This window comes from Budorcas taxicolor, chromosome 21, assembly GCF_023091745.1.
Source record: "Budorcas taxicolor isolate Tak-1 chromosome 21, Takin1.1, whole genome shotgun sequence".
NCBI classification, from domain to species: domain Eukaryota; kingdom Metazoa; phylum Chordata; class Mammalia; order Artiodactyla; family Bovidae; genus Budorcas; species Budorcas taxicolor.
The window spans coordinates 38573059-38625934 of record NC_068930.1 but is presented as its reverse complement, the minus strand read 5'-3'; the positions used below and the strand labels follow the sequence as shown (position 1 = coordinate 38625934).

The 52876-nt window shown below is 47.7% G+C and overlaps 2 protein-coding genes and 3 pseudogenes across 2 annotated transcripts; all 5 read right to left on the bottom strand.

The window, feature by feature from the left end:
- Nucleotides 1–220: 220 nt before the first annotated feature.
- Nucleotides 221–2907, bottom strand: LOC128066847 (mast cell protease 3-like; annotated as a pseudogene).
- Nucleotides 2908–12029: 9122 nt separating this feature from the next.
- Nucleotides 12030–13985, bottom strand: LOC128066644 (mast cell protease 3-like). Its single transcript, XM_052659725.1, has 5 exons — nucleotides 13934–13985; nucleotides 13592–13739; nucleotides 12975–13110; nucleotides 12527–12784; nucleotides 12030–12191 (listed from the first exon to the last, which is right to left on the bottom strand). Exons 1-5 carry the CDS (start codon nucleotides 13983–13985, stop codon nucleotides 12030–12032), a joined length of 756 nt encoding a protein of 251 aa, XP_052515685.1.
- Nucleotides 13986–23621: 9636 nt separating this feature from the next.
- On the bottom strand, nucleotides 23622–26324 carry LOC128066773 (mast cell protease 2-like). The gene is made up of 5 exons (XM_052659881.1): nucleotides 26267–26324; nucleotides 25504–25654; nucleotides 24646–24766; nucleotides 24146–24400; nucleotides 23622–23765 (listed from the first exon to the last, which is right to left on the bottom strand). Exons 1-5 carry the CDS (start codon nucleotides 26322–26324, stop codon nucleotides 23622–23624), a joined length of 729 nt encoding a protein of 242 aa, XP_052515841.1.
- Nucleotides 26325–45085: 18761 nt separating this feature from the next.
- Nucleotides 45086–47982, bottom strand: LOC128066632 (granzyme H-like; annotated as a pseudogene).
- Nucleotides 47983–50437: 2455 nt separating this feature from the next.
- On the bottom strand, nucleotides 50438–52393 carry LOC128066670 (mast cell protease 1A-like; annotated as a pseudogene).
- Nucleotides 52394–52876: the final 483 nt, after the last annotated feature.

Genomic DNA, 52876 nt, shown 5'->3' with positions numbered 1-52876 from the left:
GTGGGGTGCAGTGTATGTGCTGAAGGAGGAAGATCAGATGTGAATAGATGGTTGCCTGGCAGACTAGGTGCCTAACAAACGTGTTTAGGTAAATAAAAGAGGAATCAGTGATTTCTGCTCAAGAGATGAAAGTTTATTAAATTCCAGGAAGCTTTCCTTCGCCCACTTTGCCCAGTGCACCCATTCCAGGGAAGATGGAGGGGTCCATCCCAGGGGCACCTCAGGCTGATCCCTGCCATTTGTACTGGCTCATTGTTGTTTGGACCCAGGACAGAATCCTAGACATTCTCTTGTAGACATATGGAGTTCTCCCATGCTCTTCTCCACAAAACACAATGCCCTGGGCCACACCATTACACACTAGTGGGCCCCTGGAGTCACCCTGTGGGCAGAGAGAGCAAGGGCTGGGCTCACCTTTTTCAGTTATTCTCCCCACTGATGCCCAGGCTGGTCTCTGTGAGGGGCCTGGGCTGACTTCAGGGCCTTTGTTGGTCCTGAGGTTTCATCTAGGCATTGACAATCCTGCTGCTCCTCCCACACAAAGCTTCTGCCCATATATGACTTTGGGGCAGTGTTCACCCCCAGGAACACAGGACTGAAACCAGAGAGGAGGACAGGCCGGGGACACAGGCACGGGGTTCATTCCCACTGCCCCTCATCCTCCCAGCTCACCTGACCCAATGCCAAAGTCCAGCCCCAGCAGCCAGGAAATCAGCCTGAAGGGATGAGCGGTGTTGGCGGGGAATGATGTAGCCTCTGACTCAAGGTATGGAACTACATGTTTATTTCAAGCATCACGTCTTCTTTATACTTTTTGAAAAACATTAGGTCAGAGGTTTTTCATTTTCAGCTCCCCTTCACCCAGATTTATTATCTCCTTGTTGCCCTTCAAACAGAGTTCCTGTTTCAGCAATTCTCTCAGAATCGTGTTTACTTGTGATTACACTGTAACTCATGCTTATGTCTGAGCTGCCTACCACATTCCTCAGTTTATCTCTTATCTTTCTATCCTGCTTGCCCCTAGTATCCTAAGCTCACTGTCTCCTAAAAAGGCTTCTAGCTATTCTTAATTATTCCTAAACCCTAAACTCAGCAATCTTCCTTTGTCATAAACATCTCCCTCACAAACAGGTCTCAGATAACAATCCTTCCCATGGCCTCAAGCTGCAGCCTACGTGCTCATCCTGGGACATTCTTTGTAAAAATCCTTGAGCAAATGTCAGTGGTTACTTGATAGATTATTTTCTGGGCACAACTGCAGAAGGCTTTGTGCTTTCTCATGCTTCTCTCAAGAACAATAAGCACCTTAACATTCTTTCCAGCCAACTCAACCGAAGAGAGGAAGGAACAAGTCAGAATCACAAGAGCTAACTCCTTCATCCCGGGTCTGTGCCTGCGGGACAAGGAGAGGGGGTTGGGAGCCATGCCTCCATTTTGTCAATAATGCCTAACGCAGCTCCTGATAATCCAAGGTTTTGCATGGACAACACTGAGGATCTCACCAAGAAAGAATTCTTCCTCTTGTTTGGATCTCCAGCACAGCAAGTGATGCATTTCTCCTCCCTTTGGACTTTAAGATCTACATCCTATAGTGTGTCTGCACAGGACAAATCTACCCTGAGTTGCCTCCAGCCAGCCACATTGCATATTATACCTGGCTTCACCTTCTGCAAGCTTCTGGGCAGATTGATGGGGCTCACTGCATCTGTCAAATCAGCCTTAATCAGCTGAAGAAGAGGAAAGGCACTCTCATCTACTGATGGCCCACAGAGACTGCAGGACAGTCATGGGGTTGCCTTCTTCTCAGTGCTCGAACCACGGAAGGGGTCATACAGGAGGAAGAGCAGAATGGGGTCATGGGGGATGCAGAACCCTGGAAGGAAAGTGTCCCAGAACCAGTGCAGCCATGCATCCCCTCTGCAGTAACATGATATCGTTGACCCAAGTCTTACCATTACAGTCTGGGTGGCAGATGGCTCTTCTCATGGGGCTTACCTGCTGGATCCTCTGTGTTCCGTGATGTTGTGGGCCCCCAGGTGACATTGATTAAGCTGCACAGAGAGCAGAGAGGGAGCAGATGTCTCAGGAGATATCTTTCCTCCAGTGGCTGGGAGGAAAGAACACAGCTTGGGACAGGGTGGGACTGGAGGGGAGAGAATTCTAGGCAATGGGCCCTGGAGCTGAGCATCTCTGAGCTGTCTGTTTCTAGCAGCACAGTCAGGGAGGACCTCCTGGAGTCCACGAGGGTGTTCAGTCATGCAGCATCTTGACAGTCACAGAAGGAAACGTGAATTTCTCACATGTGTACTCCAGGGTCCAGGGCATAACCTTGGCTTCCTCCCATTCCAGGTATGATCAGTTGCTTCTTTTAATGTGCCACTGGCATTCACTTCTCCCTCTCTCCCCAAAGCTCACCTGGACTTTGAAGAGCTTCCTATGTCCCCTGCAAGCGGTCAACAGAGGGTGGGGGCCCGGGCACTGCTCCTCACCTTCCCAAGTAGTGAGCTGCTGTCAGCAAAAAGTCCTCACACACAGGGAAACTCACACAGCTGAAAATGTCCTCTGCAACCTGATATTCAACAAATGCCATATAGGGAACGGGAGTGCGGCTTGGCCTCGTGCCCCCGATGATTTTCCCTGAAAGAAAGATAACAGACTGCCTGCTGTGCTCACGGAGGCAAAGGCTGGAGAGGGAAGATGGGACCAAGGTTGGTGGTCTTTGAGAAAATTCGACCTGAGTCCAGAAATTTCCTTACATGAACCAGGGCCAGAGTGTGCATGAGTGTAACATCTAAGCAGGTCTGTGCCATGTGGGGTGGGTCTGGGCCTCTGAGGATGGGACCATCACTCACCTGCCTCCCCAGTGGGGAACAGAGAAAGGGCTGCCAGGAGCAAAAACAGGACCATCTCTCCAGGAAGGCTGATAAGATCTGAACAGCTGCTGCTTCCGTCTGATCTTTTAACCCTGAGTGTCTCCTCTGTTGTGGACGTTATTACAGCAGGCTTCTCAGAAAGTGTCACATCACTGTTTGATCAAGTCTTGGGGTCTCAGTGGAGTAAAAACTTAACAAAAGCCTCTGATAAGTTCCTATCTGTGGGGTGGTGGGGATACTGCATCAGCAGATCTCACATCCCTGGGCCCCAGAAACCTGGGCCTCAGGATGATAGATCAAAGAATGTCTTCATTTCTGTGGTTCTCTTTAGATCATCACAGAGATTCTGTCTTGGACCTCTTTGGGTGAGACTGTGGGAAACACTGAAGATAAGCTCTATTGCTTCTGGTGGAGGAGAGCTTACCATCATGATCAGATAAGAACAGTGAGATTAAGGGTGTGGGCTGGCCAGAATGGTGTGAAAGTGATGCTGAAGAGGGCTTATTCCAGTTACCAAAGGACTGAGTGGTTTAAAATAACACCAAAATTGCTTGACCCATGAATCTGTAATCTGCTCATGGTACAATGTGAACAGCACCCATCTGCTCCCACTGGTGTCAGGGAAGCTTGAAGCCCAGAAGCTGAATCACTTGAAGGCTCCCTCACACATGCCCAGTGGTTGCTGCTGGCTGTCCTTTGGGTACATTGGTTTCTTGTCACGAGGGCCCCTTATGTCGTCTCACTTCATGGGATTTTTTGGCTCCATCCAAACACGGTGCCTGGCTCCTGCAGAGTGAGCATTTCCTGGAAAGTGAACCATCTAGAAGCTGTGTTCTTTTCATTACCTAGACATTGATGTCATATGACATCCATTCTGCCATGTCTACTGCTTGGGTCAATCAAGAGCAAGAGCTTTCACCAGATTAAAAAGGAAGGGCCCTAGACCCCACCTCCCAGCAGGAGGTGAGATATTGCAGTCATGTAAGAAGAGCCTGTGGGATGGAGATACACAACGGTGGTCATATCTGCAGCATGCAAATGCAGAAAGGCATGGAATCGAAAAAAATTGTTGTTTCTAAACATCTTGATTCCAAGCCTCTTGAAAAGTAACAACATCTTAGTTAAACAAACAAAGCCCGTGGTCAATAGTGATTCGGGCTGGAGAGTCACAGTGAGCCAAGGGGTGTCCCACACCACATGTGCTCAGAACCATGCACTGTGTGGCCTGGATATCAGATTACATGTGATGTGAGGCATGTTCAAGGATCCACTGTAAATCATAAGCAAAATCATAATGGAAATCAAAAGAAAAGGAATTCAAAATGGTAAGTAATGATGAAAATATAGTAAAATCTGTTGGCTATGTGTGAATAAAAATAAACTTGACCACTTAACACTGTTTCTCTAACTCATTGAAAGGTAAAAAATGAAAACTTTGAATATAGGAGAATTTCTTTATATATTTACCTTGTAAGAGCAAATTAATACAAGATGTAGAAAGGACTATTGATAATGATGGATAAGTTGATCTACATTAAAAATTTGTTGGGTGTCGGGAGCCGCATTAGGCATCACTGACAAAATGGAGGCACGGCCCCAGCCCCCTCTTCTCATTTCGCAAGCACAGACCTGGGATGAAGGAGTTAGCTCTTGTGATTCTGACTTGTTTCTTCCTTTCTTCAGTTGAGTTGGCTGGAAAGAATGTTAAGGTGCATATTGTTTTTGAGAAAAGCATGAGAAAGCACAAAGCCTTCTGCAGTTGTGCCCAGAAAATAATTTATAAAGTAACCTTTGACATTTGTTCAAGGATTTTTACAAAGAATGTCCCAGGATGAGCACGTAGGCCACAGCTTGAGGCCATGGGAAGGACTGTTATCTGAGACCTGTTTGTGAGGGAGATGTTTATGGCAAAGGAAGATTGCTGAGTTTAGGGTTTAGTTCAGTTCAGTCAGTTCAGTAGCTTAGTAGTGTCTGACTCTTTGCAACCCCATGAATCGCAGCATGCCAGGCCTTCCTGTTCATCACCAACTCCTGGAGTTCACTCAGACTCACGTCCATCGATTCAGTGATGCCATCCAGCCATCTCCTCCTCTGTCGTCCCCTTCTCCTCCTGCCCTCAATCCCTCCCAGCATCAAAGTCTTTTCGCAGGAACTCTGTTTGAAGGGCAACAAGGAAATAATAAATCTGGGTGAGGGGGAGCTGAGAATGTAAAACCTCTGACCTAATCCTTTCGAAAAAGTATAAAAGAAGACGTGATGCTTGAAATAAACATGTAGTTCCATACCTCGAGTCAGAGGCTACATCATTCCCCACCGACACCCTTCATCCCTTCAGGCTGATTCCCTGGCTGTTGCAGACAGACTCTGGCAGTTGGGTATGTAAGAATCAAGATAATTCTGATTACTAAAGACACTATTGAGATAATGAAAATTATAGCCACAGGGTGGGTGAACTAAGAAAGAGTTTTATCTGGGAGATAGATATATGTATGTATATATACATACATAAATCTTATCTATGCTAACCTCTAGGTCACAGGGAAGTGAACAGTTTTCAAAATCTACATGGAATTACAAATCCCTAGAAAATATAAATTAAAGAAACGTACTCAGGAAGTTTGAATTTTCCTATAAACATTACACGAATTGATTCCGTTTTCAAAAATAGTCCATCAAGGACAGCCGCAAGCTCACAAGAATTCCCTGGAAGTCTTTGAAAATAACTTAAATATTGATATACATCTTCTGCTGGCAAGTAGATGCTACAAATCTCGCTTATGAGTCTAGCAAAACCTAGATGACAAACCCAGTGATGACAATATGGGAGGAGAAATTTATGGGTTAATGTTATTCCAGTATTGATGTAATCCAATCAGTCCATAAGCAAAAGTATTAGATCATTTCTAATCTGGGTTTTTCTGAGGATGAGTGGCTTTCATTCAAAACACAATTGCTGCAACACAACACATTGATGAAAGAAGAAACACCATATGATAATTCAACTGAATGGGGAAAAAGCATCTACTAGAACTCACTATCCTTCTTTTAAAAAATTTCTTTAAAAAATAGGAGCAGAAATGAGGGTCTTCATTCTGATAAATGATCCCTGCAAAAATCCCACACCAATCAATATACTTACTGATGAAATGTTCTATGTTTTTCATTCAAGAGCAAAACAATACAAGGTCACACAGATAGCCATAATCATCATTTCTCTTCAATAATATACTACAGATTTTAGTCACTACAGTTAAGCAGGCAGTAGAAGTAAAAGGTATAAGACAGGGAAAGAGGAAATAAAACTGTGGATATTCAAGATATAATGTACAACAACAATAGCCAGGAACCTGCAGATCAATTATTACAATTAGTAATTGTCAAATTTTCTGGGCACAAATCAACTTAAACATTAATCATCTCTCTATTTATACAATAATACTTAGAAAATGAAGTTTGAAAAAAAAATTAAAATCGTGGAAATGGTCAAATAACTAAGTATAAATCATAAAGATATTCCACATTCATGTTTGGAAGAGAAAATACTTTTAAGGTATTCATTCTCCAAAATGTGACCTACAAATTCACTGCACTCAGAAAGTATTTTGCAGAACTTTATTCGTTCTAAATAGATGTGGAAAACCAGTAGCCAACATTGGAGAAGACAGGCTTAAAGAATGAGAATAAGATGGGAGCTCTTGCTTTAGCAAATGAAGTCATAGTAATGAAGATAGTGTGGTACTGATGGTGCCATAGAGACATAGATGACAAGATAGAAACCCCGCACACATTGAGACATTCTACACAAATATAGAACCCTTGGTGTATGATGGAGTTTTATGGCAGAGAGTGGTGAGAAACTGTTTTATTCCCCTCCTAAATGAGTGGTGCTCAGGAAAATAAATGTCTCTGTGGTGTCTTTAAGGACACATCTTTCTACATGGAAAAAAGCACTTGACCCGGCTGCACTCTCTCCTGCTTCTCGATGCTCTGGGCCCCCAGGGTGACCCTGATTGAGCTGCACAGAGAACAGAGTAGAGGTATGAGGAGCGTGGAGTCCCAGGAGATACAGCCCAGGAGCTGTGACGGTCCGGCGACTTCAGGGCAGGGCTGCAGCTGAGGGGAAACTGAGGTGACAGACAGCCCTGGGGGAGTGACACTGTGTCTTGTGCTTTTCAATGACATGAGTGCAGGGCTTCTGGGAGCTTTCTCAGGAATATTGTGAAACTAATTGTTGCACTCAATATGCCAGCAAATTTGGAAAGCTCAGCAGTGGCCACAGGACTGGGAAAGGTCAGTTTTCATTCCAATCCCAAGAAAGGCAATGCAAAAGAATGCTCAAACTACCGCACGATTGCACTCATCTCACATGCTAGTAAAGTAATGCTCAAAATTCTCCAAGCCAGGCTTCAGCAATACGTGAACCGTGAACTCCCTGATGTTCAAGCTGGTTTTAGAAAAGGCAGAGGAACCAGAGATCAAATTGCCAACATCCGCTGGATCATGGAAAAAGCAAGAGAGTTCCAGAAAAACAGCTATTTCTGCTTTATTGACTATGCCAAAGCCTTTGACTGTGTGGATCACAAGAAACTGTGGAAAAGTCTGAAAGAGATGGGAATACCAGACCACCTGATCTGCCTCTTGAGAAATCTGTATGCAGGTCAGGAAGCAACAGTTAGAACTGGACTTGGAACAACAGAGTGGTTCCAAATAGGAAAAGGAGTACGTCAAGGCTGTATATTGTCACCCTGCTTATTTAACTTCTATGCAGAGTACATCATGAGAAACACTGGACTGGAAGAAACACAAGCTGAAATCAAGATTGCTGGGAGAAATGTCAATAACCTCAGATATGCAGATGACACCACCCTTATGGCAGAAAGTGAAGAGGAGCTAAAAAGCCCCATGATGAAAGTGAAAGAGGAGAGTGAAAACAGTTGGCTTAAAGTTCAACATTCAGAAAACGAAGATCATGGCATCCGGTCCCATCACTTCAGGGGAAATAGATGGGGAAACAGTAGAAACAGTGTCAGACTTTATTTTTTGGGCTCCAAAATCACTGCAGATGGTGACTGCAGCCATGAAATTAAAAGACGCTTACTCCTTGGAAGAAAAGTTATGACCAACCTAGACAGTATATTCAAAAGCAGAGACATTACTTTGCCGACTAAGGTCTGTCTAGTCAAGGCTATGGTTTTTCCTGTGGTCATGTATGGATGTGAGAGTTGGACTGTGAAGAAGGCTGAGTGCCGAAGAATTGATGCTTTTGAACTGTGGTGTTGGAGAAGACTCTTGAGAGCCCCTTGGACTGCAAGGAGATCCAACCAGTCCATTCTGAAGGAGATCAGTCCTGGGTGTTCACTGGAAGGAATGATGCTAAAGCTGAAACTCCAGTACTTTGGCTACCTCATGCGAAGAGTTGACTCATTGGAAAAGACTCTGATGTTGGGAGGGATTGGGGCTGGGAGGAGAAGGGGACGACTGAGGATGAGATGGCTGGATGGCATCACGGACTCGATGGACATGAGTCTGAGTGAACTCCAGGAGTTGGTGATGAACACGGAGTCCTGGCCTACTGCGATTCATGCGGTTGCAAAGAGTCAGACACGACTGAGCGACTGAACTGAACTGAACTGAATGTGAGTTTGCACGAGGAACTTATAGAGGTGAGTTTTCTAAAATCCTCATGTCCTAGGGCACAACACATCCCAGGATCTCAGAAAATGGTCTTTGGCTCCACAAGTGGCCTCCCATTAGCTTTTGGCTGAGGTTGTTGGGGTTTCAGGTCACAGGGGTGGGTGGAGGGCACTGCCACAGTGGAGTAGCTAAGGGCCTGAGAGGCAGGGGAGGTGGGGCAGAAAAGGAGCTGCTTGGGGCCTGGGAAAGAGCCAGGACATATGCAGAGCTTTGGGTGCTGTCATCTAGCACCTTTGATCAGTCTCACACCTGGCTCCTATCCTGGACAGGAGTGAGGGGTGGAAGGCACTGGTTCATAAGCCGGGTCCACTGACAACTCCTGTACTGTGGTTGGTTTGTATGAGTTGTCTTTTCCTGGCTGGTGTGAGGGATTTTACTTACTTGTGTTTTGTAGCTTCACATCCTCTACCAGATGCACAACTCATTCCTCTGGTGGTGAGAGACAGCCTGAGACCCATGGAAGATCTTAGTGAAAATCTCCCTGCTTGCCTGCCACATCTCCTTGGTGAGTCTCTATGTGGCATCAAACTTGTGTTCTTGGTTGGGATGGGACCTGGTTCAGAAATTAGAGCTGTGCAGAAGGGTCAGGACTGCAGGAGGCTTGGTGAGATGGGCTACACCCTCAGGAATAGGCGGTCACTCATCAGTCCCAGCGCAAGAGGCAGAAACAAGGCCATCAGGAGTAGGAGTGGCAGCATCTTCCTGAAGGTCTGTCCAGGTCACAGCTGCTGGGGTTTCTTCCTTCCAGACACAAAGCACAGGGGAAGGAAGGAAGGGAGGCTCAGTGTCCCCACAGACCTCCCAGAGGTGCACTCCTCCCTAGCCGGGTGTCAACATGCCACAGATGACCACCTTCTCTGCCCTGGATTGGGAGAGAATGACACCATCACCACACTCGCACACAAAGACTCACCAGAAGGAATACCAAAGTGAAGCCTGTGGTGCAGCCAGTGTTATCTAGTCCAAACTTGTACTACTTGCCAAGCAACAGTACAATAAATCACGGGATGAGTTGTTGAAACAAGGAATAGCAACTTTATTCAGAAAGCTAGCAGACCAAGAAGATGGTGGACTCGTGTTTCAAAGAACCACCTAACCTGAGTTAGAATTCAGGCTACTTTTATACTAGAAGGGAACGGAGTAAAGTCAAACATTTCCTGGTTCCACTAGCCTCAGGATGGTTGTGTTAATTTCTTCTGTCCTGCAGTCTTTCATTAGTTGGCTTTCATTAGTTTCCTGTGAGCTAAACAAAGGTATTTTAGCTTAAAGCTCATTACCTGGGAGCCAGCGTTCCCACAAATGTGTCATCATGTATAATTAATATTATAGGCAATATACCACTAGTAATTAACTAACAGAATACCAAAGTTCTTCCCTATCACACCAAGAGGAGCTGGATCCCAAGGAGCCTCTCAGTAATTGAATCTCCACTTCTCCACTCTTGGTACTTTTATGATTCTGATAATATTATGAATAATTACTCAATAGGGGAGGTTCAGGGATATGAGAGATTCAGCTCCTGCCCCTGTGAAGCTGACAGGACACAGAGGTAGACCCAGAATAGGTGGGTAGAGGACAAGCCGGTGAGTACTATGATGAGGGGTCTGCTCATTGCCAAGTATGAGGAAGTGGCTGAACTTGGTTTGGGAGCAGATAGACCTGAACTCACCAAAGTGAAGCAAAGAACAACCCCATTTCCTATCTTGCCAGGGTTCCAGCCTCACATTTCTGTTGGGCTTACAATCAGCTCTTCAAATGTAAATATTCTGTGACAAAAATTTTCTTATCCCACAGTGTTGAACAGAAGTCTTGGACTTGATGCTCATTGGACCAAAACCAACCATCACTGGGTCCTTCAGCATTCAGTGACCTGACTGGCTTGGCTTGCGCTGAGGTATCCAGCATCCCTTGAGCTGAGACTGGGGCTGTCCCATCCAAATCAGGGTTCCTGTGAGGGGAAGAGACTTCCTCTCCAAAAATGCTGGTTACTGGTGTGAGGTGATGAGATAAGTGATGGTGATCACCCTAATAATTACTCTCCACTAATATTCCCTGTCCAGAGATGAGAGAACCACGTCTCTGATGTCTCTGGGCCAGGCCATCCTGAACATGTGCAGATGATTCCAACACTGTCACCAGTATGAGACAGAAGAAAGAGGAATGGAAAAGATCAGAGGAGTTCTAAACAAGCCAAGTCCCAGTGAGTTGTAGCAAGAGCATCTTATGAATAAACAGAGCGGAAGGACACAAGCTTAACCATTGATGATGATGATCTGCGGGTGGTGAAATTGTAGGCAATTTTAAATTTCTTACTTATATGTTCTGTATTTAGCTATCTTTATATGATTATATGTGTTGCTTTTACACGCAAAATACATTTTGCCATGATGGAAGTTCACTCACCATGCAAACGTCCAGCAAATCACTTCTGTTTAGCCCAGCCTTCTCTAAGCTGCATGTTTTAAAAATGAGATTCGTTTCCTCTATAGATTCTTACATGAAAATTCAGAGATTATTGAAAGATAGAACAGAAAAAATTATTCAATAAGCTATTGGGTATGGGACACCTTTGAAATATTAGGATATCGTGCATCTAAAAATATTTGTTACTATGACTTTCCTTTATAGAAACATACATACATGTGGGAATGATGGAGATGGGAGAGGCTGGCTCAGCCCAAGGTGGAGGAGCTCCTTGAAGGTCACTTGGGGCTGAAGGAGGATGTGCCCTCAAGACACCAGAGGCTGCACAGAGCCCTGGGCCCAGGACTCCAAGACAGGGCTGTGACAGGAACTCAAGCTGGCCCTGGGCATACTGAAGGCCTCCTGAAACTTTCTCAGGCTTCTGACCTCTGTCTCCTCTGATGCAGGGAGGAACACTCCTGGGGTGAGCCACACCTTTGTAAACCTCCCCCATTTCTGTTAGGGTGGACAAGTGCCCCCCTCGACCCCAGAGATTCTCAGGTGGTCCCCTTTCCAAATCTGGATTCTTTTCTGTTGCCCCCTGGACACTGGGATGAAGGGGAGGGAAGTAGGTATTGACGAGGCAGAGGGCATATGGATGAGACACAAGGGTCGTGGACAAGAGGGTCCTGAGTTCCTGAGGAGGGGTCTCCCTTCTCTGATGGAGCTCACGAGCAGCCTGAGGGGGAGCTGGCACTGGGGACATGTGACTGGAGGGAGCTGGCTGTAGGTACAGCAGAAGATTTTATTACAGACAACGGAAGGTGGGGGTGGGAGGAGCAGTGTATGTGCTGGAGGGGGAAGCCGCTAACAGATCAGAAATGTGAACAGATGTTTCCCTGACAGAGAAGGTACCTAATGAATCTGTAAATAACGGAGCAATCAGTGATTACTTTTCAAGAAATGAATGTTTATTAAGTTCCAGGCAACCTTCCTCCACACACTTTGACCAATGCTTCCAATCCCAGGGAAGATGGAGGGGTCCATCTCGAGGACACGTCATGCTGATCCCTGGTGTTTGTACCATCTCATGGTTCTCTGGATCCAGGACAGAAAGCTGGAGATTTTGGTGTAGACATTTGGAGTTGTCCCATCATCTTTTCCATAGGACACAATGCCCTGGGCCACACCATTACACACAAGTGGGCCCCCAGAGTCACCCTGTGGGCAGAGAGAGCAAGGGTTGAGCTCACCTTCTTCATGTCTGAACTCACCTTCTTCAGGTCTGGTCTCCTTGCCACCCTGGAGTGGGTGGGCTCAGTTAGGGGTCCTGGCTGATATCAGGGCCTTGTTGGTCCTGAGGTTCCACCCTTGCATTGACAGCCCTGCTGCTCCTCCTGCAGGAAGCCTCACCCATTTGTGACTGTGAGGCAGTGTTCACCCTCCAGGGACACAGGACAGGCTGGGGACAAAGGAGCGAGCTTAGTTCCCACGGCCACCCATCATCCCAGCTCAGTTGGGCCCACGGTTTTGCACAGATAACATGGGGATCTCACCAAGAAAGAATCCTTCCTTTTGTTTGGATCTCCAGCACATATCTGCCTGATGGGGATGTAGTCTTTGAAGCGAGCAATACATTTCTCCTCACTTTGGACTTCAAGATCCACCTCCTGTAGTTTGTCTGCAGAGGGCATATTTACCCCCAGTTGCCCCCAGCCAGCCACACTGCACATCATCCCTGGCTTCACCTTCTCCAAGCTCCTGGGCAGATTGATGAGGCTCACTGCATCCGTCATCTCAGCCTTCCTAGTCAGCTGAATGTAGAGGAAAAGCATTCTCACCTACTGTTGGCCCACAGAGGCTGCAGGACAGTAATAGGGTTGCCCTTTTCTCAGCATTGGGACCACGGAGGTGTTGTACAGGAGGAGGGTCAGGAATGAGTTCATAGGGGATGCAGAACCCTGGATGGAAGTGTCCCGGACTCAGTGCAGCCACGTGTCCCACCTGCAGTAACATGATGTCGTTGGCACAAGTTTCATTATTATAGTGTGGGTGCGGGATGGCTGTTCTCACTGGGATGACCTGCTGGGTCCTCTCTTGGTACACGATGTTGTGGGCCCCCAGAGTGACATTAATTGAGCTGCACAGAAAGCAGAAAGGGAGGGGGTGTCACAGGAGAAATGGTCCAGGAGCCAGGAGGAAAGAGCACAGCTTGGGACAGGGCAAAACTTGGGGCAGGGCAGGGGAAGAATGTGGCAAAATTCTAGGCAGTGGGCTCTGGGGCTGAGCATCTCTAAACTGTCTGCTCCCTGGCAGCCTGGGCAGGGTGGCAGTTTCTGTAGTCCACGAAGGGTGTTCAGTCCTGCTCGAGCTTGACTGTCTCTAAGGAAAACATGAATTCCTCACATTAGCACTGTGGGCTCCAGGCCACAACCTTGGCTTCCTTATGTTCCAGGTTTGATCAGTCCCTTCTCTCCATGCGTGACTGGCATTGACCTGTCCCTCTCTCCCCAGTGTCTGACTAGCTTCCTGTGTTATCTGGTGGCACAGGCCTGCAGCTCCTAAGAGGGTTCCCTGGGAGGGCTCAGCAGAGGGATGGGGGCCCGGGCACTGCTCCTCACCTTCCCAGGCAGTGAGCTGCTGTCAGCACGAAGTCCTCACGCACAAGGAAGCCCCCACATATGTAAGATTTCCCTGAAATCTTGAACTGAAGAAACGCCATGTAGGGACGGGAGTGAGGCTTGGCCTCATGGCCCCCGATGATTTTCCCTGAAAGAAAGATTCCAGCCTGCCCACTGTGCTCATGGAGCCAAAGTTTGAAGAGGGGAGATGGGACCAGGGTTTCCCTGAGTTCAGAAATTTTCTTAGATGGACCAGGCCCAGGCTGTGCATGAGTGTAGCATCTGGGCAGGTCAGTCCATGTGGGGTGGGACTGGGCCTCTGAGGGTGGGACCGTCACTCACCTGCCTCCCCAGTAGGGCACAGAAGGGCCACCAGGAGCAAGAACAGGACCATCTCTCCAGGAAGACTGCCCAGATCTGAGCGGCTGCTGCTTCCTTCTGGTCTTTTAAGCCTGAGTCCCCTTCCATGTTCTGGCCTTTGTCACGTGAGCCTTATCTGAAAGCCTCAAACCACTTTTTTGTAGTCAGAGTGGACTGTTTTTTGAATTTAATTAAAGCCTCTGGTAAGTTTTCATCCATTGGGTGGGGTGGGGGTCGGGGGGTGGTTGCATTAGCCAGTCCTTAAGCCCTCAGGTGCCTGAATCCCAGAAACCTGGGCCTCATGATGATAGATCAAAGAAAGTCTTTGCATGGTTCATTTTCGATCACCAGGGTCGTTATGTATTGAGACCCCATCCTTCACCAAGAATGTGAGAAATATTGGACATGAGATTCCTTGCTTCATGTAGAGGAGATAAACCATCATGATCAGACTATAAAGGCAAGATCTGCAGTGTGGAATAGACATAATGGTGTGGAAGTGATGCTGAAGAGGGCTTATTCCACTTACTAAAAGACTCAGTGGTTTAAAACAGCAGCAACATTGCTTTACCCATCTGCATTTTGGTCCAGGTACAGTGCGGATGGCATCCCTCTACTCACCTTGGTATCAGGGCTGCTCGAAGCCTAGAGGCTGAATCACTTGAAGGATTGCTTACACATGCCCAGTGGTTGATGCTGGCTATCCACTTGGCACATTGGTTTTTCTCCACAAGAGCCCCTCAGGTTGTCTCACTTCATGGAATTCTTTGGCTCCCTCATGACACAGTGGTTGGTTTCCCCAGAGAGACCATCTCCTAAAAAGTGAGCCATCTAGAAGCTGTGTTTTTTCCATTACCTAGATTTTAATGTCATATGGCACCTATTCTACCATATTCCACTGCTTAAAGCAATCAAGAGCTCCCCTCACCCAGATTATAAAAGGAGGGCCCTAGACCTCCTTGGTTGCAGTCACGTAAGAAGAGCCTGTGGGATGGAGATATGCAGTGGCAGTCATGTCCCCATCATGAAAATGGGGGAAGCCATGGAATCAAAACAACGGTTGTTTCTAAACATCTTGATCCCAAGCCTCTTAAAAAGCAACAACACCTTAGTTAAAGAAACAAAGCCCATGGTCAACAGTGATTCTGGCAAGAGAGTCACAGTGAACCAAGCGGTGTCCTCATCCCACATGGGCTTGGACACCCTGCACTGGGTGACCTGGATGAGATAGCAGAACGCAAGTGAAGTGAGGTATGTTGCCTTCCATAGGGAATGCAGAAGGGCATGGCAACCCACTCCAGTATTCTTGCCTGGAGAATCCCATGGACAGGGGAGCCTGGCGGGCTACAGTCCACGGGGTCACAGAGTCAGACACGACTGAGCGACGTTTAGTACTACTACTATGAAGGGAGTGAACATCCAAGGGCTGTGAGGAGGGTGCTTACACAAGGGTTGACCAGTAGGTGGTAAAGGAGCTCAAGGAGGATTCAGGGACTCCAACAGAAAGGGCAGTCTGGTGGGATGTGTCAGAGCAGGACAAATAGGGCGAGGCGGGCGTTGCTTTGAAGCGGCTGCCTGACGTGGATCACCAGAGCCTGGGCAGGGAGAGCAGGGGATGCACTTGGAGAAGATGAGGAAGAGATCTGTTTTATAAGTCTCTGTGGGGACTAATCAAATAAATAACATATTAAGGCTAGTGACCCAGTTTATTATTGTCTGAAGATTAGATGGTATTGGTGGCATCAATGTTAATTTCCCGGATTGATGGTTGAATTGTGGTCACATAAGCGTTTCCTTGTTTGTAGAAATTGCCCTCTACAGTTTTTGAGGACTGATGGAACACCGTGTCAGTAACTTTACTCTCAAATGGTTCAGGAAAATTAAAGTTTTTGTATTATAACTGCTATTTTCCATAAGCCTGAGATTATTTCAAAAGTAAAAGGAGATCCATAGCCTTCACATATATGAACAACAACCAGTTTGAAGACACAATTGAAAAGATAATCTGTCACAGCAGCAACAAAAAACACAAAGAGCTTGGGAAAAACATAACCAGATTTGTGAAACACTATTTGAGCAAAATGTTACAGGATTCTTGAAAAATATAAAAACAGACTTTAGAAATAGAAAGATAGTCAGTTCTCTGATAGGGTAGAACCACACCAAAAAGGCACTGATTCTCCCAAAGTTAATATAAAAATGTGATTCCAATTAAAAAAAAATTTCTTTCTCCTATTATTAGGAAGTTCTAGCTAATGTCTAAATTTTATTTGGAAAAGAGCATGAAGGAATAACTAGTCAGATATTAAAAAACATTCCGTAAGATGTATTTTCTGAAAACAGTGTGTTGCCCACTCATGATCAGACAGACAGACCAAAGAAAAAGAATAGAAAATCCAGAAACATTCCCAAGCACATATGAAAATGTAGTTTACACTGAGGTGACATTAAGAAAACAATCACTGGGTGAAAGTAGTACTTTTTAATAAATGATATCAGGGCAATAAGTTAGTCATACATCACGTAAACCACCTGAGTAAGTGCAAAATACAAGATACAAATGTATGAAATAAAATCATAGTAATAAAAAAATGTGGATGAACCCCTTAATGAAATTAGAGTTCTTCTAGCAATGACTCTAAATACAGAAACATTAAAAGAAGAGATTGATAAATAAATTGTGATATGTAAAATACAGTTTTTTAAAGTTTGTTTCTCAAAAATCAAGCATAAGCAGAACCAAAATACAGACAATAACTCAGAAAAAAATTATTGCAACATATATCACAAAGAGTTGATCTATATAAAAACAAAGAGTTAGAAAATCTAAAGAAGAACCAAGCAGAACTGAAGAATCAGTCAGTTCAGTTATACAATAACTGAAATTTCAAATACACTAGAAGGAATCAATAGTAGATTAGATGATACAGTGGAGTGGATCAGCAAAATAGAAGAGAGAGCAGCAGAAATCACTCAACCTGAACAGAAGAAAAGAGAGAGAGAGAGAGAGATAAAGAATGTTTTTAATGAGGACAGTTCAATAGAACACTGAGATAATATCAAGGATACTGATATTCACAGTATAGGAGTCCCAGAAGGAGCAGAGAGAAGAAAAGGGTTAGACACCATATTTGATGACATAATAGCTGAAAACTTCCCTAACATAGGAAAAGAAAGAAATATCCAGGTCCAGGAAACACTGACAGTCCCAAACAGGATAAACACAAAGATGACCACATTGAGACACTGTAATTGAAAATTAAATATTAATTTTAAATTAATATGAACATTAAAATCAGTAAAGGAAAAGCAAAAAGTTATGTATAGGGGAACTATCAGCTACCAGCAGACTTCTCAACAAAAAATTTGCAAGCCAGAAGGGAGTGGCATGATATATTTCCAGTGATGAAGACAAAAAATGTCTTATGACCAAGAGTACTCCACTGGGCAGGCTGTATTTGAAGGAGAAAGCTAAAGTTTTCCAACAAGCAAAAGCTAGGAGTTCAGCAACACAAAGACAGCCTTATAAGAAATGTTATATGGTTTTCCCTAAACAAAAAAGAAAAGACCACACTAGAAGTATGAAAATTATCAAAGAAAAAGTCTCATTGGTAAGGGAAAATGAAGGTATATTTGTCCGGGAGAGAGTGAAGGACAGGGAAGCCTGGCATGCTGCAGTCCATGAGGCCGCAGAGTTGGACATGACTGAGCAACTGAACAGCAACAACCTGCAGGGTAGCTATCAACCACTTATAGAGCTAGTAAGAAAGCTAAAAGATGAAAGTAGTAAAATCATCTATATCCACAATAGGTACTTAAGGAACCCTTGAAAGAAAAAGCCCTAAAGTACAATGTCAAAAAAGTGAACAATGAGAGGGATAAAAATGCAGAGTCGTAAGGATGTGTTAAACTTAAGAGCCCAACAATTGAAAATAATTACCGTTATAGAATAATGATGTATATATATTAATACATATATATAAGCCTGATGGTAATCATACACCAAAAATCTGTACTAGATACACACAAAGAAAAAAGAGAAAAGAATCCAAATGTAACACTAAGGATAATCATCAAATCACAAGGGAAGAGAGCAAAAGAAGAAACAAAAAAAGAAGCACGGAAACAACTGAAAAACAATGAACAAAAAGGCAAAAAATACATACCTATCAATAACTACTTTAAATATAAATGGACTAAATGAGCCAATTAAAAGCCATGCAATACCTAAACAGGTGCAGAAACAAGATTCATACATATGCTGCCTACAAGAGACTCACTTCAGATCTGAAGATACACACAGACTGAAAATAAGGGGATAGAAAATGTACTCCAAGCAAATGGAAACAAAATTAAAGCCAGGGTAGCAATACTTGTATCACACAAAATGTTGTAAAACAAAGACTGTGACAAGAGACAAATAAGAACATTACATAACAATCAAGGGATCGATCCAAGTAGAAGACATATCAACTTTAGATATACACACAACCAACATAGGAGCACCTAAAAACAAATATTAACAAGCATAAAGGGAGAAATTGATGGTAATGCAGTAAAAATATGGGACTTTAACACCCCAATTACCTCAATGGACAGATCATTCAGATAAAAAATGAAAAAGAAAACAAAGGTCTTAAATAACACACTAGACCAGATGGATACACACACCCACACACACACATACACACACACACACACACACACACACACACACATCTCCTTTTTCACGAAATTTGATAGGATCCTTGACCAAGGAGACTGGGTGGTCATTATAAGGACAGGAATTTTATCATCTGAGAAGCATACAGAGGGATCTTATCTCAAGTGTCTCAACTAGTGGGATTCTTCATTCTTCAAGGATTTTACTGGTCTTATGTTTATTGGGCTAAAGTAGCCTTTCACTGACCATCACTAATAGGAATGGAAATACCAAGTTACCAAGATGTAACACAGGGAATCTCATCTTCCCTCGGCAATTAGGATCACCCACCTAACTTGCATAGTAAGTTTATCTGTCTGTTGATTGCTTTCCTACAAAGTAAGCCCTCTAAAAAACAGAAGAGTCCAAGGTCATACAGACAGAAGGAAACCTTCTGAGACAGAGTTAATAGGTGTAAGAGTAGGAATGAGAGCCACTCCCTGTGGTCACTTCGTTGTCTCAGGAACCATGTATTCTGGCTAGGAGAGAAACAACACCCTATACTCACTGCTGGCTTAAAGCACATACCACATCCTGGAAGACAGCATCTCAATCTTAAAGGTGGTTGTCTTTCCACCATCTACATTACTAAGTCTTACACAATTCTCGGGCCAGCTGTTTCTGGGTGATATGGGACATGAACTCATGGCTTCAACGTTCTTTCACAGTAAAGCATCTGTTGGCCAAAAGTCATGTTATGTGGGATTCAGAGACAGGAAATAAACCCTGCAAGACCACTGTGGTACCAACAGCAGCATGGTCATGGGAAGGCAGAGCCGTTCCTGTTCCAAAGCACATTCCCGAAACAGACTAGCAAGGGCTTGACCTTTCAGGTCCATCATCCCCAGAGCTGACCTGGCAGTTCTCTCCCCAGGTATATTGGGAACTGAATCTTCTTGTGGGTCTGGGGGGAAAAAGTGGTGGGAGAGGCCTTGGTCAGTAGAGGCATTTCACTGGAGGTCATTACAGATATGTTAACAATTGTATTCATTTATGTATTTATTTCTGGCTGTGCAGGGTCTCCATTGCCTCATGTGGGCGTTCTCTAGAGTGGCTATTCTTCGCTCAGGTGTGCAGACCTCTCACTGTGGTGGCTATGCTTGCTGCAGAGCATAGGCTCCAGGCACACAGGCTTCAGTAGTTACAGCACGCGGGCTCGGTATGTTTCCTGCATAGGTTACTTGTTCTGAATCACGTGGAATCTTCCCAGATCAAGGATCAAACTCATGCCCCCTGCATTAGCAGGCAGATTCTTATCCACTGAGCCACCAGGGAAGTCCAGGGATATTTTATTTTATTTTGTTTCTTATTTCCATTCCAAAGATCTTAAAAGAAGTTAAGGACTGTTTCCTCAAAAGTGGAGGATGGAGGACATTTCCACAGACCAGAAGATTTGAAGAAATCAGCATGTTTTAGGTGCTCACGCACCTTCATCTGATTGTGCCCATGAGCAGACAGAACAGCTCACCAGGAAGCTGTCTGAGTACTTGTCAGAGAATGGCTGCCATGGGAGCCCAGGGACTCGTTCTGTGTGGAGGGAGGTATCTGAGCAGAGGCTCCTGGTCTTGTCCAGGGATGGCAGGAAGTCATCAGTGGGCAGGGTTAGAAAACTTGGATGTCCTCTTGCTGGCCTGGCTCTTAGGGGACCTGGCTGAGCCCAGGCTCCGTCCTAACTCTGTGGGGCCTCCAGGCGCTCACTGTCCCTCCTGGGACTGTCTCCCTCATCTCTCGAAGGAGGACAAGTCGGCAACAAATATTCTTAAACTTTTTCAAACCACAGAACCATTTCCTCAAAGTAAATGTTATACTTGAGCTGAATATGTCTGTGGCTAGGCTCATTTTTTAAACAGTACGTTTTTGTTTCTTTGTTTTCCTTTTCTGCGATTTTCAGTCAAGGAGCAGGGTCCCTAGTGAATATTGGGATTTTTTCAGCTCCGAATCAGAAGCTGTGTTATCACCGCTCTTTCTTTGTAAAGGTGCCCCAGGTCACAAGGAGATTATGTTGCTGTGTGGTTTGTGCACTGCCAGAGGGGAAAGGGCCTGCCTTTAGGGTAACTGTATCCCAGAGTGTTGACACATGCCCCAGAGAAGCACAGTGCTGTGTGTAGGGGTAGGGCGGCACCAGCCAAGGGCTGGAATTCAGGCTCAGCTCCCAGGCAGCTCAGCACCACAGTCAAGACCCTGGAGGGATGGCAGATGGAAGCGTCTGGCGAGGGGAGACCAGCACAGGGAGATCTTGCCCAGGAAAACTCACATGCTCTCCAAACCAAGACCTTCCCCAGGATGAAAGTCTAGGTTGTCTCGGACCCTATGGAGCAGCAGCCACCGTGACGGCCTAAGAGCAGAGGCGCTTCTCCATTTGTCCAGACCTCGTGGGCCTCCCTGACTGCAGTTTGGTTTGCACAGCCAGGAGCTTGCAGCCTTGACAGGAGCCTGTTTCTGGCCCATCCAATGGATGAGTGTTTAGAGTCAGATTCTAATTGCCTTTCAAATGGGTGTTCCTACCATTTGAGCGTGTGCAGTGACATTTCTACCTACTGTATTAAGAGTGCACTTCCCTGGTAGCTCAGCTGGTATAGAATCCACCTGCAATGTGGTGAGACTTGGGTTCGTTCCCTGGGTTGGGACGATCCCCTGGAGAAGGGAAAGCTACCCACTCCAATATTCTTGCCTGGAGACTTCTGTGGACGGAGGAGCCTGGCAGGCTACAGTTTATGGGTCCGCAAAGGGTTGGACACAACTGAGCGACTGAGTGACTAAGCACCGCACAGCATACTAAGGGTGAAAAATAGGGCTGCCCTGTTCCTTCTCTTCCCTCCCTGCGGCCCCTCCCCCAGGGGCCGAGTATGCGCCAGTGGGCAGAGCAGAGATTTGCTTCATGGCTAGAACCAAAATGACTGATGTTCTAGACTTGCATGCAATAACACTCCTACTCAGGCTGGATGAGAACGAGGGGCTGGATGAGAACGAGGGGTTCTCGGGAGACCCAGCCCTGCTCTGGGCCAGCTCCCCTGGCTGTGGGGGTTCAAGGTCAGCTCAGGTACCCCCCCGCTCCCCAGTAGGAGGGTCTCTGTCCTGGAGCTGCAGCCCCAGGCTGTGCTCTTGGTGTCGGGGACCCATGGTGTGACCCACTCCTCCCTGCCATGTACCCAGAGCAAGGAGCTAAGGAGTTCACCCTGAGCCCCAGGACCAGAGAGGTTCATGTTTTCCCCTGATGGTGCTCAGCTTCAGCCCTGGCAGGAGGGCCAGCCCTGGAAGACAGGTGTGGGGAAGCAGACCTGGGTGACAGCTTTGCATGGGGTTCAGGGGAAGAGATGGTGGGAGTGGGGAGAGGAGGAGCAGAAAACAGCAGAATCCTGTCATTGCCTTTCTAAACACACAGTGAGCATTTGTGAATAGGAGTCAGTGAATAAGAGTCAGCCCTTTGAGCCCAGCTGAGACACAGTTACTGAGCTGCGGGCACGCCAATCCTGCAGTGTGATTCTGGATCAGCCCCAGGGAGGATGGTCTGGTTCCTGCAGTCAGAGGCTTTTCATGGTTTTCTTCATCCAGGGCAGGAAACTGAGACTTTGGTGCAGGACCCTGGAGGTGACACATTATTTTGTCCATTGAAGACAATGCCCTGGGGCTACATTGTCACACCCCAGAATCCCCCTGGGGACACGAAAAGGGAAAGACTGAGCCAGCTCGACTCCTGGTCCTGCCTCCCCTCCATCGTAAGACCCCTCTAGGCGATGGTAGCCTTACAGGGCCTCCATCGGAGCACAGGGCAGGACACTGTCAGAGCTTCACTGCACCCAGGTGGCAGCTCCATCTCCTCTCCCAGGTCCCTGATCTGCTCCACAGGGAGACATTGCAGGAGTGTTGACTTTGGGCTGGTCTCCAAGGACACAGAAGCAGGGGTTCAGGCTGACACTCAGCATGAAGGACAAGCCTATTACCCAGTTCAGGAGTGCTCCACAATGCAGGTCATTACACAGAACCCAGGGGGCAGGCTCCATTCTGCACATCAAGGCTGTTCCACTCCTGGGCGAGATTATAGAGTTAGTGCCCCCCTGTCCTCACGGGACTGACCCTCTCCCTCTGTGTGGCTCACAGTGCTGGGCGTTGTGGAGGTCATACAGGCTAGAGTGGTTGGGAGCAGTCGTTTGTGGCTGTGGTTCGTGCAGGACTTGTGATGCTGTCCCTTCTCTTATCAGCTCCACGTATTCCTTTTGCAGAAGTCAGTGACACAAGATCTCTGCATCGCACATCAAAGCTGCACAGATGGTAGATCTCTTATCGAGGTGGACAGTGAGGAGGGCCCAGGGTGAACCAAATGCTGAAGGTGATTCCTGCCCAGCTCCTTCACAAAGCCCTGCCTAACCCCTCCCCACCCCACCCCCACCTCCGCCACCATGACATATTCCTTGGGGGACATTTAGAAAAGCCCAGAGACATCTTTGATTCAGAACTTGGAGGAGAAGGGAATGTTGATACTGGTACCTAATGGGGAGAGGTCAGGGGTGCTGTAAACACCCTGCAACTCAGCATGTTCCTAGTGATTCTGAAGAGCCCTAAAGATGGCTCAGAGTTAATGATGACAGCAGGGGAGGATCTGCTCTACTTTCTTCTTTAAGGTGGACATAGGGGTCCTGCCACTCCAGGGAACCCCTTTCTCTTCTCTCTCTCCCTATTGTTCTTCACTGTATCCTCTCTGTCTCTCACACACACACACCACACTCCCCCCTTTCAAGGCTTCTGGAATTCCTGATGCTGGGAGAAGAGAGAGGAGACACACACTCAGGTCTGGAAGACGGGTGTTCACTGAGATTTATTGGGAATTCTATGACCTGAAGGGGCCTTCCTGAGGACTAGGGACGTGACGGGGCTTTAAGAAGAAAACCAGAGGCAGATCCAGGGTGAGTGGCACTGAGAACCTGCCGGAGTCCTGCTCTTGTTTCCCCTCAGGCTGGCCCAGGTTCCAGGTTAATCCTCTTTCAGGACCTCATCGATCCAGGGCCGGTAAGGGGAGATCCGGGTGAAGACGGCGGGGGGCTTTGCACTGGACAGTCCATAGGAGACAATGCCCTGGGCCACCCCAGCACACAGAAGAGGGCCCCCTGAGTCTCCCTGTGGGACAGAGAAGGAAAGGGAGAGAGAGAAGGTGAGCCGGGAAACCACCCCCTCCTCGCTGTGGTCCCAATCTGAGTTGGTCGGACCTGTCATCAGGCTCAGGAACACGGGCTCCTCATGAGGTGATACGTCTCTGATGCTGTTCTCTTTCCTTCTTGGCACGCCCTGACCCTGGGAGGCACCCCTTGACCCTGAGCAGACCCTGGTCAGAGACCCCACGGGGCCAAGGGAGGATGATCTGCAGAGGGACCGTCCCAGGTCCTCAGACCTGAGGTCTCACACTTTCTCACTGGCTGACACTCCTAACTCCGTCTCCTTCTAAAGGTGTCTGCACCCTGGACAGTGATTTGTGGGGAAGACCGTAGTCTGAGAATCACCTTAAATGCAGATTTTGTGCTCTGGGGATTGCCCACACACAGCTGGAGATTGTGGTCAAAAGCAGGGAAGTGGCTGCAGGCCCGGGGCTCCATGAGTCTCAGCTTCACCTCTTGCAGAGTGCTGGAGGCTGGTTCCTTCACATCTGTTTTTCCCCAGCCAGCCACCCGGCACATTCTCCCGGGACGGATGAAGGTGACAGGGGATGGAAGGGGGAGTGTCCCCACGGCCAGGGTCAGGTTGGCTTTCTCCTTCAACTGCAAAGGAAATGAGGGCTGTCAGTGATGGAAATGGGCTTGGGGAAGGGTGGAGGCAACGAGGGAGGGACAGGGCAGCTGCTCCACATGAGAGCCCCTTCCAGAGGCTGAGCAGACGGGTGCTGGTGAGAGGCAGGTTGGGGAAGTGTGAGGGTAATGGGACCTGAAGGAGAAGCCCTGGAGAAAGAGAGTGGGGAAGGAAGCCTGGAAAACAAAGAGCGGGGAAGAGGAAGAAGGATTTGCACCTTCAGTAAGAGACCAACAGGGTCATATTTTGGGTAAGGAAACTGTTTTATGACCTCAAGCCTCTGCCATGTGTCCTCCTTTTTTTGTATGTTTTGGGCTCCGAGGGTGACTGTTACAGACCTATGTGAGGGAGAAGGCCAAGGTGAAAAGCTGATGGTGGGGCGTCTGCTGAGATATGCCCACTCTGAGAAAGGGCGTGCAGTCTCTCGCAGGGTCAGCGATCTCTTCCCACCTCCCTCTTTTGAACTATTCATGTATGTGAGGGGCTCAGGCTTCATTCAAGGAAGAGCTTTCTCAGGGACAGAGATAATTTCCAGGGTCTGCCAGACGCCAGGGTCTGAGTGAGCTGTGAAGGACCCAGGGCACAGGGTAGGACTTCCTAATCAAGGTGCCCTAATGAGGGCCACCTCTCTGAGGGCAGAGGTGTCTGAGGAAAGGGGGTAGTGGTGGGGTCTCAGGTGGACCCTGTTCTCTGTCTCCCATGGAAAGGGTGGGTTCAGGTCCCCAGGAACTAAAGGCCAGTGTTCTTGAAAAGGGCATGGAGGAACTGGTCGAGAAGTGGGTGGGCCCCTGAAGAGTGAGTCCACATCCTTTGTGTTGGGGTTGGGGAGGGGGAGCTGGTTTTAGAAGAGGGGCACTGGGATGAGGTCCCCTCTCCTCTGAGGGGAGCTGAGCTCACAGTGACTGAGGGTCAGGACAGCCGTTCCACTCTGAGAATGATTTCCTTAAGGCCAAGTATTATCTCTCCCTAAAGAGACCCAGGCCTAGGAGCTCCCCTCAGGCCCCAGGAGCTGTTCCTGGTTGCTCCCCTGGATGCTCACCTCCCACTTGGAGATAAACAGGACCCACTGTCTCACCTTCCTGCACAGTGCGCAGCCGTCAGCACAAAGTCCCTTCTTATCAGGAAACCACCACAAGCCACCTGCTTCCCCTGCGAAGTGACAATTTCCAGGTATGCCATGTAGGGGCGGGAGTGTGGCTTGCTCTCTGTGCCCCCGATGATCTCCCCTGGAACACAGAACCCCAGGGCCTTATCACAGAGGGTGCACCAGCTGGCTTCAAGTCGGAACAGGCGTCTTTGGAATCCACACTCGCCCCGAGTTCTGCTGTCTTCCTCTCGGGTGGCTCTGGTGTCTGCTGTCTCTGCTCCAGGCAAAGCAGCCAAGCTGGCCTCGGACACCTCGCAGTCACGCTCACCTAAGGGTTCCCCCCACTCCCATTCTGCCCTCACTCAGCCCTCCTCTGTCCCCATGCATGACCAGCTCTCCAGGTTCCTGTCTCCACCATCTCCATATCCCAGGTTGCTCAGAGATCAGCCAAGTTACAAGGCCAGAAGGTGAAGGGAACACAGGACTTTCAGCTCAGTGTCACACATTCCATTCAGAGAAGACCACCCCTGGGGCCCCCTGCTCTGGGCTTTCCCTCAATCGAGGTGGGCTCCTTGTTCTGGGAACGACCATGGGCTGCAGAGAGAGGGTGTGCACAGCCCAAGGGGAAACTTCACTCTGGGGTGTTGGGGAGAAATCCTGGGATTCTGTTTAAGGGTCAGCAATCTTCCGAGTAAATCTTGTTTTAGAGGTTGATCCTGCAGTTTCCAGAAGGAGTGGCCGGGCAACTCACCACCCTGGGCTCTGCAGCAGAGGAGGAGGAGCACCAGTGGGAGAGGAGGACGATGCATCTTCTCAGAGAGGCTGCCCAGGGCACGTGCTGCTTCTGTTTTCTAGTCTTGGGTTTTTCACTCCCAACAAGTGAGGGCAGGGCCAGGCTGGCAACACAGGAAGTGACTGGTCATGTTCTCTTCTCTCATACTGTGCCTGCGTCTTTCTAATCAGAATTTCCCCTAGAGATGCCCTCTGTTTTGTGTGAGGTGAAGCTGAGGCCTGAACCTCCAAGTTTTGGCCTCAGGGATGAGCTCTCCAGTGTGGTCCCTCATTGGTGTGGAGGTGGAGGGCTCATGTCCTTCCCAGGCACGGCAGCTGATTAAGGCCCATCAGAGACATGGGTGGGGGAGAGTCTTTACACTGAAAATTCAGAAGCATATGCACATTGAAGACAGTGACCACAGTAGGAAATACATTTGCAAAAAGACCCAACACATATACCATAGGTATGTGTGAGTACAAAGGCACAAACCTACAAACATGCAAATGAATCCAAAGTTGCAGGAAACAATACTCATCCTTAATCACGTGCAATGCAGTCTAAGCTGCCACTCCTTTGCATCCCATCTTATTCAACTCAGATTAAACTGCAAGCTACCCCCCACTTCAGCATGGTTACCTGCAATTTGAAAAACAGTAATCTGCATCTCTCTCTCCCTCCTAACCAAGGGTTCATAGGCAGAAGACCGTGATGAAAGAATATTAGGTAAGGGAAGAGACCACACTCTACGGTTGGGCTTTACATACATTATCATAAGAGCAAATGAGATTGGAATTAGGACTTTAAAGAGCTCATGAATATCAATTCTTGTCACTCTCTTAGATGTATTGTTACTTTTATAACAATCCTGTGAAGTACATAGAGTTATCTCTATTTTCTGAATCTTGCTATCAAAGCTTATGCCTCAGAATTAGACTTCCCTCATTTCATACAAAGGGCCCTTCTGCTGTACCTTCAAAGGCAGGGAAATCTAGTTCCACTAATGGGAATGTAGATGTAGAAGAATGGTTGTTCCAGGGGTGCTGGGGTTCCTAATCTTACATGAGGAATTAAGCTCATTTGATTGAAATAGAATATATGCAGATGTCAGGATCCAGGCAAGAATACTGGAGTGGGTTGCCATTTCCTTCTCCAGGGTTTCCCATCACAACCTTGGGAATTACCATTAGCATTGTTTTCAGTTCAGTTCAGTTCAGTTGCTCAGTCATGTCCACTCTTTGTGACCCCATGAATCGCAGCAAGCCAGGCCTCCCTGTCCATCAGCAACTCCCGGAGTTCACTCAGACTCATGTCCATTGAGTCAGTGATGCCATCCAGCCATCTCATCCTCAGTCGTCCCCTTCTCCTCCTGCCCCCAATCCCTCCCAGCATCAGAGTCTTTTCCAGTGAGTCAACGCTTCACATGAGGTGGCCAAAGTACTGGACCTTCAGCTTTAGCATCATTCCTTCCAAAGAAATCCCAGGGCTGATCTCCTTCAGAATGGACTGGTTGGATCTCCTTGCAGTCCCAGGGACTCTCAAGAGTCTTCTCCAACATCACAGTTCAAAAGCATCAATTCTTTGGTGCTCAGCCTTCTTCACAGTCCAACTCTCACATCCATACATGACAACAGGAAAAACCATAGCCTTGACTAGACGGACCTTAGTCGGCAAAGGAATGTCTCTCCTTTTGAATATGCTGTCTAGGTTGGTCATAACTTTCCTTCCAAGGAGTAAGCGTCTTTTAATTTCTTGGCTGCAATCACCATCCGCAGTTATTTTGGAGCCCAAAAAAATAAAGTCTAACACTGTTTCCACTGTTTCCACATCTACTTCCCATGAAGTGATGGGACCAGATGCCATGATCTTCGTTTTCTGAATGTTGAGCTTTAAGCCAACTTTTTCACTCTCCTCTTTCACTTTCATCAAGAGGCTTTTTAGTTTCTCTTCACATTGGATCAGATGGTAAAAGCGTCTGCCTACAATGCAGGAGACCTGGGTTTGATCCCTGCGTTGGGAAGATCCCCTGGAGAAGAAATGGCAAACCACTCCAGTATTCTTGCCTAGAAAATTCCATGGACAGAGGAGCCTGGTAGGCTACAGTCTGTGGGGTCGCAGAGTCAGACACGACTGAGCGACTTCACTTAACTTTCTGCCATAAGGGTGGTATCATCTGCAATCTGAGGTTATTGATATTCCTCCTGGCAATCCTGATTCCAGCTTGTGTTTCTTCCAGTCCAGCGTTTCTCATGATGTACTCTGCATAGAAGTTAAATAAGCAGGGTGACAATATACAGCCTTGACGTACCCCTTTTCTTAATTGGAACCAGTCTGTTGTTCCAAGTCCAGTTCTAACTGTTACCTCCTGACCTGCATACAGATTTCTCAAGAGGCAGGTCAGGTGGTCTGGAATTCCCATCTCTCTCAGAATTTTCCACAGTTTCTTGTGATCCACACAGTCAAAGGATTTGGCATAGTCAATAAATCAGAAAGAGATGTTTTTCTGGAATTATCTTGCTTTTTCCATGATCCAGTGAATGTTGGCAATTTGATCTCTGGTTCCTCTGCCTTTTCTAAAACCAGCTTGAACATCAGGAATTTCACGGTTCATGTATTGCTGAAGCCTGGCTTGGAGAATTTTGCACATTACTCTAGTAGCATGTGAAATGAGTGCAATTGTGCGGTAGTTTGAGCATTCTTTGGCATTGCCTTTCTTTGGGATTGGAATGAAAACTGACCTTTTCCAGTCCTGTGGCCACTGCTGAGTTTTCCACATTTGCTGGCATATTGAATGCAGCACTTTCACAGCATCATCTTTCAAGATTTGAAATAGCTCAACTGGAATTTCATCACCTCCGCAAGCTTTGGTTATAGTGATGCTTTCTAAGGCCCACTTGACTTCACATTCCAGGATGTCTGGCTCTAGATGAGTGATCACACCATCATGATTATCTGGGTTGTGAAGCTCTTTTTTGTACAGTTCTGTGTATTCTTGCCTCCTCTTCTTAATATCTTCTGCTTCTGTTAGGTCCAGACCATTTCTGTCTTTTATCAAGCCCATCTTTGCATGATATGTTCCCTTGGTATCTCTAATTTTCCGGAAGAGATCTCTAGTTCTTTTCCTCTATTTCTTTGCATTGATCGCTGAAGAAGACCTTCTTATCTCCTCTTGCTATTCTCTGGAACTCTGCATTCAGATGCTTATATCTTTCCTTTTCTCCTTTATTTTTCACCTCTCTTCTTTTCACAGCTATTTGTAAGGCCTCCCCAGACAGCCATTTTGCTTTTTTGCATTTCTTTTCCATGGGGATGGTCTTGATCCCTGTCTCCTGTACAATGTCACGAACCTCATTCCATAGTTCATCAGGCACTCTATCTACCATTCTAGGCCCTTAAATCTATTTCTCACTTCCATTGTATAATCATAAGGGATTTGATTTAGGTCATACCTGAATGGTCTAGTGGTTTTCCCTGCTTTCTCCCATTTAAATCTGAATTTGGTAATAAGGAGTTCATGATCTGAGCCACAGTCAGCTCCCAGTCTTGTTTTTGTTGACTTTATAGAGCTTCTCCATCTTTGGCTGCAAAGAATATAATCAATCTGATTTTGGTGTGGACCATCTGGTGATGTCCATGTGTAGAGTCTTCTCTTGTGTTGTCAGAAGAGAGTGTTTGCTATGACCAGTGCGTTTTCTTGGCAAAACTCTATTAGTCTTTGCCCTGCTTCATTCTGCATTCCAAGGCCAAATTTGCCTGTTACTCCAGGTGTTTCTTGACTTTCTACTTTTGCATTCCAGTCCCCTATAATGAAAAGGACATCTTTTTTGGGTGTTAGTTCTAAAAGGTCTTATAGGTCTTCATAGAACCATTCAACTTCAGCTTCTTCAGCGTTACTGGTTGGGACATAGACTTGGATTACTGTGATATTAAATGGTTTGCCTTGGAGACGAACAGAGATCATTCTGCATTTTGAGATTGCATCCAAGTACTGCATTTCGGACTCTTCTGTTGACCATGATGGCTACTCCATTTCTTCTGAGGGATTCCTGCCCGCGGTAGTAAATATAATGGTCACCTGAGTTAAATTCACCCATTCCAGTCCATTTTAGTTTGCTGATTCCTAGAATGTCAGCGTTCACTCTTGCCATCTCTTGTTTGACCACTTGCAATTTGCCTTGATTCATGGACCTGACATTCCAGGTTCCTATGCAATATTGCTCTTTACAGCATCGGACCTTCCTTCTATCACCAGTCACATCCACAGCTGGATATTGTTTTTGCTTTGGCTCCATCCCTTCATTCTTTCTGGAGTTCTTTCTCCACTGATCTCCAGTAGCATGTTGGGCACCTACTGACCTGGGGAGTTCCTCTTTGAGTATCCTATCATTTCGCCTTTTCATCCTGTTCATGGGGTTCTCAAGGCAAGAATACTGAAGTGGTTTGCACCACATTCTGTCAGACCTCTCCACTGTGACCCGCCCATCTTGGGTTGCCCTGCGGGCATGGGGTAGTTTCATTGAGTTAGAAAAGGCTGTGGTCCTAGTGTGATTAGACTGTCTAGTTTTCTGTGAGTATGGTTTCAGTGTGTCTGCCCTCTGATGCCCTCTTGCAACACCTACCATCTTACTTGGGTTTCTCTTACCTTGGGTGTGCAGTGTCACTTCACGGCTGCTCCAGCAAAGCACAGCCACTGCTCCTTACCTTGGACGAGGGGTATCTCCTCACTGCTGCCCTTCCTGACCTTCAAAGTGGGAGAGATCCTCTAGGCCCTCCTGCACCCGTGCAGCCACCGCTCCTTGGATGAGGGGTTGCTAGAAGATTTAAACAGAAAGATAGTCCATGTTCATGTTTGGAAGAGAAAATGTTTTTTAAATGTCATTTCTCCAAAAAGTGGTCTATAGATTCACTGCATCCAAGAGGTATTTCTTAGAACTTTCTGGGTTCTAAATAGACATGGAAAATAGATGTGGAAAAAACCATGACCAAAAATAGCCAATTCCTCTTAAAGAATGAGAACAAGATGGCAGGTCTTGCTTTAGCAAATGAAGTCATAGTACTGAGGATGGTGTGGCACTGATGGAGCACAGGGATATGGACTAATGGACAAGAAAAAGAGACCCCACACATATTGGCACAATGATACACACACATCAAAGGCTACCCAGGTGCCTCAACAGTAAGGAGTCCACCAAATAATGCAGAAGACCCAGGTTCAATCCCTGGGTTGGGAAGATCCCATGGAGAAGGAAATGGCACCCACTCCAGAATTCTTGCCTGGGAAATCCCATGAAGAGAGGAGCCCAGTGGGCTACAGTCCATGGGGTCTCAAATGTCAGACATGACTTAGTGATTAAAGAACGACATATATATCAAACATGGTTTACGACAGAGGTTTCATGGCAGAGAAAGAGGAAAAGACTACTTTTTTCCCCTCCTCAGTAAGTGGTCCTAGGACAATAAATGTCACTATGCTGTCTTACAAGGCACGTCGTTTTCCTTGGAAAGAAAAAGCACTTGACCCGGCTGCACCCTCTCCTGCTTCTCGATGCTCTGGGCCCCCAGAGTGACGCTGACTGAGCTGCGCAGAGAACAGAGTAGAGGTATGAGGAGCGTGGAGTCACAGGAGATACAGCCCAGGAGCTGTGACAGGCCGGCGACTTCAGGGCAGGGCTGCAGCTGAGGGGAAATTGAGGTGACAGACAGCCCTGGGGGAGTGACACTGTGTCTTGTGCTTAAATGACATGAGTGCAGGGCTTCTGGGAGCTTTCTCAGGAATATTATGAAATTAATGTGAGCTTGCACTAGGAGCTTATAGAGGTGGATTTTGTAAAATCCTCATATCCTTGAGCCTAATGCATCCCAGGATCTCAGTAAATTTTTTTTTTCTTTCTTTTGGCTGTACAAGTGAATGGCTAGCTTTTGGCTGATATTAATAGGGATAGTACTGGTGGGATTCAAGACTACAGGAATGGGGGTGGGCACTGCTAAAGACCCTGGGACAGCTGAGCGCCTGAGAGGCGGGGAGGTGGGGCAGAAAATGGACTTCTTCGGGTCTGAGGAAGAGTAAGGCACCTAGAGAGCTTTGGATAATGTCACCTAGCCACTTCTGATCAATCACACCCTGGACTTCTCTCCTAGCAAGAGTGAAGGGTGAGAAGCACTGAGAAGTTTTCTCTGGTTCTTAAGCTGGGTCACCAAAACTCCCGTACTGTGGATGGTTTGTCTGAGTTGTCCTATCCTGGCTGGACTGAGGGATTTGACTTACTCGTGTTTTGGAGCTTCACATCCTCCACCAAATGCACAACCCACTTTCCTGGTGGTGAGAGAGAGTCTGAGACCCATGAAAGATCTTAGTGAAAACCTTTCTTCCAGCCCACCATCCCTCCTTGCTGAGTGTCTATGTGGCATCAAACTTGTATTCTTGGTTGGAATGGCAGCTGGTTCAGAAATTGGAGCTGAGCAGAGGGTCAGGACTGCAGGAGGTTTAGTGAGATGTGTTCTGCCCTCAGGAATGGGGGCAGTCACTCACCTGTTCCAGCCCAGGAAGCAAAGGAAAGGCCATCAAGAGCAGGAGTGGCTGCATCTTCCAGAAGGTCTGCCCACGTCACAGGTGCTGGGGTTTCTTCCTTCCAGACACAAAGCATAGAGGAAGGAAGGAGGGGAGGCTCAGTGCCCCCACAGACCTCCCAGAGCTGTGCACCCCCCTGCCAGGTGTCAGCATGCCACGTGTATCCATATTCTCTGCTGTGGGATAGGTGAGAACGACAGTCACCACACTTGCACTCCCACTGCAGAGACACAGAGCAAGAACAACAACAAAGTGAAGGCTGTGGCGCAGTCAGTGTTACCAAGTCCAAGCTCATTGCTGTACAGTAAGTCAATAAACACAGAGATGAGTTGTTTGGGCAAGGAATAGTGACTTTATTTGGAAAGCCAGCAGGCCTAGAAGATGGTGGACTTGTGTCCCAAGAAACCGTTTTGCCTGAGTTAGAATTCAGGCTTCTTTTATACTATGATAAAAGAGGAGGGAGTGGCATCAAACATTCCTTGGTTCCAGTCAGCCTCCTGAGAGGCTGTTTCAATTTCTTCTGTCCTGCAGTCTTTCATTGGTAGGCCTGGCCAGGATGTTTCCTGTATCGTAAATAAAGTCATTTTAGTTTAATACTCATTACTTGGGAGGCAGGATTCCACAGATGGGCCATCATGTATAATTTAATTTTGTAGCCAACACCCCGTTAGTAACTAATCTAACAGACTGCAAGGATTCTTCCATAATATAGCAGTGGAGGGGCTGGACTCCAGGAGCACCTCAGTGACTGAATCAAGAACATCTCCATTTCCCCACTGTTGGTTCTTTTATGATTCTGATGAGATCATGAATAATTACTCAATAGCAAGGTCCAGGGATATGAGAGACATAGTTCCTGCCCTTGAGAAGCTGACAGTAGGCAGAGGTAGACTTAGAATCTGCGGGTAGAGAGAAAGATGGTGAGGACCAAGACAAGGGGGTCTGCTTGGTGCCAACGTGGGAAGGCAGAGACTGGACTTGCCTTATGAGCAGGTACCCTGGACACACCCAAGTGCCCCAAACAGCAATCCCATTGCCTATCTTGTTACCATTCTAGCCTCACATTTTTGGAGTGTTTAGAATCGCCTCTTTAAACGTAAATATTTCACAACATAGGGAGCTTTTCTTATCCCACAGTTCTGAACAAAAGTCCTGGACTTGATACTCACTGGGCCAAAACAAACCGTCCCTGGGACCATTGGCACTGAGCGTCCCTCAAGCTGAGATGGGGGCTCTTCCACCCAAATCAGAGTGCTCATGAGTGGGAAGGGGGGCTTCCTCTCCAAACATGCTGGTGACTGGTGAGCAGCGAAAGAGATACGGATGCTGCTCATCATAATAATTACTCCCCACAAAATATTCTCTGTCCGGTGTCCAGAGAACCATGCCGCAGATAACCCTGGGCCAGGCCATCCTAGACATGTGCAGATACACCAACCCTCTCACCAGTATGAGGACAGAAGAAAGAGGAATGGAAAGGATGGCATGAGGAGTCCTATACAACCCAATCCCAAGTGAACTGAAAAAACAACATCTTATGAACCAATAGAAAACGAGCAAAAGGAAATATGCTTAAGCATTAAGGATGATCTGAGGATGATGGAATTCTGCACCTCTGTTAACCCTCTTATTTGTATGTTCTGTATTTAACTATGATGTCTGTTGCTTTTCCATCCAAAATGCATTTTGCCACAGTCAAAACTCACTCACCACGCAAATGTTCAGCAAACCACTCCCCTTCAGCCTAGTCTTCCCTAAGCTGCATGTTTTAAAAATTAGCAACTTTCCCAAATACATTCATAGATTAAAAAAATCCAGAGATTACTAATAGAAGGAAAAATTGAGTCAATAACCTATAGGTTATAAGAAACCTTTGAAACATTAGGATACCCCTGAATCCAAAACTTTTTATTGCAATGACTTTCCTTTAGAAATAAATATACTTATATACACACCTACATGGGAATAATGGAGGTGGGGAGAGGCTGGCTCAGCCCAAGATGGAAGAGCTCCCTCAAGGTCACTTGGGGCTGAAGGAGGATGTACTGTCAAGACACCAGAGGCTTCACAGGGCCCTAGTGCTCAGGACTCCAAGACAGGGCTGTGGCAGGAACTTGAGCTGGGCCTGGGAATACTGAAGCCCTCCTGAAACTTTCTCAGGCTTCTCACCTCTGTTCTGATGCGGAGAGAGACTGCATTCAGTGAGCCACACTTTGTAAACCTCCTCCATTTCTGTTAGGATGAACAAGGGCCCACCTCAACCCCAGAGCTTCTCGGGTGGCCCTCCTTCCAAATTTGGATTCTCTTCTGTTGCCCCCTGGGCACGGGGATGGGGGATAGGAGAGTAGGTGTGGATGAGGAGGGGTCATGAGGATGAGACACGAGGATTGTTGACAAGAGGGTCGTGTGTTCCTGAGGAGGGGTCTCCCATCTCTGATGGAGCTCAAGGGTAGCCTGCAGGTGGAGCTGGCACTGGCAACATGTGACTGGAGGGAGCTGGCTGTCAGTGCAGCAGGAGTTTTTATTTCAGAGTTGGAAGGTGGGGGTGGGGTGCAGTGTATGTGCTGAAGGAGGAAGATCAGATGTGAATAGATGGTTGCCTGGCAGACTAGGTGCCTAACAAACGTGTTTAGGTAAATAAAAGAGGAATCTGTGATTTCTGCTCAAGAGATGAAAGTTTATTAAATTCCAGGCAGCTTTCCCTCACCCACTTTGCCCAGTGCACCCATTCCAGGGAAGATGGAGGGGTCCATCCCAGGGACACCTCAGGCTGATCCCTGCCATTTGTACTGGCTCATTGTTGTTTGGATCCAGGACAGAAACCTGGAGATTCTCATGTAGACATATGGAGTCCTCCCATGCTCTTCTCCATAGAACACAACGCCCTGGGCCACACCGTTACACATGAGCGGGCCCCTGGAGTCACCCCGTGGGCAGAGAGAGCAAGGGCTGGTCTCACCTTTTTCAGTTATTCTCCCCGCTGATGCCTAGGATGGTCTCTGTGAGGGGCCTGGGCTGACATCAGGGCCTTTGTTGATCCTGAGGTTTCATCCAGGCATTGACAAACCTGCTGCTCCTCCCACATGAAGCCTCTGCCCATATTCGACTTTGGGGAAGTGTTCACCCCCAGGGACACAGGAAAGAGATCAGAGAGGAGGACATGCCGGGGACACAGGCACAAGGTTCCTTCCCACTGCCCCCCATCCTCCCAGCTCACCTGACCCAATGCTGGAGTCCAGCTCCAACAGCCAGGAAATCAGCCTGAAGGGATGAGTGGTGTTGGCAGGGAATGATGTAGCCTCTGACTCAAGTTACGGAACTACATGTTTATTTCAAGCATCACATCTTCTTTCATCCTTTTTCAAAAGGATTAGGTCAGAGGTTTTACATTTTCAGCTCCCCCTCACCCAGATTTATTATCTCCTGCTGGCGATGGAATGAAACCCCAACACTGCAGAGTGGTTTGAATCTTTTTATTTTAACCCCTTGCTTTTTACAGCTGCTTTATTTTATATCCCTTGCACAACAATCTACAGAGCAAGTTGCCAAGCACTATGATTTAGTGACTATACAGTGCACAGGCGCAGGGCAAGATAACCTTTACCTTAACTTATTTACTGCAGCTAAGGCTTTGTTTGGGGGAACTTCCTTATCAACTTAGAATCCGTTTTGTCCCTGGGTCTGTTCCTTTTGAGGAATCAGAGAAACATCATTGTGTGCAAGAAATGTTCTTTTCCCATGGGAACAAACAGAGGATTCTTAGCTGAACATCTCATTTGCAAGAATGTTCAGCCCTGGTTGAGAGTCTCGTTTGCAAGCACTTCTCAACCTTCCTTATACCTTGTTCCCTACAATCTCCTTGTTGCCCTTCAAACAGAGTTCCTGCTTCAGCTGTTCTCTCAGAATCATGTTTACTTGTGATTACATTGTAACTCATGCTTATGTCTGGGCTGCCTACCACATTCCTCAGTTTTTCTTTTATCTTTCTAAATCCTGCTTACCCCTAGTATCCTAAGCTCACTATATCCTAAAAGGGCTTCTAACTATTCTTAATTATTCCTAAACTCTAAACTCAGCACACTTCCTTTGTCATAAACATCTTCCTCACAAACAGGTCTCAGATAACAATCCTTCCCATGGCCTCAAGTTGCAGCCTACGTGCTCATCCTGGGACATTCTTTGTAAAAATCCTTGGACGAATGTCAATGGTTACTTTATAGATTATTTTCTGGGCACAACTGCAGAAGGCTTTGTGCTTTCTCATGCTTCTCTCAAGAACAATAAGCACCTTAACATTCTTTCCAGCCAACTCAACCGAAGAGAGGAAGGAACAAGTCAGAATCACAAGAGCTAACTCCTTCATCCCGGGTCTGTGCCTGCGGGACAAGGAGAGGGTTTGGGAGCCATGCCTCCATTTTGTCAGTAATGCCTAACACGGCTCCTGACAACCCAAGGTTTTGCATGGACAACACTGGGGTCTCACCAAGAAAGAATTCTTCCTCTTGTTTGGATCTCCAGCATAGCAAGTGATACATTTCTCCTCCCTTTGGACTTTAAGATCTACCACCTATAGTGTGTCTGCACAGGGCATATCTACCCCAGCCAGCCACATTGCATGTTATACCTGGCTTCACCTTCTGCCAGCTTCTGGGCAGATTGATGGGGCTCACTGCATCTGTCAAATCAGCCTTAATCAGCTGAAGAAGAGGAAAGGCACTCTCATCTACTGATGGCCCACAGAGACTGCAGGACAGTCATGGGGTTGCCTTCTTCTCAGTGCTTGAACCACGGAAGGGTCATACAGGAGGAAGGGCAGGAATGAGGTCATGGGGGATGCAGAACCCTGGAAGGAAAGTGTCCCAGAACCAGTGCAGCCATGCATCCCCTCTGCAGTAACATGATATCATTGGCCCAAGTCTTACCATTACAGTCTGGGTGGTGGATGGCTCTTCTCATGGGGCTAACCTGCGGGGTCCTCTCTGTTCCGTGATGTTGTGGGCCCCCAGGTGACATTGATTAAGCTGCACAGAGAGCAGAGAGGGAGCAGGTGTCACAGGAGATACGATCCAGAGTCTGGGAGGAAAGAACACAGCTTGAGACAGGGGACTGGAGGGGAGAGAATTCTAGGCAATGGGCCCTGGAGCTGAGCATCTCTGAGCTGTCTGTTTCTAGCAGCACAGTCAGGGAGGACCTCCTGGAGTCCACGAGGGTGTTCAGTCATGCAGCATCTTGACAGTCACAGAAGGAAACGTGAATTTCTCACATGTGTACTCCAGGGTCCAGGGCATAACCTTGGCTTCCTCCCATTCCAGGTATGATCAGTTGCTTCTTTTAATGTGCCACTGGCATTCACTTCTCCCTCTCTCCCCAAAGCTCACCTGGACTTTGAAGAGCTTCCTGTATCCCCTGCAAGTGGTCAACAGAGGGTGGGGGCCCAGGCACTTCTCCTCACCTTCCCAAGTAGTGAGCTGCTATCAGCAAAAAGTCCTCATGCATAAGGAAACGCACACAGCTGAAAATGTCCTCTGAAACCTGGTATTCAAAAAATGCCATATAGGGAATGGGAGTGTGCCCACAACCCCCTCTCCTTGTCCCGCAGGCACAGACCCGGGATGAAGGAGTTAGCTCTTGTGATTCTGACTTGTTTCTTCCTCTCTTTGGTTGAGTTGGCTGGAAAGAATGTTAAGGTGCTTATTGTTTTTGTGAATGGCATGGGAAAGCACAAAGCCTTCTGCAGTTGTGCCCAGAAAATAATCTATAAAGTAACCATTGACATTTGTTTGAGGATTTTTACAAAGGATTTCCCAGGATAAGCACATAGGCTGCAGCTTGAGGCCATGGGAAGGATTGTTATCTGAGACCTCTTTGTGAGGGGGATGTTTATGACAAAGGAAGTTTGCTGAGTTTAGGGTTTAGGAATAATTAAGAATAGCTAGAAGCCTTTTTAGGAGATAGTGAGCTTAGGATACTAGGGGCAAGCAGGATTTAGAAAGATAAGACATAAACTGAGGAATGTGGTAGGCAGCCCAGACATAAGCATGAGTTACAATGTAATCACAAGTAAACACATTTCTGAGAGAATCGCTGAAGAAGGAACTCTCTTTGAAGGGCAACAAGGAGATAATAAATCTGAGTGAGGGAGAGCTGAAAATGTAAAACCTCTGACCTAAACCTTTTGAAAAAGTATAAAAGAAGACGTGATGCTTGAAATAAACATGTAGTTCCATACCTCGAGTCAGAGGCTACATCATTCCCTGCCAACACCGCTCATCCCTTCAGGCTGATTCCCTGGCTGCTGGAGCTGGACTCCAGCACTTGGGTATGTAAGAATCAAGATAATTCTGATTACTAAAGACGCTATTGAGATAATGAAAATTATAGCCACAGGGTGGGTGAACTAAGAACGAGTTTATCTGGGAGATATATGTATGTATATATACATACATAAATCTTATCTATGCTAACCTCTAGGTCACAGGGAAGTGAGCAGTTTTCAAAATCTACATGGAATTACAAATCCCTAGAAAATATAAATTAAAGAAACATACTCAGGAAGTTTGAATTTTCCTATAAACATTACATGAATTGATTCCATTTTCAAAAATAGTCCATCAAGGACAGCCGCAAGCTCACAAGAATTCCCTGGAAGTCTTTGAAAACAATTTAAATATTGATATACATTTTCTGCTTGCAAGTAGATGCTACACATCTCCCTTATGAGACTAGCAAAACCTAGATGACAAACCCAGTGATGACAATATGGGAGGAGAAATTTACGGGATAACATTATTCCAGTACTGATGTAATCCAATCAGTCCATAAGGAAAAGTATTAGATCATTTCTAATTTGGGTTTTTCTGAGGATGAGTGGCTTTCATTCAAAACACAATTGCTGTAACACAACACATTGACTGATGAAAGAAGAAACACCATATGATAATTCAACTGAATGGGGAAAAAGCATCTACTAAAACCCACTATCCTTCATTAAAAAAAAAGTCTTTACAAAATAGGAGCAGAAATGAGGGTCTTCATTCTGATAAATGATCCCTGCAAAAATCCCACACCAATCAATATACTTACTGATGAAATATTCTATGTTTTTCATTCAAGAGCAAAACAATACAAGGTCACACAGATAGCCATAATCATCATTTCTCTTCATAATATACTACAGATTTTAGTCACTACAGTTAAGCAGGCAGCAGAAGTAAAAGGTATAAGACAGGGAAAGAGGAAATAAAACTGTGGATATTCAAGATATACAACAAAAATAGCCAGGAACCTGCAGATCAATTATTATAGTTGGTAACTGTCAAATTTTCTGGGCACAAAGTCAACTCAAACATTAATCATCTCTCTATCTATACAATACTAGTTAGACAATGAAATTTGAAAAAAACATTAAAATCACAGAAATGGTCAAATAACTATTATAAATCATAAAGATATTCCACATTCATGTTTGGAAGAGAAAATACTTTTAAGGTATTCATTCTCCTAAAAGTGACCTACGGATTCATTGCACTCAGGAATTATTTCACAGAACTTTATTGGTTCTAAACAGATGTGGAAAACCAGTAGCCAACATTGGAGAAGACAGGCTTAAAGAATGAGAATAAGATAGGAGCTTTTGCTTTAGCAAATGAAGTCATAGTAATGAAGACAGTGTGGTACTGATGGCGCCACAGAGACATAGATGACAAGATACAGACCCCGCACACATTGAGACATTCTACACAAATATAGAACCCTTGGTGTATGATGGAGTTTTATGGCAGAGAGTGGTGAGAAACTGTTTTTTCCCCTCCTAAATAAGTGGTGCTCAGGAAAATAAATGTCTCTGTGGTGTCTTTAAGGACACATCTTTCTACATGGAAAAAAGCACTTGACCCGGCTGCACCTTCTCCTGCTTCTCGATGCTCTGGGCCCCCAGGGTGACGCTGATTGAGCTGCACAGAGAACAGAGTAGAGGTATGAGGAGCGTGGAGTCCCAGGAGATACAGCCCAGGAGCTGTGACGGACCGGCGACTTCAGGGCAGGGCTGCAGCTGAGGGGAAACTGAGGTGACAGACAGCCCTGGGGGAGTGACACTGTGTCTTGTGCTTTTCAATGACATGAGTGCAGGGCTTCTGGGAGCTTTCTCAGGAATATTGTGAGATTAATGTGCGTTTGCACAAGGAACTTATAGAGTTACAAAATCCTCATGTCCTAGGGCATAACGCATGCAGGATCTCAGAAAATGTTCTTTGGCTGCACAAGTGGCCTCCCATTAGCTTTTGGCTGAGGTTGTTGGGGTTTCAGGTCACAGGGGTGGGTGGAGGGCACTGCCACAGTGGAGTAGCTAAGGGCCTGAGAGGCAGGGGAGGTGGGCAGAAAAGGAGCTGCCTGGGGCCTGGGAAAGAGCCAGGACACATGCAGAGCTTTGGGTGCTGTCATCTAGCACCTTTGATCAGTCTCACACCTGGCTCCTATCCTGGACAGGAGTGAGGGGTGGAAGGCACTGGTTCATAAGCCGGGTCCACTGACAACTCCCGTACTGTGGTTGGTTTGTCTGGGTTGTCTTTTCGTGGCTGGAGTGAGGGATTTTACTTGTGTTTTGTAGCTTCACATCCTCTACCAAATGCACAACCCATTTCTCTGGTGGTGAGAGACAGGCTGAGACCCTTGAAAGATCTTAGTGAAAATCTCCCTGCTTGCCTGCCACCTCTCCTTGCTGAGTGTCTATGTGGCATCGAACATGTTCTTGGTTGGGATGCAACCTGGTTCAGAAACTAGAGGGGTGCATAAGGGTCAGGACTGCAGGAGGCTTGGTGAGATGGGCTACACCCTCAGGAATGGGCAGTCACTCACTGGTCCCAGCCCGGGAAGCAGAAAAAAGGCCATCAGGAGCAGGAGTGGCTGCTGCTGCTGCTGCTAAGTCGTTTCAGGTGTGTCCAACTCTGTGCGACCCCATAGAGGGCAGCCCACCGGGCTCCCCCGTTCCTGGGATTCTCCAGGCAAGAACACTGGAGTGGGTTGCCATTTCCTTCTCCAATGCATGAAAGTGAAAAGTCAAAGTGAAGTCGTTCAGTCATGTCCAACTCTTAGCGACCCCATAGACTGCAGCCTACCAGGCTCCTCTGTCCATGGGATTTTCCAGGCAAGAGTACTGGAGTGGGCTGCCATTGCCTTCTCTGGCAGGAGTGGCTGCATCTTCCCAAAGGTCTGTCCAGCTCACAGCTGCTGGGGTTTCTTCCTTCCAGACACAAAGCACAGGGGAAGAAAGGAAGGGAGCCTCAGTGTCCCCACACACCTCCCAGAGATGTGCTCCCCACTAGCCGGGTGTTAGCATGCTACAGATGACCACCTTCTCTGCCCTGGATTGGGAGAGAACGACACCGTCACCACACTCGCACACAAAGCCTCACCAGAAGGAATAAGTAGTGAAGGCTGTGGTGCAGCCACTGTTACCTATTTCAAGCTTGTACTAGTTGCTAAGCAGCAGGCCAATAAATCATGAGATGAGTTGTTAAAAGAAGGAATAGCAACTTTATTCAGAAAGCTAGCAGACCAAGAAGATGGTGGACTCATGTTTCAAAGAACCATCTAACCTGAGTTAGTATTCAGGCTACTTTTATACTAGAAGGGAACATAGTAAAGTCAAACATTCCCATGTTCCAATTAGCCTCAGGATGACTGTGTTCATTTCTTCTGACCTGCAGTCTTTCATCAGTGGGCTTATTTCCTGTGAGATAAACAAAGGTATCTTAGCTTAACGCTCTGGAGAAGGAAATGGCAACCCACTCCAGTGTTCTTGCCTGGAGAATCCCAGGGATGGGGGAGCCTGGTGGGCTTCCGTCTATGGGGTCACACAGAGTCAGACATGACTGAAATGACTTTGCAGCAGCAGCAACAGCTTAACGCTCACTCCCTGGGAGCCAGTGTTCCCAGAGGTGTGCCATCATGTATAATTAATTTTATAGACACTATACCACTAGCGACTAACGAACAGAATACCAAAGTTCTTCCCTATCACACCAAGAGGGGCTGGATCCCCAGGAGCGTCTCAGTAATTGAATCTCCACTTCTCCACTCTTGGTACTTTTATGATTCTGATAATATCATGAATAATTACTCAATAGGGGAGGTTCAGGGATATGAGAGATTCAGCTCCTGCCCCTGTGAAGCTGACAGGACACAGAGGTAGACCCAGAATAGGTGGGTAGAGGACAAGCCGGTGAGCACTATGATAAGGGGTCTGCTCATTGCCAAGTGTGAGGAAGTGGCTGAACTTGGTTTGGGAGCAGATAGACCTGAACTCACCAAAGTGAACCAAACAGCAATCCCATTTCCTATCTTGCCAGGGTTCCAGCCTCACATTTCTGTTGGGCTTACAATCAGCTCTTCAAATGTAAATATTCTGTGACAGAAATTTTCTTATCCCACAGTGTTGAACAGAAGTCTTGGACTTGATACTCATTGAACCAAAACCAACCATCACTGGGTCCTTCAGCATTCAGTGACCTGACTGGCTTGGCTTGTGCTGAGGTATCCAGCATCCCTTGAGCTGAGTTTGGGGCTGTCCCATCCAAATCAGGGTTCCTGTGAGAGGAAGGGCCTTCCTTTCCAAAAATGCGGGTTACTGGTGTGAGGTGATGAGATAAGTGATGGTGATCACCCTAATAATTACTCTCCACTAATATTCCCTGTCTAGAGACGAGAGAACCACGTCTCTGATGTCTCTGGGCCAGGCCATCCTGAACATGTGCAGATGATTCCAACACTGTCACCAGTATGAGACAGAGAAAGAGGAATGGAAGAGATCGCATGAGGTCTAAACAAGCCAAGTCCCAGTGAGTTGTAGCAAGAGCATCTTATGAATAAACAGAGCGGAAGGACACAAGCTTAACCATTGATGATGATGATCTGCGGGTGGTGAAATTGTAGGCAATTTTAAATTTCTTACGTATATGTTCTGTATTTAGCTATCTTTATATGATTATATGTGTTGTTTTACACACAAAATACATTTTGCCATGGTGGAAGTTCACTCACCATGCAAACGTCCAGCAAACCACTTCTCTTTAGCCCTGGTTTCTCTAAGCTGCATGTTTTAAAAATGAAATTACTTTCCTGAATAGATTCTTACAAGAAATTCAGAGGTTATTGAAAAATAGAAGAGAAAAAAAATATTCAATAAGCTATTAGGTATGGGACATGTTTGAAATATTAGGACACCTTGAATCAAAAAATTTTTAACAATGACTTTCCTTTAGAGAGAAATATACACACATGTAGGAATGCTGGAGGTGGGAGCGGCTGGCTCAGCCCACGGTGGAAGAGCTCCTTCAAGGTCACTTGGTGCTGAAGGAGGATGTGCCCTCAGGACACAAGAGGCTGCACAGGGCCCTGGGCCCAGGACTCCAAGACAAGGCTGTGACAGGCACTCAACCTCCTTAGCCCTAGACAGTTCCAGTATGGGAGCAGCCTGCCCTCACAGGAGAGAGAGAGGCTCTGGAAACAGGAATCTGAGTGCCCATGGCATGGCCCCCTGACCTGCTCGGTCCCTGGAGTTATTCTCCTTCCTCTGACCTGTTCTTTGCTAAATTGTTGAGGGGTTGGTGACAGTAGAGAAGGTAAGAAATTTCTAACACGAAGACAGGACCATTTTGGGGAGAATTTGTCCTTTTTAAGGAATTGCCCTTTAGATTCATCCCTGGCAGAAGGCTAAGCACCAAAGAGACGTGGTTGAGGAATCAATGAGATTCTAATCAGACGGCATAAGATTTAGGGAGGAGCGAGGCCTAGGGTGGCTTAGTGGTAAAGAATTCGCCTGCCAAGCAGGAGACGCAAGAAATGCGGGTTTGATCGCTCGGTCGGGAAGATCCCCTGGAGAAAAAAATGGCAACCCACTCCAGTGTTTGTGCCTGGTAAATCCCATGGACAGAGGAGCCTGGCAGGCCACAGTCCATGGGGTCGCAAAGAGTGGGACACGACTTAGCGACTTAGCAGCAGCAGAGGGCTAGGGAGGAAGGAGGAAGTAAAACCCAGAACTGACAGCAGAGGGCGCCCTGGAGCCACGTGGTTATGTATTGAGGTGGTTCCATGAATAAATAGGAATTCAGTCACCATCGCTTTAGAGATCCCATTTATTGTGGCCCTGTGATCCCACTGCTAATCCCTATGGGATTCTTGCTGCTGCCCCAGGACAGTGGTCAGTGCAGAGAAAGGTCAGTCTCAAGCTGCTGTTAGAGCTGCTTCATTGTTCTCTTTATCCAGGGCAGGAAGTGTGAGACCTGGGTGAAGACTCCTGGAGGTATCCCATTCACCTTTCCATAGGAGAAAGTACCATGGACCACTTTTTTACACAAGAGGGGTCCACCGGAGTCACCCTGTGGGCAGAGAGATAAGGGCTGAGCAGGCCTCCTTGCTTTGTCTTTGCTGCCGCCCAGGCTGGGTGGTCTCAGCCAGGGGCTGTGGGGAAGACCCAGGCCCAGGGAGGCCTGGTCACGTCCTGGTCCTGGGGCTCCAGCCTGACTCTGACTGTTCTTAGCAGCTGGACTCAAGTCTACCTTTCTGTCAATTTTCTCCTGGAAACTCTGGTGATAAGAAAGCTGTGGGATGACTGATGCTTCCTGACCCACTCAAGAAAAAAAAGGCAAAACGTTGGATTCAAGGAGCAGGCTGCCGAAATTCTCAGCTGAGGATATGGCCTCTACCCTACCCATATCTCCCTAAGTTGCTATCCCCGGGTCTGTGTGCTTAGATGCAGGAAAACTGACCTTGAAGCCGGTCCTCACCTTCCTTGGGTCCCCGACACAAATCTGGGTGGCCCGGCTGCAGTGCCTGAGGTCGAGGGATTCGCACACGCGATCCTCCTGCACCGTCAGCTCTGCCTCCTGCAGGGTGGTGGCTGGAGTGCCCGGGGCCACCTGCCCCCAGCCGGCCAGACTGCACACCTGTCCTGGCTTCACCCGGGCCTTGGCCTTGGGCAGACTAAGGGGCTTCACAGCTGACGTCTGCTTGGCCTTTCTTTCCAGCTGATGGGAAGAGACAAGAGTCTGGCTCAGCCGGTGGTCCTCTGGCCTGGATGCCATGATGAGGCTGCATGGACCCCATCTCTCACTTCTCCCCCTGAGACTGGTCAGGCGGCCAAGATAGGAAGGAAGAAAGAGGCAGGAGATCCTGGGAGATCTATGATCTGATCCCAGGAGGGCAGGGCCAGTGGGGAGTTTTCCTTGCCTGCAGTAACATGATGTCGTTGGAGAAGTTCTCAGGATTATAGTCTGGGTGGTGGATGGCCCTCCTCACCCTGATGACCTGCTGGGTCCTCTCCTGCTGTTTGATGCTGTGGCCCCCAGGGTGACGTTGACTGAGCTGCATGGAGAGCAGAGCAGAGGTGTGGGGATCATGGGGTCACCGGAGATACAGCCCAGGAGCTGTGACAGGCAGCTGACACCAGGGCAGGGCAGCAGCTGAGGGGGAATTGTGGTGACAGACGGTCCTGGGCTGAGTGACTCTGGGCCCTGTGCTTCTCGGGGACGTGAGGGCAGGGCTCCGGGATCTTTCTCAGCGATATTGTGAAGTGACTCTGAGTCTGGGTTTTGGCTCTCACTGCACACTCTCATCCTTCTCTGATGCTTTATTTGGCCATTGTGGATCGACCCTTCTCAACCCTGCCTCTTGTTTTCACCTCCGACCCACTGACCTCAAAACTTTACTTGTCCTGTTTCTCAGCTTTCCATCACCCTAGTCCTGCTCGTAAGATGGCTTATTTGATGAGCTCCTGTGGTCCTGATTTCCAGGATCCTGGGGTGAGGGAGGGGTACCCCTGGGCTCAGCTCCTGGGGAGAGGACGGGTCCCTGTCCAGGCCTCAGGTAGGGTAGGCTGGCTACTGCCCCTCACCTTCCTCTGCAGTGAGCAGCCGTCAGAACAAAGTCCTTTTGTATGAGAACACCGCCACACCTCTTCCAACCGTTCTCACCCAGATACTGAACCAAAGCCATGTAGGGGTGTGAGTGGGGCTTGGCCTCATGGCCCCCAATGATCTCCTCTGAAAGAAAAGGCTGAAAGATGGGGAGATGGGGGAGGCTATGGTTAGAAGGGAGATTCGGGAAGGTGGCAGGAAGGTGGGTCGACAGTGCCCAACAGACACTAGGGGAGAGTCCCCCAGGTTCTCACTGCAATGGGATAACCTTTTCTGAACCCCAAACCTCAGTATTGTTTTCCATGTCCTGATTCACACACACACATGTGGAGGGGCCCGAGACTGCCTTCCAGAGGGTGGAGCCCAGAAGGTCATGGATGGGACCCCCTGATGAGCCCTCATTCTCATGGAGTCTCCTAGACCCCTCTGAGCCTCTGCTAACATCCTGATTGGTCCCATTTTCTAATAATCCACCTATGGGTTTATGGAGTTGGATTTTCTAAAATCCTCATGTCCTAGGGCATAATGCATCCCAGGATCTCAGTAAACATCCATTGATTACACGCATGAATGGCCTCCAATTAGCTTTTGGCTGAGCTTTGGTGGGGATAGTACTGGTGGGATTTAAGACCACAGGGATAGGGGAGGACACTGCCCAGGACAGTGGGGCAGAAAATGAACAGCGTGGGGCCTGGGGAAGAGTAACGACACCCAGAGAGCTTTGTGTGCTGCCACCTAGCCATTTCTGACCAGTCACACCCTGGGCTCCTCTCCTGGGCAGGAGTGAAGGGTGGGGAAACTGACAAGTTTCTCTGGTTCTTAAGCTGGGTCCACTGAGAACCCCCGTGCTGTGAATGCTTTGTCTGAGGTGTCCTTTCCTGGCTGGAGGGAGGAAGTTTACTCATTTGTGTGTTATAGCTTCACATCCTCCACCAAATGCACAGCCCACTTTACCAGTGGTGAGAGAGAGGCTAAGAGCTACAAAAGCTTTTAGTGAGGCTTGCTTCCTACCATCCATCCTTGCTGAATGTCTATGCAGCATAGAACTTGTAGTCTCAGTTGGGATGGGAGCTGGTTCAGAATTTGGAGCTGAGCAGAAGGGCCAGGACTGCAGAGGTTTAGTGAGATGGGCTACCCTGTCGGGAATGGGGACGGTCACTCACGTGTCCCAGCCTGGGAGGCAGAAGAAAGGCCATCAAGAGCAGGGGTAGCTGCATCCTCCAGAAGATTTGCCCAGGTCAGAGCTGCTGGGGTTTCTTCCTTCCAGACACAAAGCACAGGGGAAGGAAGCAGGGGAGGCTCAGTGCCCCCACAGACCCTCCAGAGCTGTGCTTCCCCCAGCTGGGTGTGAGCATGCCACGTGGGCCCATGTTCTCTGCTGTGGGATAGGTGAGAACGACACTGTCACCACACTTGCCCTCCCACTGCAGAGTCACAGAGCAAAGAGGAACAGCAAGGAAGTGGAGGCTGTGTTGCAGCCAGGGGAGGAGCTGTGTCCCCAGAGGCCCTCAGTGACTGAATCACGAGGGTCTGCATTTCTCCCCTCTCGGGTCTTCTTTGATCCTGGGGAAAGCATGAAGAACTACCCAATAGGTGAGGGTCAGGGATACAGCGACATGGCTCCTGTACTTTGGAAGCTCAGGGGCTGGACGAGACCTAGAGTCTGCGGGCAGAGGACACGAGTGCGAGGACCATGGCGCGGGGCTCTGCTTGGGGCCCAGGGCGAGGGAGAGACCGCACTTGTTCGAGGAGCAGCGAGACCTGGACTCACCCAGTGGCCCAAACAGCAGCCCCACTTCCTGTCTTGCAGGGTTCCAGCCTCACATTTTTGGAGAATTTAGAATCTCTTGTTTAAATATAAGTATTCTGTAACAAAAAGAGCCTTTCTTATCCGAAAATGTTGAACGAAAGTCCTGGACTTGATATTCATTGAAACAACAACCCATCACTGGGTCCTTCGGCAATGAGGGACAGGATTGGGTTGTGCTGAGGTATCCAGCACCCTTCAAGCTCACCTGGGGGCTGTCCCACCCAAATCAGGGTGTTTGTGAGTCAGGAGGGGCTTCCTCTCCAGCAGTGCTGGTGACCGGTGAGTGGGGAAGGGTAAACAGATGCCCGTCATCTAATCCTTACTCCCCACTAAGTATTCTCTGTCCAGCGTCCGGAGAGCCACGTCTCAGATGTCTCTGGGCCAGGCCATCCTAAACACGTGCAGATGACCCAACACTCTCACCAGTACGAGGACAGAAGAAAGAGGAATGGAAAGGACGGCATGAGGAGCTCTAAACAACCCAACCCCAAGGGAGTTGAAGCAAGAGCATCTTATGAATGAATAGAAAAATAGTGGAAGGAAATATGCTTCAGCATTACTGATGGTGATCTGGGGGTGGAGGGACTGCACTTCGTTTACTTTTCTTATCCATATGTGCTGTATTTAGTTGTCTTTCTGTGATGAATGGGCAGAGGAGCCTGGAGGGCGACAGTCATAGGATCACAAAGAATCTGACACAACTGCAGTAACTTTGCACCCTTGCATGCACCATGTTGAATATATTCCATTTATGAGGAATATATTTTGATGAATATGTGTTACTTTCTGCCAGAACACATTTTGCAATAGTTGGAGCTCACTCTCCATTCAAATGTTCAGCAAACCACTTCTCTTAAGCCCTCTCTAAGCTGCATGTCTTAAAACTGAGGTTGCTTTTCTGAACCTTGCATCAAAACTTCAGCAATTGATAAAAAAAATATATATATATATGAAGAAATGTACCCAATAACTATAGGCTATAGATAATCTTTGAAACTGTAGGATACTTAGAAACCAATGATTTTCTTTAGAGTGAGTTTCCTTTGGAGATAAATATATTTATACACAAACACACGTGGGAATGATGAAGGTGGGGAGCGGCTGGCTCAGCCCAAGGTGGAAGAGCTCCTTCAAGGTCCCTTGGGGCTGAAGAAGAATGTGCTCTCAGGACACCAGAGGCTGCACAGGGCCCTTGGCCCAGGACTCCAAGACAGGGCTGTGACAGGCACTCAAGCTGGGCCTGGGAATACTGAAGGCCTCCTGAAACTTTCTCAGGCTTCTGAGCTCTGCCTGCTCTGATGCAGGGAGGGAACACTGCATGGGGTGAGCTACACCTTTGTAAACCTCCCCCATTTCTGTGAGGTTGGACAAGTGCCCCCCTGCCTCAACCTTCAACTTCATGTGGCCCTCCTTCCAAATCTGGATTCTCTTGTTTTACCCCAGGGCACTGGGATGGTGGGGAGGGGAGTAGGTGTGGACAAGGAAGAAGGCGTATGGGTGAGACACGAGGGTTGTCAAGAAGAGGGTCGTGTATTCCTGAGAGGGCTCCCTTCTCTGATGGAGCTCATGGGCAGCCTGGAGAGGGAGCTGGCACTGGGGACGTGTGACTGGAGGGAGCTGGCTGTCAGTGCAGCCGGAGTTTTTATTTCAGAGTTGGAACAGGGTGGTGTATTGGAGGTGGAAGCCAGTAACAGATCAGAACTATAAACAGGTCAGACCAGGCAGGTGCTGAATGAATATGTTTAGGTATGTAAAGGAGGAATCCATGATTTCTGCTCAAGTTTCAGGCAGCCTAGCTTCTAACCACTTTGCCCAGTGCCTCCACCCCAGGGAAGATGGACAGATCAGTCCTTGGAGAAACCTCAGTCTGGTCCCTGAAGTTCGTACTGTTTCATTGCTTTTTTGGATCCAAGGCATAAAGCTTGAGATTCTGGTGAAGATCCCTGGAGGTGTCCCATCCTTTTTTGCATAGGACACAATGTCCTGGGCCACACCATTACACACGAGCGGGCCGCCAGAGTCACCCTATGGGCAGAGAGAGCAAGGGCTGAGCTCACCTTCTGCGGATCTGTTCTCCCTGCCACCCTGGGGTGAGTGGTCTCTGTTAGGGGCCCTGGCTGATAAAAGGATTTTGTTGGTCCTGAGGTTTCAATCTGGCCCTGAGAATCCGCCTCCTACCCACAAGAAGCCTCTGCCCATATGTGACTTTGAGGTGATGTCCATCCCCCAGGGACACAGGACAGAGACTGGACAGGAGGACAGGCTGGGGACACAGGACAGAGCTCCTTCTCACGGCCCCAGATCCAGAGACCAAGGCTTTGCATGGATAACACTGGGGAGCTCACCTTAAAGGAACTCTTGCTCTCTCTCGAGCCCCCTGCACATATCTGGGTGGTGGTGTTGTAATATCGGTAGCGAGAGGTGCATTTCTCGGCCCTTTGGACTTCAAGCTCTACCTCCTGTAGCTTCTTTGGGCGGGACATATTCACGCCAAGATGCCCCCAGCCAGCCACACTGCATAGCATCCCTGATTTCACCTTATCCCAGGCCCTGGGCAGACTGATGGGGCTCACAGCGGTGGTCACATTCGCCTTCCTCATCAGCTGAAAGCAGAGGAAAAGCATTCTTACCTACTGATGGCCTGCAGAGACTGCAGGACAGTCGTGGGGTTGCCTTCTTCACAGCCCTGGGACAGAAGGCAACCCCATGACTGTCCTGCAGTCTCCAGACCTGCAGGGTCTAGAATGAGGTCATGGGGGATGCAGAAACCCAGGAAGGAAGTGTCCGGAGTCAGTGCAGCCACAAGTCCCACCTGCAGTAACATTATGTCGTTGACCCTAGTCTTATAATTATAGTCAGGGTGCGGGACTTCTCACTTGGATGACCTGCTGGGTCCTCTCTCGGTCCATGATGTTGTGGGCCCCGAGAGTGACATTAATTGAGCTGCACAGAGAGCAGAAAGGGAGGGGGTGTCACAGGAGAAACGGTCCAGGAGCTGGGAGGAAAGAGCACAGCTTGGGACAGGGCAAAACTTGGGGCGGGGCAGGGGGAGGGTGTGGCGAAATTCTAGGCAGTGGGTCCTGGGTCTGAGTATCTCTAAACTGTCTGCTCCCTGGCAGCCTGGGCAGGGTGGCAGTTCCTGTAGTCCATGGAGGGTGTTCAGTCCTGCTCGAGCTTGACTGTCTGTAAGGGAAACATGAATTTCTCACATTAGCACTGTGGGCTCCAGGCCACAACCTTGGCTTCCTTATGTTCCAGGTTTGATCAGTCCCTTCTCTCCATGCGCGACTGGCATTGACCTGTCCCTCTCTCCCCACTGTCTGACTAGCTTCCTATGTTACCTGGTGGCACAGGCCTGCAGCTCCTAAAAGGGTTCCCTGGGAGGGCTCAGCAGAGGGATGGGGGCCCGGGCACTGCTCCTCACCTTCCCAGGCAGTGAGCTGCTGTCAGCACGAAGTCCCCACACACAAGGAAGCCCCCACATATGTAAGATTTCCCTGAAATCTTGAACTGAAGAAACGCCATGTAGGGACGGGAGTGAGGCTTGGCCTCATGGCCCCCGATGATTTTCCCTGAAAGAAAGATTCCAGCCTGCCCGCTGTGCTCATGGAGCCAAAGTTTGAAGAGGGGAGATGGGACCAGGGTTTCCCTGAGTTCAGAAATTTTCTTAGATGGACCAGGCCCAGGCTGTGCATGAGTGTAGGGTCTGGGCAAGTCAGTCCATGTGGGGTGGGACTGGGCCTCTGAGGGTGGGACCGTCACTCACCTGCCTCCCCGGTAGGGCACAGAAGGGCCACCAGGAGCAAGAACAGGACCATCTCTCTAGGAAGATTGCCCAGATCTGAGCGGCTGCTGCTTCCTTCTGGTCTTTTAAGCCTGAGTCGTCCCCTTCCATGTTCTGGCCTTTGTCACGTGAGCCTTATCTGAAAGCCCCAAACCACTTTTTTGTAGTCAGAGTGGACTGTTTTTTGAATTTAATTAAAGCCTCTGGTAAGTTTTCATCCATTGGGTGGGGTGGGGGTCAAGGGGGGTGGTTTTATCAGCCAGTCCTTAAGCCCTCAGGTGCCTGAGCCCCAAAAACCTGGGCCTCATGATGATAGATCAAAGAAAGTCTTTGCATGGTTCATATTAGATCACCAGGGTGATTGTGTATTGAGACCCTTCTTCAGAAAGATTGTGAGAAACATTGGAGATGAGATTCCTTGCTTCATGTAGAGGAGATAAACCATCATGATCAGACTATAAAGGCAAGATCTGCAGTGTGGAATAGACATAATGGTGTGGAAGTGATGCTGAAGAGG

Bases quoted from the DNA above. Each gene is read 5' to 3' on its own strand.
- LOC128066644 (XM_052659725.1), bottom strand. From the start codon at position 13,985: ATGGTCCTGTTCTTGCTCCTGGTGGCCCTTCTGTGCCCTACTGGGGAG. The intron at 13,740-13,933 runs GTGAGTGACGGT...TCTTTCTTTCAG, and splicing joins GTGCCCTACTGGGGAGGCAG to GGAAAATCATCGGGGGCCAT. The intron at 12,192-12,526 runs GTGAGATCCCCA...CTCTGCCCACAG, and splicing joins AAAGGAAGGATTCTTTCTTG to GGTGACTCTGGGGGCCCACT.
- LOC128066773 (XM_052659881.1), bottom strand. From the start codon at position 26,324: ATGCATCGTCCTCCTCTCCCACTGGTGCTCCTCCTCCTCTGCTGCAGA. The intron at 25,655-26,266 runs GTGAGTTGCCCG...TCTGTGTTCCAG, and splicing joins CTGCTGCAGAGCCCAGGGTG to GGGAGATCATCGGGGGCACA. The intron at 24,767-25,503 runs GTGAGACAGTGG...TCCCTCACATAG, and splicing joins GCTGCGCACTGTGCAGGAAG to GTCTGTAACAGTCACCCTCG.